The following is a 72,089-nucleotide window of genomic DNA, read 5'->3' as shown; positions in this document are numbered from 1 at the left end:
GACCAGGTTTTTCTTGGTCAGTGGAGTAGTGAGATTTAGAGGGTGTAAGATAGCGATTTTTGGATCATGCGCCAGACCACACCTTATGTTGTTAATTGCCACACCCCTGGGCGCAAGGTTTAATAAAAGTGGATGGCGCATGGCGAAAAAATGCATCACTTTATTGAGTGTAAGAATCTGTTTGCATACAAGATGTTAATGTACAGTACGGAACACAGGGATTCCACTAAACCTTGCTTTACTAAGATAAGAATAAGCCTTGCGTCGCGCTTTCCGTCGGGTGTAAGATAGGGCTGCCTAGATGTGTGAAATTCTGTTTGGGCAAATAGCATAAAAGCTTTTGCTAAGGCCATCTGAGAGAGTGTGGGAGCACACTGTAGTGAAGGTGTGGCATTTCCATTTGATGCGATATGTGCAGTGCAAAATTTATTTGAAAGATTAAAGGTTGTATCCCAGCAATGGCGGGGTAACGTCACTTCTGTTGATGCTCAAACAAAACAGAGAGATAGCTCGCTGCTCCCTCCCTCTCCCTCCCGTGCAATTGAAACTCTCTTGAACGCGCATCTCGTCGGTCATTTGTTGGAACACTTTATTTTGCCTTTGAGTGGTTGGCAACACTTGTTGGTAGCAATTGTTTTTGTGAACAGATCTCGGATCCTAGGCTGCCAACAGAGACGTTTTTTTGACGGCCTGCTTATGGGGCGGGCAGCTAACAGATCGTTAGGAAAGATTAGACGAATGTGATCATTAATGTTTGGGCCTTTTTTGGGCCTGCAATCGCTGATACAACCTTTAAGTGTATATTACAAAATATTTACAAAAAGGTATCGAAACTGCTTCTGTTTGCTGACGTCCCCAATCCATCACTTTACTAACCCATCTGCCAGTGGCTTCACACAAGACACTGCCACCCATACATCTACAATATGCCATTACTAGAGTCTAGTACTCTATCTAGAGTCTAGCCATCTCCCACAGAACACATAGTTCATGTTCAGACATATACAAACAGAGCTATACATTTTCTTCCCATTCCTCTCTGGTGTGTGTGTGCGTGTGTGTGTGTGGGTGTGTGTGTGTGTGTGGGGGGGGGTACAGATAAAGTGTGTGTATTTGCTGCTCAATCTATGTTGTGCTGAGTGGGTGAGTCATCCAATCTGTCTGGCCTGATCAGTGAGCTTTGGGGAGACACAGAGAAATGCAAAGAGAGACAGAGGAGAAGACAGACACAGAGTGTAGGAAACAAAGACAAAGGGGATGGAGAGGGAGAGAGGGAGGGATGGAAGAGGAGAGGACCACTTCACATTTAGACCGTCAGAAACACAGAGAAGGAGAAAGTGAGAGAGATGAAGAGAGAGTCATTGCAAAATAGCAGGGAGAGAGAGGCAATGATGATTAGAGACGAGAGAGAGAGAGAGAGCGAAAGAGAGAGAGTGAAAGAGAGAGAGAGAGAGTGAAAGACAGTTGTCTAGAGATAAAGAGCCTTTACTGTAGGCTAACCTGCCAAGAGACTCAATCAGCAGATAGTTGTCTGTGCCAAGAGCTGTGTCTTCAGAGTTCTGGCCAGGTCCTCGGACTCCCTGCACCATTGCACTGCTGTAGCCCCTCAGCCATAACCTCTTCTGACCACACTAATCTGGATGACACCGTACACCTCTCAGATATGGGGGCAAAATAACATTGGTCAGCAATCACATTGTCAATAAATTTCATTGTTGTTGGGTTGAGTTTGCCAATGTACAATGTGTCCCAAATACTGCAGTAGAACCCTGCCAGTATTTCAACTGAATGTGTCTACTAATCTATTCTCTAAAATCCAGTAATTCCCAGTGTGTGGAATGTGTCTGGAATCAGAAACTAGGAAAAATATAGGTATTCAGTAATTTCTCCTCTGTTTCTGTTAGCTAATATGTCACCAGTTTCACAAGGTGAGCAGAAGCTAAGTCACAGTACTTTTACCTTTACCTAGAGTCACCAGTTTTCTCACAACAACCAGTGCAATGATTAGAGGAAGATTTGACAGTCACAATCTATTGCATATAAATCAGATGTAGCTAAGCCAAGGGGGGTGGAGTTTTCTGTAACCATGGTTACCACTAGTCCCACTTGCTGCTAAGGGCAAGCAATTCCAAAGTCCTTCAAGGTATCTCATATTCTCGATGTAGAGAATAAAGATGCACTCAGACAAGTACATTTTCATCACAAACAACAGCATAGTAAATCGTATTACATCGGGATGGGATTTTTTCAACAAGGTGCAACATCATATTCCTGTATCCGTTCTAATGTGCAAACCCAGTAGGCCTAGTCTTAACTGCAACCTGGTTAGTATTTTGAGGAATGCAGAAGAAAGAGGCTTGAACTTGGGGTACAGGAGTCCCCATAGGAAATCTAAACGTAGGTCACCTGTACTCCCCTGTCCTACTAAATTTAGAAAGCAATACTGCAATACCTCTGTGACCTTAAGCTTGCGCATTTGATCCTAAGCAAACTCAATGAAGAACCAGTTCTGACTCTGGAATGTTCCACCACACTTCCCTTAAACACATTGGCTCAAGCAGGGTCAGTAAAAGGTCACTTGAACTGATTGGATGTTTTTCCTTAACAGTTTACTGCTCATGACAGGTCGCTGCCGTCTCTGATTAACCAAATGATGCAAACACAAGAAGGCCCAGTAGGTCACAGCAACAGTCACCCATACAATTCCCATTTATCTTCTATAGCTGAGACCCTGTTAACAAGGATTAGGTCATATATCAGGTATATTCGAATCCACAAACATAAACAATATAATCTATTCTTTTAACTGGGACTACAACAGATGAGAAAAATAGATGAACCAGTGCTTTAGAAAGGAGCACTCAAGCTCCTAGTGAAGAACACACAGTAGTAATAGTTTACGTGCATCACTTAAAATTCAGTCAGTATTAACTCCAGGATGTTTCCCCATGTTCCTGTTGGGTTGCTGAATAACCTGTCTATATTCAAGAGCATTAAATCTAAGAGCTGGTTTGCTGCTATAGGCCCCTGCTATAATAACAGGTCTGCACGAAAATGTTTCGTGTTGACTGAGATAACAAAATGTTTCACAGGTTGTAAGTAAAGTTTAGATAGGAGATATTGTGACCTCGCCACTGGGATCTCAGCGGATAGGCGAAGGCCAATCAAAGCCTTGTTTATGGGTCACCAGTCTTATGAGAGAGGCTTGCAACTGCTTAGCACAAAACAACATGCTTTACTAAATCTGCCTTTAAACACTTTAACAGGAGTATTTGGATATTGCATAAGGCACATCAAACAACACCATACAAATCCAGGATCCTGCTCTTCTAGGGAAATGTGTTTTTCTGGTCCAAGATGTGTTTTTTTTTTTCACTGGCAGAGCAGAGAGCTACTTTCAGAGCCCCTATTCATGCTGAGGCATAAGAACTCTCTGTGCTTAAATAGGCCACAGTGGAAATCTAACATGTCAACCTTACTTACTGTAAGATATTCAATGACTAAATATATCTCTGGAGTTCGTTCCCTTTCTTCGTCAGCTTGCTTTTGGGAAGGACTCTCCTGCATTTTTAGACACTTTTCAAGTGGAGTGTCTTCCTGAACTTTTAAGTGATATGTGATGATGTTTAATACTCACACTGTGCTCTTTGCTGACGCATCATTTTAAAGATGCCACCACTGAGGGTAGCACTGTAGCTGCCTGACTGCTCTAGCTGTTGGCTGCAGCAATTTGCGCCAGGTAGCAGGTAGATTAGGTCGATTTTTGTTGTTTTATTTCGCATCGACAGTACTTGGTGACCTCGAGAAACGGAGATCTATGTGAAAAAATACCAGAATTCTAGTTTAACAAAAACTTGTGGGAAGACAGGTATTCACCTAGTTATCCGCAGAAAGCTGGTCCAATCTTTAATTCTCCAAGTTTAAGTCTTTAGGTTTAAGGTCTTGAGTAGGGATATTTGGTAAGGGAAATACACACTTACACAACTACTGAACTGAATTCCACTGATACTTTCACCATGTCCCTGTGCAAAACTTACACAAGATGCTCCAAGCAAATTAAAACACAATACCAAGAGTCACACAGGTCCAAATTCTCTGACTGTGCCACTGACCATTGAGGGAAGGGTGTGTGTGGTGTTCAGCTCCCACTCAATCCCATCCTTGACCTCCCCAGTCTGCCAGCAGGTCAGGCCAGGACAGCCCACCAATCCAACAACCATGGCCAGGCATGAAAACATTGCTTTGCTCTCTGCCAGCCACCATCTGATTCCTTCTCTTCCCCAAACAGAAAAGTTCCAGTGATAACCCAGTGGTAAGTCCTTGAAGACCCACTAGAAGGGTGTTTCTCTCACACACACACACACACACACACACACACACACACACACACAACAAATTACAAAAACCAACACGCACTTCTCAATCAGCTCCTATTGCTCTCTCATCTCCTGAATGGCACTGAACAAATGTAAGTTAATCAGCTTTGAAAAATAAGCTCTTCTCACTGTCTAACAGCACCATGACTGATATGCTAAGTCTACAATAGCATAACAGGGCTTAGAGGTGAGTAAGTGAGGGCTCACTCGGCGTGCTCTGTGCACTCAGCCCATTGTGTGCTGAGCTAGTCTGTTGAGCTAGTCTGCTGATACCAGCGCAGTATTGATGTCCCGTGCCCCCCCCTGCACGGAGAGGCCTGAGTCAGCATACCCAGTTTACTGACCCCCGACCCCACCCCACTCCACCCCTCGGCCACCCACCCACCACTCCAGAGAACACTACCCCGTCTGCCATTGTCCCAAACAGCACATGTGACATTACGAGGTATTTTGTAATAATACTGAGCTGTGTTTCATACTTTCTTACATTTATTTAGGAGTAATTTAGTTGGTAGGATTTCTCTGGAAAGCTCCATATAATGGTATACAACAAACAGACACACATATCAGTTGAAGTCAGAGAGAGGGCAAAGAGAGTGAGTGAAAGTGTGTGAGAGAGAAAGAGAGATTTGCCGTGCAAATGACCTCTAAACATCATTTTTCATTTGTCAGCAGATGGGGAGCCAGGGAGGGCGAGCGCAGCGCGCTGCAGTGCTTTCTCACTGGGGAGACTGACACACTGTAATCATATGGCTCTGGCCTATACTGCTGAGCCCCGGGGGCACTCTTTTCATACCTCTTCCTCTCTGCCTGCACTTGTTCATATCTATCTCCCTTCTTTTTCCCTTCATCTTTCTAACAGTCTGCTCTACAATGCAACTTCTCTCTCTCCCGCTCGCAGTAGCTCTCTTTCCTGCAACAGCACTTCTCATTCTTGGCTCGTTCTCTCTTATTCTTTCCTCAGTCGCACATGCTCTATCTACTTCAGCTGCTCTGAGAAAAAAAAATCTCCCTCCCTCTCCCCCTCTCTCTCTTTCTGTCTCCCTCTCTCTGCATGTCCACTCTAATTTACTCCCCTTTTCATGTTCCCGTTATTACCTCACAGATAATACTTGGATGACATCTTGCAATGCTGTAATCGGCTCTTTTGTTCGGTTATGTAATTAGCAGCCCTTGTTGCATCTGTCAGTTCCACTCGGGTCATAAAGAACTCAGCTCTTAGCCGGCACACGCTCCCAAAGCTGGCTGTAAACTCCTAAGAGGGGATATGAATGAGGGCCTTATGAGACTGGACAGGCAATACTTCCCAACGCAGTTGATTCAAGTCTTGAAACCGAGCCAGATACTCTGGAACACTAAGCCCTTTAACCGGCCTGATTACCACTGGGAGAATGAGCAAGCTCTAGAAAAAACACATGTAGTAAACACACACACATGGACGCACGCACGCACGCACGCACGCACGCACGCACGCACGCACACACACACATGCACTCAATGCAAATATACAACAGATACACACAAACGTTCAACCAGGGATGAAGCCAGGTCAAGCACTTGAACATCTCTCATGAAGACTTCTGGGCAAATGATCAGTGAGTGACCAACACACATAAATGACAACATGACAACACATGCATGAGAACACCAAAACAGATCACCTAGCCACTACTGTCAGTGTCTAGCATCTAAGAGGCATATTTTCATGTGGACTATGTGTTGCTGATGCTTCTCTGGAAATACAAACAATAAAACCACATGGTCGTGTGTGTGTGTGTGTGAGAGAGAGAGAGAGAGAGAGAGAGAGGGGGAGACAGGCTGGAGCAGTGGTGGACAGTGAAAAGAGGGTAATTTCTTACCTTGTTGTTTCTGCAGAAGCCTTACCCAGGGATATTGCAACAGAGCGGTCAAACTCACTCGTGGAAATGTGACACTGATGCTCACTATGGCAGGGCAGCCATCCCACAGTTATCCCTTCTGCATGACTGAACACATACTCTCTCTCTCTCTCTCAAACACACACACACACACAAACACACACACACACACACACACACACACACACACACACACAGACCCACGTGCATGCACACTCACATGTACTGACATGCGCTTGCACACATGAGCACGGGCCGCTGTCACAGTATCCAAATCATGTCTGCCCTCTGGTCAGTCTTGAGGCTTGCAAACTCCACTCCCACACTAGCCCTTTATCTTTCTCTCTGCTTGTGGCCAACCCTGTCCATCCAATCTGATCTCCCTGCCCTCCTCTCTGTCCCTCTCTCCTCATTATCTTTCTATCTCTGTCTCTCTCTCATCCTCATCTTTCTCTCTCTCCATCTTTCTCTCTCTCTCTCATCCTCATCTTTCTCTCTGTCTCTCTCTCTCATCCTCATCTTTCTCTCTCCCATCTTTCTCTCTCTCTCTCATCCTCATCTTTCTCTCTGTCTCTCTCTCATCCTCATCTTTCTCTCTCTCCATCTTTCTCTCTCTCTCTCATCCTCATCTTTCTCTCTGTCTCTCTCTCTCATCCTCATCTTTCTCTCTCTCTCTCTCCTCATCATCGTTCTCTCTTTGTCTCTCTCTCCTTATTATCTTTCTCTCTCTGTCTCTGTCTCTCTCATCCTCATCTCATTTCGCAGTATTTCTCTGCCGCTGCTCACCATGCATTGGATCACAAGCGGATCAATCTGAGGGTCGCATGCCACTGGGTTTCAATCAGCGAGATTGCATCTGAGCGACAAGAGCCTTCATTGACCTTAGGGACTTGTCTTCACAAAAATAGATTCAACACACAATTTCACCACATGACAGCAAAGAGCGGTCCTGCTGCAGTCTAGCGAAAAGGCTTCTCCCATCTTCCGTCTGTGCTGTCACGCAGCCATGACGTTTCACTCAAGGGCCATAAACTGGGATGAGATTAGTAATGGGCTTAGCCAATCAGATAGCTGCTTGCCTGCAAGGCTGCTTAATCTTGGCTGTAATATCTGTCGTGGAGCAGAGGACCATGCAAGGAGGAGTCACTCCCTCTCTCACAGGAGATGGGAGGAGCCGGCCTTTCTGAAGACAGTGGAGAAGAAAAGTCCACATGACCATATCTGATACCTACATGATTATGTCAGATAATGTCAGTAACTCTATACACGATGTGATTGGCCTTATCGAAGTTTAATTTTTCCAGCTCGCAAGCTAGCGGAGAGTTCCTAGACTACCCTGGCAGCAAATTACAAATTACATTTGCTGCCGCTAGGGTGCGTCTAGATTTCTAGGCTACTAGTAGACAAGATACCATTACTTTAGTGAAAACAACTAAAAAGACAAAGCGGGTGTCAACTGAGCGAGCATCAACAACACAATTCAGTTGACATACATGAAACTGTGGTTGGTTTACAAAAATGGACCACTGTAGTACTTACTAATAGACCAACACAGCACAATGTGCATGACCATAAGCAATCAGCCACACAAAATGACTGATACAGCAGTATCCAGCTGGAATAGCAATATTGCTGAGCGTGCAACCCTGCATTTATATACGGAAAGGAGCATGTGAACCTCTTCTCCTTTTGTTGTCATAAAATCAATTAAAGTAGCCTAGCAGAGGTGGATTCCTGGACTAGGTCCCCCCTGGCCCTAATAGGCAGAGTGGGAAAGCAAATACACATTGGGGACCAGTCTAGTCCTTCGGGTCTCATGGTCGTCTATCGCTCTGTGGGAGACCCTGTGTGGCAGGGCAGATCACACACTCACACTGAGGGGTTCAGAATTTCAGTTTCAATCCGGCCTCTTCTCAGGAGAAGCAGTAGAAGAGACCCAAAGAGGAGTGAGCTTCTGAGGTAAAAAGGGGCTCATATGGGAAGGAAATAGAAGGGGGAGAGGTCAGACTGCACTGGAAGACCAGGGAACACTGTTATCTTTTTAATACAGTCATGTACCACCAGCTGTACAGGTCTAGCACAGCGCTTTGGCAGTTAAACAAGGCGAGGAGCGGAGATTCATTCTGAGCACACAGGGAATTTCTGAGAGAGAGAACAAGATAGGACTGTCTGAAACACAATGCCTGTAATACAGTAGCTGCTATATAATGTAACTTTTTGCACAGTTCATTTTCTCCAAGGGGGGTTTTATCCAAAAGTACAGTAACAGGGTTGATGACAACATGGGGACAAATGTAATATAAAATATAAAAACATTCCAAATAAAATTGTTTAATGATCCATGAACAAACACTTGAGGCTTTTTATATGTGTATTTATTTTTATGATAGTTTGACTTTTTTTAAATCCTAAATAGCCTATAATACTAGACAAGTCATACCAAGGGACAAGCCATTTTTACAGCTTTTGTAATAATACAAAAAGTGCTTAAAATCCTTTAAAAAAAGGATGAATTCTTAAAAAGTAAATAATTTATTTTTCCCATTATTATATTTCCTAAAATATAAAATAATTACGAATAAAATGTTAATTCAGCTTTGCACGACACTTTTGTTTGAGGGACATAAAATGGCACGTTTTCGTAGAATGATGAAACGACGCCAGACCGAGTTTCCCGAACTCAGATTTTATGGACGGGGTAAATTCAGACTGGCTTCCATGTTAACAATTTACTATAATAAAGCACCGATGCACAACATGCACCTACACTCCACATACATTCAAATCAAAGTTCAATGCATATGACCTCATGCATAATCATATCAACTCCTGCATTTCACTGTAGCTGACTGAGGGTGAATAGTTGAGTGTATCCAAGTAAGGTTTTGGTTTAGGGTAGGCTTACAGGGTGCAACTCAATGCTCAGTGTATCATTAAGTGTTTGTATGTGTGTGTGTGTGTGTGTGTGAGAATGAATAGAACATCTTTTTATGGAATTGTCTGTGTGCATGCACAGCATGTCAGTATGTAAGTCTCTCTCTCCCCCTTTCTTTTTCTCTGTCTCCCTCTCTCTGTATCTCTCTTTCTCTCTCTCTGTATGTGTGTATAAGTATATATACTCTTTTGATCCCGTGAGAGAAATTTGGTCTCTGCATTTATCCCAATCCGTGAATTAGTGAAACACACTGCACACAGTGAACACACAGTGAGGTGAAGCACACACTAATCCCAGCGCAGTGAGCTGCCTGCAACAACAGCGGCGCTCAGGGAGCAGTGAGGGGTTAGGTGCCTTGCTCAAGGGCACTTCAGCCGTGGCCTACTGGTCGGGGTTCGAACCGGCAACCCTCCGGTTACAAGTCCAAAGTGCTAACCAGTAGGCCACGGCTGCCGTGTGTGTGTGTGTGTGTGTGTGTGTGTGTGTGTGTGTGTGTGTGTGTGTGTGTGTGTGTGTGTGTGTGTGTGTGTGTGTGTGTGTGTGTGTGTGTGTGTGTGTGTGTGTGTGTGTGTGTGTGTGTGTGTGTGTGTGTGTGTGTGTGTGTGTGTGTGTGTGTGTGTGTTACTCACACGCACATTAGATCAATACAGCACAAAGAACAGAGAGGAGTTGATGGTGTGAAACGAGGATGAGGAAGGAACGAGAGAACACAAAAAATAAAATATGTAACGACTGGACAAAGTATAATGGAACAGACTGAATAAAGCTTAATGGAATTAACGTTTTTCATGTGACGTATTCTAGATTCTATAGCTTTGTTTACATCCAGCTGGTAGGCAAGGGACAAGTTGAACCCATTGAACATCGTTGTCTGCAGCTGCCTCTCAGTAGGCTACATCTCTGTATTTCAGCAATGTCAACATTTCAGGCATCAATAAAGGTGATGATGAAACGTTATCCCATTGTTCAATATTTGATAGCCTGTCACAGGAACGTTGTTTCGCTAAAATCGCCCTGATTTGGTGCATTGATCTGTATCGGAGAACCTGCATGTAGCCTAATGGTAGCCTAACTTTTTTTCTCTGTTCAAAACTCGGTTTACACGAAGATGATAGCCTTTCTTAGACGATAGCCTTTCTTAGAAGCTGTGAAATTTGACCAGAAAGGAACATGTCTTCCTTCTGAAAGCTGACACAAAATCAAACAATATTTGATCATTTAACTTCAACTGAACAGCGACAGGTTTTGGTAGGCAGTAGACTTTAAAACGGTAGCCTAGAAGCTACTGGTATAGCCAGCGTCAGTCAGCATCATAACATTAATGGCGTTAGTCATGAATCCTTTAACATATTATTATTATATTATTATTATTATTATCATATAACAGCGATGGCTTATTCCAAGACGATCTGCATGGATATATAACCACCCAGAAAAACTCAGAATGTGAGTGATAAAGTTCATTAATTGTGTGAAACTTTTTATTAGTTATCCATTGCAGCATCGCCTATATTAGGCTGTTATGCTAGCTCAGCCTTTAAATATGTTGTTATTTTGGTCATGTGGACTTGATTAAACGGGTAAAGATAATTCATAAACTGCTTATTTCTTACATGACTGAAGCAGTAGCCTAGGTTCAACAGTGGTGTTTGAGGTTGCTGTGTTAAGTTGTTGTGTGTGATCGCTAAACTATTAGGATCAAATCAGTTTATTTTGACATCACGGGGAGTTAGCCTAAGTGACCTGTAACGTTAGCCTATAGCACAACAGCCTATTCTGTTTTCATTTATTAGCATTTGTTGTGATTATATAATCAAATGACACACATGATAACTTGAAATAGAAGGACAGAAGATAGGTGATTGATGTCCACAAGCACGTATTTCACGAGACAAATTAGAACAAACTGTTCCGGTAAAAATAATCTTGCCATGTTTAAAATGCTGCACTTTTTCCCTTCATAGCCTGTCTCTGGCAATTCATTTTTGGATGACTGTAGATAGTTGTATTTTAGCCCTACGTCTTAGTGTAGACAGTAGGCTACACCATTAGGCTATCTTGAGAATAAAAGACTTCACAGCTGCTAACGATCATCCTCCACAACCATGAGGATAGGTAGGCTAAACGGTCGTTAAATTAAGCCTTTTGCTTCTTATTGTAAAACCAACTGTTAGGGCCTACACAAGTGGTCGGCATCCCGGTCAATATTTGATATTAAAATTTCAATTTTGAAGCTATTTGTAACTATGTGTAGCCTATGCAACCCGACTGTTGTAGGCTTGCCTACCACTCTCTGCAGTGCCTTGCCTACCATTCTTGCCTACCACTCTAGTTGTAAACAAACGGTCACATGACATTATGACGTAGGTGCAAAACCTTAATAGACTGAAACCATGATGAGACAAAGACAATGAGTGTTCAGGGAGAAAGGAAAATATTCTGTAAGACGGCAACACATTTTCAGATGGGTAAAATAAAAATGGATCAACATCTAACATGATGACACAAGCTGAAAGAGAAATAGATTGACATGAGATACAATGCTACATTTAATTCAGCAAAATATTAAATAAGAAATAGCATACCTTAAGACGAAACTTAAAAAAATATAATTTGTAAAAAGTACATCAACATACATTACAGTTTCACTGTAATGTATTGTTGTGCATACAGTATATGCAGGTCTGTAAAAAATCTTTCATACTATTTCTGACAGTATTTCAATTAGTTTATAAAATAAAAGATAATTGGCTTATGTATAATAAAATATAATACTCATACACAATACATTTATGTATTTGATTTAAAATTCCATTGATACAGTAGCCTACTGTATAAGGTAAGACTAATTGCTTAAGCTCCTTAAAGATCTTTAAGAGAAACTTGACATTCACCAATGTTGATACAGACATGCCTGGCAAAATGCCAAAAGCATTTTAGTTATATATTTTTTACTTATGTTCTGGTATAAGTCTAATATCCCTTACATTTTAACTGGGAATAATGCATTGTACAGCTCTGGGTTAGGTGTACTCCCTTGAAGAAATCTCTTTGATTTCCTTTCCTACTCTGCCCCCTGCTGGACATTGTGGACAATGCCAATGCCATCTGACTTAGCCAGTGGGAATCTTCTCACCAGTTGAGGAATGAAACTAGTGGGTGGCACCTCAGTGGATGGTACCTCTTTTTTTTTTAATTATTATTTAAATTGTTTAGGGTATACATACAAGTCGAAGCACAAAGAAAAGAAACACAAGACAAAAAACAGAAGCTCAGATGCAAACACACACAAAAGTGGCCGGAGACCCCTGCATTTTCCTCCCATTTTTCATTAGGTCTATCCAAAAATGGTGTTTATGGTCCTACAAGGATTTCAACTGATTTCACAACCTAACCTACAATAAGCCTTTACCAATTGAAGGAGTTAACTTTTTGTGTGGTTCAAGGTGTGCTATGGGCCTGCAGGTGTTCGGCTCAACGGCCATAGATGTAATTGTGCAATATGAGGTAGTTTGTGCTTCTCAGATTGTCGTTCATGTGCAGATCATAATGCAGCACTGTTGTTCATTAGCTTAGCATTTTAGCTGACACAGGCCTACATTGTCTGAACAGTTACAATCAGGGATGTAGTGGAGGCTAAATGCAGGTAAACACAGTTTATCCACCTCTGAAATTTCATAAATAGAGTTTATCCACCTCTCAAAAGAGTTCATTCACCAATTGCAACTTTAACATTCAAAAATCCAACCATATTATCTATTTTACCACTACTCCCCTGGTTACAATTAATGGAGCACTAATAACCAAATAACCCTTGATACTTGAATACATATTTTATTACATACAAAATGTATAAATATTTAGCATCTTTTAAATAAACAAGTCAACATTTAAGATAGAGGATAGGCCTAGCTACATATAGGTAAGTTACTGTGTACGTTTATAGGTTATACATAATGTCCTATTAATAATGCAAATGAAAGACAAACAAACAGATCCAAGTCTGAAATCAGCAAGAGTAGCCTATACAAACATATGCAAAATCTAGGTTACAACAGCCAACAAAGTTTAAGGGTTGATCTTTACCCTGTGGCTGTGCAGTGCGCATGCATAGCTTAGCTAGTGTTGGTAAAATAAATAAATAATAAATAAAAAAACGTTCAGGTTTGTCCTCTGAAAAGAATATTGAAACTATGTTTGTAGGCCTAATTGGTGTTAAATTAATAAATTGAACTGCACTGAATATCTACCTAAAATGGAGTTCGCAAGATCAGGATGGTCTCAAGAGGCTACAATCAGGGTTCTAAATTTAACTTTTTTGATCACCAGCCAATGTGGCTGGTAACTTTCTAAAGATACTAGCCAATCAGAATTTCTACTAGCCAATTTTTTCCCGGTGAAATTCCGGAGAATTATGAGTTTATGAGATGAGTGTCACTGAATGCATTTGATCATTTTATTAACATTGTTGGCATGAATACATACCACAAAATATACACAGAAAGTGCAAACACTTCATTTCATGTTTGGGATCTCTATCTATCTATCAATCTATCTGTCTATCTATTTCTCTGTCAATATCCTCATCCCCTGCGTCATTCCTCTTCTCGCCCACAAAAGTCTGTCCCAACCACCACCGCATTTAGTTTAATCTTAACTTTATAAAAAATGGAGATATCAATTATCATCAATAATGACAGGCCAGCTGGAAGCTGCCACTGTTTTCTCTCCCTCTCCTGCATGCTCAGACGCGTTCTCAAATAAATGGAGTAGGCTAGCATAGGGCCTACGATGTTTATAGAGAGGACCGGAAAATTATCATCTTTATGATGCATTCTGTTGGTGCACGTTGACATTGTATACTTTCTCTAGAGTGAAAAAAAGTTTGCAGTACAGCTACTATTTATTGGCTAAATGTTGCTCCCTCCTCTGTCTCTCAGTGACCTACGCACAGTGCGTGATGCGTGTGGTGGTGGTGGTGATCACTGATCAGGCAACTTTTTAAAACTGATAATTTTCGTCTAAGCTCCTCACGTTTCTCTCCATCTTCAGCTTAGGCCTACTCCATAGACAATAAAAGAAACTATCTAGCTGCTTCAGGCTTTGCTGACTCCGCTACATGACATCATCAGCCCCTCCACAAAGGAAATAGGTAAACACAATGCGTATTGCGTTAATAATTCGTAACGTGTTATGTAGGCTATTTGTGTTATGTACTTTTTACTTTACTTTACTGGTTAACTCCCTCCTCTTTCAGTCTATGCTCTGCTCTGGCTCCGTTCATTCTTCTAATTCCTTGAGTTTTCTGGTAGACGCTCCCTTTGCGCTGGTTTCACTCATACAGTAGATTTCACTGCAAACTGCAAACTGCGCGCAGCCAATGGGAGTAGGCATAGACATAATATACATAGACGCCGCATTGGCTGCTGGAAACGAGAAATGCGGCCGCCATCTTGGACCGGTCATCCTCCTCGTTGCGTTGCAGCAGAAGACACAAGATGCCAGTACTGTGCAGCATGTTCCTGCTCAAATCGACGAACCATCGCAAACAGGGCTCGGGGGATTTACTTTTCTCAAGTAAGATTTAACATTACCGTACTAATGGTTGAATTTTGTGAATAGAATATTACCAGAGAGTTGAGAAGGAGCAAGGATCTTTGATATTACTGTATGAGAATCGTAGCCAGCTAGCTAGGCTGTTTACTCGGTGTTCACCTGGCTATGAACTGAGACTTAATAAGTCATATTCCATTACACTGACTTAGATTACAACTGACACAAAAAGGCTATTGTAGAAATAAATCATACTAGATTTGGCTGGCGAATTTTACACAAGTGGCACAGACTGTAGCCTATATTATTGGGCAATCGCTAGCTGCTACTTGTAGCCTAAGCGTGTTGGTAGCTTCACTATTTTCTGAATAAAGTAACTTTTCAATAGCTTAACTTCTTTATTTATCAAGTGGCTTAGCCACACAAGCTACACTTTTCTTGTCATGTGTAATTGGCACAATTTAAAGTAGCTTCCTATGTAGAGAACTAGCCTACTGCTGTGTTTGTGTTAATAATACATTTGACTGGGTGGTAGTATTGTGTAGTGTTTTATTCATAGCAGAGTAACTGATAGTTTAGCTCACTACAATGTCTAAGTAGCTTGCCCAACACTGTATTTATTCACATGTCATTTACCCTAACAAGAATAAGATGCCTCTCAAATTCCTTTATTCATTTTATTCATTTATTTATTTTATATCTCCCCAGAACAACTGCCTTGCTCAAGGAGACTGTGAATGAACTGAATAGTCTCCTCACATCCCTGGAACTGAGGAAGGTGCAGCTCTTCATTGCAGTATTGGAGGGCATCTGCTACACTGTGACTGAATATTTGATTTATGAGCTCCACCTTCATCACCTGCATTCACCACTCTGTGTCCCATTTTCCCATCGTCTGGTTGACTCAGTCCTCTTTTAGGGAGTTTACCCAGTTTCACTATGTACTGCTATCTTATTTGCCCACCTGCTGTCTGAAGCACTTTTTTCTTAGCCAAAGTGTACCCAAGCAATTTTAGCAAGGTGGGAACATACAAAATTACATGCACCAGTTATCGAAATCATAGAACCAACTGCATGACAGTAACCTCTGTCTCACTGAGCCTGTGAAGACACTCCCCGATTCTTTACTGATTGCAATGAACGGGGCTGATCTTAGCAGTTTCTAAAGTGTTTCTTAATTCTTATTTATTTAATCTCTTCATTGGGGCTGAAAGCTTTCTGTGAACTGTAAATAACAGATGCTGTTGATGAACCCATTGACACTGTACAAGTGACAAGTCACCTTTTTGTCTTGAATTGATGAAGTTACACTTACTATGCCAAACCAATGTCTATTTTTTAAGGATCAGAAACAAACCTACAAACTTGCACTTTACAATATTTATGGAACTTGTCTAACAAATGCTGTTGATATTGAACCCAGTTACTCCATTTCACTATGAATATTAAAATACACACAACCATGTTTCCTGTATACAGCTTTTCTACTGGAAGGTTTACAACTTATTCTGTCAATTTACCCAAGTTTGTCACTAAACCACATAGGCCTACTTGGAATACCCCTCAGATGTCTGAATGGCACTGATCTCACTTAAATGTTTATAGAACCTTTCTGTGAATAATGCTGTTGATGGAACTTTTCTGTCAACTGTGAACTATATTTAACTCATTAAACTTGTATCAAACTAGTTTTGTCTATGCTGTCAAACATGGATTATGTTCCCAGTTTTGATATCGGACGTCAGGTCACTTTATATCATATATCAGAATATTCTATTACTGTTAAACCCACTATGAATATTAAAATACGCTAAATCATGTGTCCTGTATCATAGCTACATGTATGACCTTTGCAGCAAAAAAAAACGAGTGAGAATCTGTTCGGTATTCAGTGAGATATGATTAATTAAGTGCGCTGACAGCTCATCTCACAGGCCAAACAGATTACACTGAGTGGAGTGGATGACCGGTTCAAGATGGCGGCTCCAAATCTCGTCAGCGCTAGTAAGGAGTAGCGGTCGATGCGGCGTCTATGTATATTATGTCTATGGGAGTAGGAAACTGTCACGTAGCATTACGGCACAGTTGTCATGGGAAATGTAGGAAGTACTGCCAATATAGCGCGGGAATGATGCCAAAAACCTCCCTTCCTACCATCCGGTGGATCCATCAAACGTCATGTCAAACGCCTACCAGCACGTTCATTGCTTTATCATGCAACAACAAATGTGTAGCTACCTCTCCGGAGGTTTTGTTTTTGGTGCATTTTGTCTAAAATCTAAGACAGTAGAAAATTATGTTGAAAGACTTAATTCAATTAAAAACATAATTTTCTACTGTCTTAGATTTTAGTTTCACATTGCAAGTAATGCTTAACATGACCAATAGGGCTACAAATTGTGGTTAACTAGTCAAGTTGTCGACAGCATATTGCGAGTAGGCCTAGTTGTGAACTTTAATCGTAGCCTATAGCCAAATTGAAATAAATGCGAATTTATGATAAGCCTGTCAGTTCGACTGGCGACCCACAGTTGGATAGTAGGTCCCCCGAACAGTCTGCATTGCTACACTGAGGGGCTTCTCTGTCTGCTGATGTTTTTGCTCAAAGGTCCAGGCGGTCCACATATAGCCTTCATGCCATTTCAGCTGAAAACACTTTTCATTTGTTAGCCTATTATAAACGTATCTTTATTAGTGTCAACATTACAGTATTTAGGCTATGTTAATCTCAAGCCACTCTAAGAAATGGCCGTAGGTCTACTTTTAGAGTAAAGCACAGCAAAATCTATTCAAATTGCAGTCCGAGGGCTAGTCCGAGGGATATTGTCCATAAAACGTTGTTAAACTTAGCCTATAGGCTAGGATACATAATCACATATTTGGAGATTTGAAGTGGGCTCATATGCTTCCATAACGTATTGATGTAAGAAAGAGAAAATGTAGTAAGGCCAGCCTATGGCATTTCTCATATCTCGCAGATAATTGGTTGTCCTGTTTTGCCGATGGTTATAACGCATAATAGTTTGAGCAACAATAGCAATAGCTTGTCACTAATAACGACACAAATAGACTAATGAATGTTCATTTAATGAAGTTTCAACATTGTGCAGTGTTCCTACATGTATTCATGTTCCAACACAAGCCTACATGTATCCATCATGTTCCAACAGAATAAGTACATGTTGCAACAATTCTGGGCACATGTTGGATACGTGTAAGTTCATATAGGCTGCTTATAAAAAGGAAATTATTCTGATACATGTAAGTAAGGCGGGTGGTATGACGTTCGGTTGGTCGATCGGTTGGTTGATCAGATGGACGGTCGGAAGGTTTTAGGCACGATTCCCGCGCCATACTCCCAGGGGGATATATGACCGAGAACAGAGACTTATGTAGGCCATCATGCACGTAATGCCTCATGCATCACCGGCCAAACTGGCTTGTAAGTTTTTATTAACACCCGCCAAAATGAATGTTTCCAGGGGTACAGGAAGTGAAACAGATTTCTCGTGGTTTATGTTGTGAAAGCAGATGGAAGTGGAAGTGGGAATTTCTTTTCCCCCAAAAAAGAGGCAATAGCAATGACAAAACATAGGCTAATATAAACACAACATCCACACCTTGCCCTGTCCCTGTGATGATGATAATGTCGACGAAGATCATCAGATCTGTACGACGGAGTATTAGGGCCACACATGAAGACAACAAATATTTTTGCCATGGCGAGATTAAACTCGACATGTTGACTTTAATGTCGACATGTCGACTTTAAAGTCAACATGTCGAGTCGACATGTTATTCTCGAAACTCGACATTTCGAGAATAAAGTTGAAATGTCATGTCGACTTTAAAGTCGCCATGTCTACATTAAACTCGACATTTCGAGAATAAAGTTATCTTCTTTAATCTCGACGTGTCGACTTTAAAGTCCACATGCGGACATTAAACTCGAAATAAAGTTTAAACATAGCCTACAGTTTAAGCTATGTAGCCTACACTAACACACAATATGTGACATGAATAATAGGCCGACTTCAAATAGGTGTTATTTCAGATAGATTGCTAGATTGCAGGTATTCATTGCGTCTTCTCATTGCAGTCATCGTGAAGCGCTGTATCTCGCGGTTATACCATGCACTATTATATAGCTAGAATAATACATGTTTCCAATGATATAATGTATAGTAGGCTACAAAATGTTTTTTCACTCTGTTTTACGTGGGTAAGGCCACCGCACATCCAAATAACTGCCCTTCATGACCCACAGGCCGTCACTCTCCAGTTAACATGCAAAACTCATTTTTCTAAAACTGCTTTTCCATGTCTCACCTGCAATACATATAGGAGGCTATAAACACAGATATGTATATAGGCCTATACTCTTTTGATCCCGTGAGGGAATATGTGTGCATTTACTTATAGGCCTACATGGGGTTGCCTGGTCTGGAGGACAGCTTCATTCATCCCTCCATAGACATTCAGGCTGTTTTGCATCCATTACAAACAAACATGCAATGTGAAAGTCTGGGATTGGGGAGAGCACTTAGTATACCTAGTCTAGTGCATAAGCATGAAGTTGAACCTTTAGATGAAAAACACTCTTTAATAATAAGCCTACAATAAATAAATAAACTATGACGTTTACTTTTGACCATTGCATTTAGCCTGTAACTCCGTGATAACAGTAAAGTAGGCTATTTGGCTGAGCAACGGAGGTTAATATGTTCTATGTTTTGTCCACATGATGTATGTCTAATCATTGTTGCACTCGAAGAAAACTGCAATGTTTCATTCATTCTCCTTTTCAATCGTCCCGAGCTGTTTAATGTCGACATGTCGAGATTAAAGTCGACATGATATTTCAACTTTATTCTCGAAATGTCGAGTTTAATGTCGACATGTCGACTTTAAAGTCAACATGTCGAGTTTAATCTCGCCATGGCAAAAATATTTTTTTTCTTCAGGTCTGGCCCTAATACTCCGTCGTAGATCTGTGACAGCTGCTGAAAATCGTCCAGTGAAATACCCCGCCTCCCTCCTAGTTTCACTTTCCATGAAACAGGCTGCGTTGTCCCGCGTCGACAATATTGGAGCTAACATTCATTAACAGACAGGATTTAACTTTAACTCAAATGTAAAATGTTAAAGGTAAGATAACTTGGCAATTAACTTCAATGTTAGTTAATTGTGTTGCTTGTTTAGGTTTTGCAGACAAATAACTGCAGATTTTGAGGAATTCATTGCTCTTCATATTCGTGAATGCAGTATACAGTAGATATTGACAAAATGCATTGCATTATTTTTCGTAAAGGGACCACCCACCAATCGAATGCTTTGGGGTGTTCAGTTTATACCTATGACAATAACCTTCGCTTCCTTAGGCTATTGCTTAAGCCTACACTGAAAAAAAGAATCGCTGGAATAGAATTAGCCCTACTTGATTTTATCATGTAGGCTAGGCTACATCGGTTGCACATGAATGAAATGTCTAGGTTTACAAAATTGATTCATGCTGTGATACCCCGATTTGATCAAGTGATTTCAGTGAAATTGATTAAGTTAAGTTTATATTAAATATTTGTGTAATTTAAACGTCGTTATACAGGTAGCACGGAAAGTAGGCTTGGCATTACTTAGTTTTGCAACATCAATGTTAAAGGACGATCATTTTGAATATGTTGTGCCATAGTAGCTCGTCAGGCTACCATAGTAGGCCTATTAAGAAGCATTCATTGAAGTTGAAAACCACTGATACTTTGTGCATGCTCAATACCTAACGCATAGTAGGAACAAAGCATGGTTCATCTCAAAGCATACAACTCGGCTCCAAATTCTACTTGTCTCTAAGCATCAGGGGCGGACCTCAAATCGGTCGGGCGCACCTAATTAAATACAAAATCTTTGCATTACCCTTAAATATGCATATATTTTCAACCGTCATGGAGCACTGAAAGGGATAGGCCTAGGCCTCATTGGCTATCTGACTGATCAGAGGTAGCCATGGAGTAGGCCTACATGATTTCCATATTCAAGTAGCCTAGGATATACAAGCAATTATTAAAGAAGAGTTTCTGCTTGAATTCAAAGTATCATTTCAAATTATTCAATAGGCTACATTTAAACTACAATGCTCAACTGACAGCAGCACCAAACAGTTACTGAAGCCCATGTGTAAAGAGCTAAATTAGGATTAGATTACCTAGATTTAGACGTTAATCACTGTAGGACAACTGAAACAACACAAAATAAACAGGGCTGTTGCTGGGAATATTTTATTCCTGTAGGCTATACTACATTGCTGGTACATTTTGTAACATTATAGCTACATTAACTAATTATCTTTAATGTCTTCCAGTAGCCTATCGTATAGGTTAGGCCTACTATATTAGTTGGCTGTGCATGAATATGACTTGATGTTTTGTAGCCTACATTTCCGTACACAGCACGGCCTTACGTTATCATAACCACATCATTACATTATCGCAATTAATAAGTCATCATAATCATCATCGTCAGCATGGCATGCAGGGCTCTACAGTGCGCCCATTTCACTCGCACATGCGAGTAAAAATGATGGCGTGCGAGTGCAAAAAAATATTTAGGCGCACTGGTGCGAATGACTTCTAAACATGTCAATGTTTGTCTACAAAATACACCGCAACATCGAGAAACATGTGCAAACCATAGAATCACGTCGCGAATGCAGCATAAAAACTACACCTCCCATCAACGTTAGCAGTTTCGCGTTGTGACTCGCTAGTAGTCGCTTCTATCAAATCCAAGAGCGCGCAGAAAAAGCGGAAAGTTAGACTAGCCAGCCAAGATGCAAAGATTGAAGAAATTAGTTCTTCTATCCACCGAATTCATCGGATATAGGAGGAACAGGATGATATTCTGAGAATGCAGTGAGAGAAGGAAAGGTAGCCTAACATGCCTTTTAGCCCAGTTGACGTATTGGCTGCAAAGTGCAAAATATATTTTATATATTTTATTCAAAGGTACGCTACTGATAACTCCAGGCTTCCACGCATGCTTGTTTGTTTACACCGAATACAAGCTGAAGTGCAAAACGAAAGTAGGCCTAACGTTTGCCTACTGCCCCCATCAATGCAGATATTTAAAAAAATAAAATAAAAAGGATAAAAAATATATATATCCTTGATAGCCTATGTTGGGTTTTGTGGAAGAGAAAATGGACTGTTTTAGTAGTAGTATTAGGCAGTATGCAGTCAGATAGGTCACCATGGGCATATTTGGATTAGCTACAGATGGATTCACAAATAAATAAATTAGCCTACATTTGGCAGGATACTTGATATATAGACTAAATGCAAATATGGCAATGTATTATATTATTTTACATTAACAAAATGTAGGAAAATAGAACAGACTGAAAATAAAGTAGGCACTGATCTTTAAAATCCTGTTTCCTGTAGCCTAAATGTTGTCAGTCATTCTTAATATTTGCAATTGGTGCATTGGCATGTTTAACTGTTAGCTGCAGTGTAATGCTAGATTATGTGTAAGTTAAGTACAGAAGTGACTGTGCGCCCAAATTTTGGTCTGTGCTCCTAAATTTTTTAACTTGGGCGCACAAGTGCTCCTGGAAAAAAGCCTGGGACCTATCTTTCAAAAAATTTTGAACGCCAGTCTATGGCGAAAAAGAAATTATTTTCTGGTCCCGGTTGACTTGTGCCTTGAATTACCCATATGATGTTTGTCAATTTTTTTGACAAATTTTCATGTAAAGACATTTGCAGTTTGTTTCGTAACTACTGAATTACAACATTGTGAAAGATCTAATTCCCACGACTACAAACCCATCAGTCGCGCTAGTGACGTTAGCTCATTCACAACCACACTAGATTGTACAAGCACACTGTGACAAGATTGTCACACTGGTGTGACGGGAATGTTGAGAAATGAACGTTCTAAAGAATATCTGGGTTCATTGAATTCAACATAGAATTTTAGAACCTTCAATTGTTGCGGAACTTAGAACGTTCAAAAACCTACACCTTTAAGGGTTAATTGGGCTTTCCTTGCCGATGAAAATACCAAGAGTCAGAGGATTAAACACATCAGGTAAGTTGTATTCGTCCATAAACTGTACATTAGATACTGTTAAGTGATGTTGCAGGCAGCATATAACAGCTAATCTTATCGTTAATTACGTTGGTGACGTACATCGTTCAAGACGAGAGATGTAGTCCACTGAGCGGATTCGCACAAAACCAACTTTTGAAGTCTATCGAACAACAGTACTTTCTTGACGTGAAAAATTATCTTTTAAATTCACATACATCATATGTGAAATTCGTGGCACAATTCAAACTGGACCAAAAAATAATTGTTATCTCTCCATTAACTCCCGTTCATATTTTTTTGAAAGATAGGTCCCTTGTAGCGGAAGTAAAACGGAAGTCACTGGGACACTCTATTGTCACTACCGGTGTTATACGGTAACTGGCTTTCATGTTAACTGGCTGGACTGTTTACCTTGCCTCTGGAGTTAACGTACCCGCCCCCTTCTTTTGCAGGTGTTTTCAGCTGATGATTTAGCCTCCGATACTAGGGGCCTATTGCACAAAACTAGGATAATGGAATAAGCCGGGATATCTTGGATATCCTGGCTCAATTTATTCATGATCCAGTTGCACAAAAGTGGGATAGGGGGCAGCAGGATATGTTATGGTATAAATCACCATGGCGATTTATTCTGTGGAGCTAGCCTGCTCCAGACCAGGCTAAGTTCCAGGATCTATTTAATCTCATCCCTTATCTCAGTCAGCAGTCACCACAAACGGAAACCAATAGTTATTCCACTGCCCACTACACATTGTTATCACATATACCTAGACCCACTGTCATTATTTAAACGTTTGTGATCATTAATTAACTTTTACATACTCGCCATTCCCGACCTGTCATGCGACAATGTGACGTCACGGGAGTGCCTAACCATTTCATGCGTGGTGGTCGCGGAACTAGTTGCAATATTCTCCTTAACAGAGGTGTTGCTGTTTGTTGCTGTTGTGAGAAGGCTATCTACCTACTTCACACCGTAGAAGAAGCAATGAAGCCGCTCTAGTTGCCATGGTGAATCTGTGATCGGTGGCGGGGTCTATTTGAGGGAGCCGTGAGCACGCACTTATCCAGGATAGGTTTCACCTGGCTTGATGAATCCGTGTCTCCTCATCCTGGCTTGCTCGTTGTGCAACCAATTAAGCCTGTACGCTCTTGTTTTGGATTCATTGAGCGCAGCTCATTAACTTATCCCGGATGTCTTAATTCTGCTTTTGTGCAACAGGCCCCTGGTCGCAGATTCGTCTGTTTAACTCAAGTTCAAATAGAAATGTTTGTGATGCTCCACTTTGTTGTTTAATAAAGCTTTACAACACGATGTGTCTGCGTTGGAAGTGTCAGGTTGTCTGTAGTAGGCTAGGCTACATGCGCTGGACCATGAATATGCCACCAAATAAATAAAACTAAATAAACTCCACGTGGGTCTCGAACCGCTACTAAATTAAACTGACAGCGTGTATGATAACCTGACACTAACCTGCTTGCGCCACTAACCAGCTGACACTTTGTAGGGAAATTGGCCATATCCACTAGGTCTAGGTTACTAGTAAAAAAGGTCACCTAGTATGTTATTGTGTTTAGCAGGTTAACATAGCGGATTATGGTAACTGGCTACTGTGTTATCTTGCAACGTTGCCCAAGCCGTTTACTTAGGCCTTCAAAGTAGCCTAACATGGTTAAGTTTACAAACGTTTCACTGATTGCTGCCAGGCTGTGGCCTCCTCTACTTGAAGTGTCTCTAACACAGGATTATCAATGCCAGCAAATAAATAAAATAAAAATGTTCAACTATGAGATTCGAACTCGAATGACAAAACAATAATCTGCATATTAACCTAATGCACATCACAACTGACCACCGTCAGTAATTTGTATTGCTGTTGCCTGACAATTTTGTATCCACTAGTCCAGTCTATGCTTTCTAGAATTCAGTTCAATGAAACACACGCATTAAAACGCACACTGCAGCGTGCAGGAGAAGTCTACCGTGTCCACATTTTACACAAAATTTGCGCACTGCGAGTCACAAATAACAAGACAAACGTAGGCCTAGGCTATTTACGTTCGTGTTTCTGACATGTTAACATAAGTTTTAGGTGTATTGGAATTATATTTTAATATTTTTTTTTTTAAATGACAAGTTGCATGTGGCGCAATAGGATGGTGCGGTGATATAGGCCTAAAGCTCCATTTACGCTACGGGTTCAATCCTCGCCATTCACATTTTTTTTTTTATTTATACATTTTTAGACCAGCAATGCTTCAGGCTGAAGATAGACTAGGTGGCCGCGGGCATCCTGCAGCAGTCAGTGAAACGTACACTCTTAAAATTAATGTGTTGAAAACAACGCAACTTGCGTTGTTTTAACACATCTCTGTGTCCAGATAGGGACCACACAAGTTTGTGTTGTTTCATTTTTAAATTTGTTGGACAAAATGTGTTGAAAATAGCACAACTTGCATTGAATCCACACCACTTGCGTTGTCTTTTTAACGCATCTCTGTGTCCAGATAGGGACAACGCATTTGTTTTAACCCTTAAAGGTGTAGGTTTTTGAACATTCTAAGTTCCGCAACAATTGAAGGTTCTAAAATTCTATGTTGAATTCAATGAACCCAGATATTCTTTAGAATGTTCATTTCTCAACATTCCCGTCACACCGGTCTGACGGTACTCCTTTAAGGGTTAAGAGTGTAGAACCCATTAAGCCTAGGCTATACTTTAAAGGTCTAAATGGCTTGGGCAACGTTGCAAGATAACACAGTAGTCAGTTACCATGATCCACTGAGTTAACCTGCTACAAACACAATAACATACTAGGTGACCTCTTTTACTTGTAGGCCTATAGCCTAAATAAGTATGGCTATTTTCGCTGGGAAGCATCAGCTGGTTAGTGGCGCAAGCAGGTTGATGTCGGGATATCAGATAGCAATTTAATTTAGTAGCGGTTCGAGACCCACGTGGAGTTTATTTAGTTTTATTTATTTGGTGGCATATTCATAGCCTGGAAACCAGACTCTCTGACTTCGCAGAGAGTCTGGCCTAGATCCATAGGCGTTCGTTTATTTCCGGGTGGAAGGGCACAGTTTGAGGTTTAAAATCATTGGAGTTCCTTTGAACCAATCACTAACAACCGGCGTTTCGTCATACAGAGAAGTTTCTCTGCAGCACACCCATAACAAGCACGGGTGCATCTTATCAGCAAACAATCACCGCGTTTCATCTGCGTAACTCTGCCCAAAATGCATCATATAGTGTTTTGTGAATGTACCCAAGTCAAACTTTCATATAAATGCATAAGTATGTCCAAAGCCACTTTTAAGCTTGTATCGTTTGTCGTTTTTAATTGAAATGACCTTTTGAATGGGATTCCTATAGGGCTACTACTTTTTTGATACAATCGTGTCAAAATCGCTATTTTTCAAATACAATGAAGGCTCGACACAACATGAAACTTATGATGAACTTATGATCGAAGTATCATCAGTGTCTCTACACATGAACTCGAGCATTGAGAACATTGTTGGTGTACACAGAGTTTACTAAAGAGGGTTTTGAACAACTCACTTGTTTTCCTGCTGCGCTGCCATCTTGCAAGGAGTGAGTTGTCCAAAATCTTTCTTTTTTAGTAAACTATGTGTACCACGAACAATGTTCTTAATGCTCAGTTCATATGTAGAGACACTGATGATGCTTCGATCAAAGACCCCTCAAGTTATGTCGAGCCTTCTTAGTGTTTGAAAAATAGCGATTTTGACCCGACCATGTAGCCTATTAAACTAGTTTGACTCGGGTACGTTCGTAGCCTATTTCAAGTGACAAAATCTATGACTAAAGTTTAGCTGACGATATAACATCCTACTCCACTGTGACTTCGTTCATGACACTCCTGTTAATAGGCTAAACTATTATTTACATTTGCTCAAAGATTTCATAAGTATAAGTCCTTTTTGCTCCCTACATTGATGTATTCCAAGCGATCTGCTTCAGGGGCGGGGACGTAGTAATTGAAACACCATGCCTGGAGTGCGTAATGCGGCTCTCAGGGGCCCCTCTGTTCACTGGTTGGTCGGCTGCCCAACTGCCGAAGTAAACAAGCGTGAATCAACCTATTCCAGATGGAGTACTGTAGGGAAAAGAAATCGACCGGAAGTACGTAGCCTAGCCTACTACAGACAACCTGACACTTCCAACGCCGACACATCGTGTTGTAAAACTTTATTAAACAACAAAGTGGAGCATCACAAACATTTCTATTTGAACTTGAGTTAAACAGACGAATCTGCGACCAGGTATCGGAGGCTAAATCATAAGCTGAACACATCTGCAAAAGAAGGGAGCGGTTACGTTAACTCCAGAGGCAAAGTAAACAGTCCAGCCAGTTAACATGAAAGCCAGTTACCGTATAACACCGGCACCCGCCGCAATTTTGTGCAACGTCGATTAACTTCTGATGGCTCACAAAATCCTGGCTCTGGGCCAAAATGCGAGGGGTGGGGCCTGACGTGAGCTGTTATTGGATCAGTCGAGTGTCAATATGGAAATGTAACCAGTGGACCACTGATTGTCCTTCCTTTGGGCCGATCGTTGGCCAAAATGATTAAATTATATAGCCTATTCTATCGGCCCAAAAGGTGCGTCGGCCCACCGGGAAAATGCCCGGTATGCCATATGGCCAGTCCGCCCATGCTAAGCATAACCCTCTTTAAGAAATGCATGTGAAAACTTTTGGCAAAACTGTTAGCTGCATGAATATCTCAGTGGTCTTGTAAAGGCTCATGGGAACACAATGAAATGGTGACACCACGGCCTCCCATGTGTTAATTTGCCTTAGGCTAATGGTTCACTACTTGTCAGTTCAGTTCAACGTTAACAAACACATTTGAGAAAAAAACATGAGTAAGAAAAAAACATGAGTATACACCTAGGCCTACCTTACTTGATTCAATTAGAAAAACGGAATGACTTTTTGAACACAATAAGGATGCTTCATTGAACTATTTCATGTAATTGTAATGTAACATGGTTTGATGAATTGGACAGTCCTAACTTTTCATTTTTTACAGTGTACACGAGCTTCGACGAAACAAAAATAAACTAAAAAGTCTCAGTCTATTTCAAAACATACTGGAAAACCAGAAATCCAAGTAAGTTGTCAAATGGTAGGCCATATTATTTCTTACTGTAGGCTACTCCCTGTTTGCCAAACTGTTCGCAAAACTGTTTCTAGGCTAATTTTCTTCTCGCTTTTTTTGCACAGACCTGTTACAATGAATCTGTCTTTCATCCATGTTCTACTGGTGGGGTGCATGTCATCTTTTGCCCCCTGTCTTGGCCTTGTACCTAAAAGGACGACCTGCTTGGTGCAAAATGGCACAGCAGACTGCAGCCATCTGGGATTGAGGGAAATCCCATCCGATCTCCCGAGAAACATTACCAGCCTGGATGTGTCTCACAACCAGCTGAGGACACTAAACCCGGCAACTCTGCTGCTCTTCCCTGCTCTTCGACACCTAGACATGAGCTACAACAGTATTGCTAAAATGGATGCAAGCTGGTGCACGAGCCTCCCCTCTCTCAAGAACCTCAGCATCCAACACAACGTTGTTCACATACTGCAGAATAAAGACTTGCACTCATGCTCAAATTTGACTCAGCTTAACCTCGCTGACAACAGGTTGAAACTTAAAGACGAACCTTTCGCTGCCCTCCAGGTGAGGTCAATCAGTGTTTGTGACCCAGTAGACAGTGTATCCTCTGGGGCATAACTTGGCCTTGATTAGCCAATAGCCACCCACTGGGCCATTATTGTTCCAGAATCAACTTCTATTCAGTGATTCATACAAGATACTGTAGTTCACTGTGCTGCTAAATGATGTAAGGTTTAAGATAAAGCACCTTGTACCAGCAGCTATTTTTTTTTTATTATTATTTAACCTTTTTGACCATCAAACACACTACTGGTCAAAAGTTTGGGGTCACTTAGAATATTCCATTCCACTATTCCACACATACCGGCTGAGATCAGTTGCATTCTTTTTTTAATTGGGGGTAGCAGTTTTCAGATTACATTATGTGCTTAATTGCAAAAGGGTTCTCGACTGTTGTACAAAGAAATGGCCTTTAAAATGAAAGAAATGATCTTTAAAGCAATATCTACATTGCCCGTTATCAGCAACCATTCATCCAATGTTCCAAAGGCACATTCTGTTTTCTAATCTCCAGTAAATACTGTAAGTATACTCTATTGATCCCGTGAGGGAAATTTGGTCTCTGCATTTATCCCAATCCATGAATTAGTGAAACACACACAGCGCACAGTGAGGAGAATCACACACTAACCCGGAGCAGTGAGCTGCCTGTTACAGCGGCGCTCGGGGAGCAGTGAGGGGTTAGCTGCCTTGCTCAAGGGCACATCAGCCGTGGATGTGGGCATGGGAGAGCAGTGCTCAACCACTTCCCCCGCCCACATTTTTCCTACTGGTCGAGGATTGAACCGGCAACCCTTCGGTTACAAGCCCGTAGCGCTTACCAGTAGGCCACGGCTGCCCCTACTAATCTGATATCATTTTAAAATGCTAACTGAGAAAACATTGTTGAACCCTTTTGCAATTATGTAAGCACATACCGGTAATGTAATCTGAAACAATGCAACTGATCTCAGCTGGTATTCTGTCTATAATGGAGTGGAATGGAAATTTCTAAGTGACCCCAAACTTTTGATCGGTAGTGTATGTATTGTTGAAAAAATATGATGTACTGCACCTGTTGTGTTGTGAACACAGTCTTTCTTTCTTTGATTTGTGCAGAGTTTGACATGGTTGGATGTGTCTAATAATGGCTTGGCATCAGTGAAGTTGGGAAATCAACCCCAAATGGTGAATCTAGTGACCCTTGCACTTTCGGGGAACAAAATTGCGACATTGGGGAAGGACGACTTTTATTTTCTCAAAAACTCTTCCCTTCAAGTCCTCAAGCTTATGAAAATGGCAGATCTACAAACGGTGAGAGAGAAAGTTGTGCCTTTAAAATAAAAACCTAAGTATGATTTATTTAGCCCTTTGGTGCAGTTTAGCGGACAAGATCAGCATATCACAGTGACGTTTAGTTGCAGATTGAGTGACTCAGAGCATATCATACAACTTGCAGTTTTTACATTCACACTGGTAGCCAAGATTTTATGATGATATAGTCATTAACTGCAGTTATGTGGATGTTAAAAGTTTGTGTGACCTATGGCCTGTTTCAGAAAGAAGGTAATTCTGATCCAATATTAAGTAATTATGTTGGCAAAATGTTTTATTCAGTCGGCTATTATGAAAAACCTCCTTAAGATTCTCCTTGGCTATTTCTACAATCTTAACATCCTGGTGTATAAACGGATCATGAACCATTCAGAAGAGAAAAACATTCAGAACCATTCAGAATTGGAAACAGAAAAGTTTGTTGAACATCAGAGCTTAAATATTCTGTCAACACGTTGAGTTACTTGTTTTAGAGCAGTTCTCCCAAATAACATGTGGTAATCTCTTGTCTGAATGATAATGAAATGTATTTTTTTTCTATTTTAGATTGAACCGGGTTGCTTCAAACCTCTCTCCAGCCTGAGAGCCCTTTTGCTGGACAACAGTAAACTCACTCCCTTGGTCATCTCCAAGCTGTGTGTAGAGCTCTCTGTGACAGCACTGAGGGACCTCTCCCTCAGGAGCACTCAGCAAGCCTCGCTCAGTAACACCACTCTCACCGGGCTCAGCGCTACGAACCTCACCAGGTTGGACCTGGGCATGAACAGCATAGCTCATATTGAGAATGGGTCATTTCTAGGCCTCAGCAATCTGGGCTCTCTTTCATTGGAGCAGAACAACCTGAACAATTTGAACAATGGGACGTTTCAAGGGTTGGAGAACCTGCGCTGGTTGAATTTATGGTATGCAGTGAAGGGAAATGTGGGAAATGGTTCGTTTGAGCCATTGAGAAAGCTGGAGTTCCTGTACATGGGGAAAAACTCCATGAAAGACGTTAAGGAATTACCTTTTTCTGGTCTGCACAGTTTAACATTTTTGGATCTGAGCCAGAGCACATCACTGATGAAAACTGTCACTAACAGGACATTTGCCGCTCTTGCAGGTTCACCTCTGAAGACCTTAAACCTATCCTATATGGCAATCCAAAATCTGAACCCAGGTGCCTTCTCTTGCTTAGGAAATCTTACCACTCTCTTGCTTGCAAAGAACTTCATTAGTCAGAGACTGTCAGGATTGGAATTTCAAGGTCTTCAACAGGTGGAGAAAATAGATCTTTCTATCAACAGGCAACAGATTAGCCTGACCCCTGAATCTTTTATAAATGTGCCCACACTGAAAGTTCTTTATTTGGGCCAAGCTATCAGTGGAACATTGGACCTGAAACCATCACCTTTCCAGCCCCTGGTCAACCTTACATCGCTCGACCTCAGCAACAACAATATTGCCAACATCAATGAAGGATTACTGGAGGGACTAATCCATCTGAAGATCCTGAAACTACAGCATAACAACCTGGCTCGGCTTTGGAAGAACGCAAACCCTGGTGGTCCTGTGCTTTTCCTAAAGACCTTACATAACCTTACCATCCTCCAAATGGACTCAAATGGCCTGGATGAGCTTCCAGTGGATGCCTTTCGGGGTTTAACCAACCTTAGAGAGCTCAGTCTTAGTGGGAATATCCTTGACAAACTATACAAGCCTGTATTTGATGATCTGATATCTTTACGTGTCCTTCAGATGCAGAAGAACACGGTGACATCGGTGCCTAAACAGGTCTTTCAGCCTGCATTTGCTAACCTAAGCTATCTGAACATGGAACGCAACCCCTTTGATTGCACTTGTGAGAGCATCCTGTGGTTTGTTGAGTACCTGAACTCCACCAACGCCAGCGTCCTGGGCCTCCAGGGAGACTATATCTGCAACACACCATCTGCTTACTACAACCGTTCCATCATGAATTTTGAAATTCAATCCTGCAAGGATATGACACCTTTCCAGGCACTCTATGTTCTGAACAGCACTGCTGTTCTGGCTTTGCTGTTCTCTGCCTTCCTGGTACGTTTTCAGGGCTGGCGCATCCAGTTTTACTGGAGTATCCTGGTCAACCGCACCTTGGGCTTTAAGGACGAGGCTGTGGAGGAAGGAAGATATGAATATGATGGCTACATTATCCATGCGGCACAAGACAGTGGTTGGGTCGACTATCAGCTGCTCCCTTTGGAGAAAGAAAATTTTAAATTCTTTCTGGAGGATCGAGATGCTGAACCAGGTTGCTCACAGCTAGAAGCCATTGTGAACAACATGAGAAAGTCCAGGAAAATAATATTTGTTGTCACAGAGGAACTTCTGAAGGATTCCTGGGTTCGACAGTAAGTTCAATTGTGACATCAAGGGGTAGCTATTTAATGTTTTTAAAGTAACAAATGTAGCTGGATAAGCCTGGCATGAATTAATGTTATTTTTAAATATTCAAACAATTCCAGATAGAGTATCCTTCTGATTGGTCAAATTTGTTCTGTTTAGCTGTACTGTACATCACAAAGACTCTGCATCAACCTGTGCACTCTCTGGTGACTTAACACATGTTTACCAGATGCAGCACAGTATTTGACCTTATTGGTAGTCCAACACTGAACTTGATGCACCTTCTTAGTTTTTTTATTTCTTAATATAACCTACTTGTGCTGCAGCAAAAGATCTGAAAATAACCTTTCAGAAATCACGAGATTTTATGAGGAAGGACAACCTATTGAAGTTGAAAACCACCAGGTTGTATTGGGCAACTTCCCCAATAATAGGTTTTAGTTCTTCAGGGCTTTCTTTGACATTTGTTTTGTGAGATGTAGCCTACAGGTTGTAGTGAAGAATCTTTTTATACATATACAGTATATAGTATGTTATTATACTGTATGGATTTCAGAGCACCCCTGCCCTCCATGGAAGTGATGTTAAAGTGGAACATTGAATAATATTCAATAATTCAACAGCATTGAATAACATACTGAATATCTGATGCAAAGAAAGTATGGTATATTATAGAAATAGTAGTTTATCTTTCAGTTTCTCGGTCATTGTTGAAGTGAACAATACCACGACAGCAAAACCCCAAATAAAACTGACATATATAGAATTTGCAATCCAGACATTTGGGGAATTAGGTGAAGCTCTGAAGTATGTTTGGATTAAAATAGAACATGGAAATTGAAGTAGGATGATCATTTTACAGCATGCTGATCATCTAGACTAGTTAGCTGGTTTACAGATTGTCCAGTGTCAGCTAAACGTCTATGTAGTGGCTTGAACTAGAATCACCTTGTGCTCTTCAATATGTGAAATGTTAAATGGTATTAATAAGATGTATGTACCGTTATTGCAACATTAAGTGACTTTCTTACTGAATGCTTACCATGACAATCTTGTGACCTACAGTAGCCTTACTTACAAATTATGGTTGGTTCTTTACTTGGGTCTGTTTTCACAAAGCTCCTAACTGGCAAATTTTGGAGAAACTTTACTTTAAGACTCAACAGTTTTGACTAAGAGTCATTCACATAGCATTTTAGCGCTAAAAGTAGCCTAACGGGCCTTTCAGCGTAGTGAATTCTGATTTTTTTTGTGTCATCTAATGGCCTCTCCTCTCCTCCCGGTGCAGTTTCAAGGCGCACCACGCGGTGCACCAGCGGATAGAGGACAGCCGCGACTCCGTGGTGCTGGTGCTGCTGCAGGAGGTGCGTGACCACCAGCTGCAGGCCCTGCTGCTGCGCCGCTCCATGCTGAAGCCCCGCTGCGTGCTGGACTGGCCCCAGCAGAGGGAGCGTATCCCTGCCTTCCGCCAGAAGCTACGGCTGGCGCTAGCCTCCAGCAATCGGGCGTCCAGCTCCAAGTGGCTCCACTGACGCGTCACAGCACAGCACAGCAAGCGGGGTGCTCGGAGTGGGCCTGCGTGTAATGGATAACTAGATCTCAGTTGGTGAGGAGGCTGTGTGTGTGAGATCCAGAGGTATCATTAATGTTGGATTTATGTTCTGGGGGCTTGCGTTGTTATTCATTTTACAATTTATTTGAGAGGGATAGCACTGCAGATATATGTGACTTAATTGCCATGTGTATTCTCTTGGCAGAAGGGACAGCAATGCATGTTTTATTTTTGTTTGGCCTTTATTCATGTACTGTAGGGCAGTGGGGAGTGACTGGAAGCGAATAGGAGAGAAAGATAGGGTGGGATGGGGAACGGATAGGGTGGGATCAGGTCAGATTTAAACTCAGCTCCCTGTGGGCACCTGGTTCCGAATGTGGCACAGACACTGCTGCCACTTGCGCCAGAGCTCTGCCAGCAATGCATGAACTGCACATCAAAGTAGTTTAAATGGAGAGCAATGCATGAACTGCACATCAAAATAGTTTAAATGGAGAGCAATGGCATTGAGTTATGGTACATTTTATTAATCTCCTAAACTTGATTGCAAATAGATAATGCTGTGCACTCTCAGTAGTAGGGGCTAGATGGTACATGGACGGGGAGTGTAATGAAGTGGCCATTTTGACATTAAATAGGCAGGCACAGGTGTAACTAATGACATTGTGGTTCCAGTTAAAGTATACTACACTGAAATTAAAGCTGTCAAGCCTGAATATATGGTGGAGATCTTTAGATTACATCACTTTTTTTTGACGGATTCTGTGTAGAACCTTTTTCTAACTTCATAGCTGCTTTCTGTGCAGCGTTTTGTATGTGGGACAATTGCCATATTCTGCTTTAAAAATCAGTCTAGGGAAGTAACACTCTGAGGCTGATAATAATGAACTAAAACAGGTACATTTGACATCTATTTAATCCAGTCATTACTTGAATGTGTCTGTCTTTATGCTGTACTATTGTCATCTCTTACTTGCATATTTTGGTATTCTGTCAAGGTATGAGCTATGTGTGAACTTGGTAACTGTAATACACATAACAAAGAAAATTGCTTGTGTTTCTTTTTATGCCAGCATTCAAGCAATTTCTGCACTTTATTAATATTCTTGCACTTGCTATGTATTTTATTTGTCTTTTTGTGGAAGCAAACTTCCCAATTCTCAGCCCTGAATCAAGAGGTTGGCAGTAATTACCTGAGATGTAAATAATTATTGTGATTTTACATTTTACTTCAAAAATATTCTCCATTTCTGCTACTGCTTTGGGTGTATGTGGTGCACAGTGCCATCGTGTGGATAAATGTAATAACAGTTTTTAGTTGTTTCATCCTTACTTTGTAAAAACTTGAAGATAGACATGTTTGTATGTTGATATAAGTAAATCTATAAAATGTTAGCTTAAATATTTGAACATATTTTGTCTTCATTCTTTCCAAAGCTAAGACACAAAAGATCTGACTTTAGGTTGCACAATTCCTGGAAGGTTGCTTACCTGGTTTTGCAATAATTTACCCTATAATCCTAGTGAAAATACTGTTCTATAAAATTATAATACCTAAGACTAGCACACTAATGAAATGTAAACTTATTATACCCACTGTATATGCAGCTTACCTACCTAACTTACTTTAAAAGAGCCAAATGAGCACTTATTAGCCTACAGGTCAATGTGAGGTAGGCCTATGTGTGACATCATACAGTAGGTAACTTATTAACACTTCCAATAGATAGCCTCTGTTAGGAGATATACTGTACACTATTCAGACCGGCCATCAATGTGAAAAAAGGGAAGAAATAATAATTTAAAAGATTATATGGTAGGCTATCATCCACATTTATATGCCTTTCATAAAGTGGGCTATATTTTTTATCTTAATGATGTACAAAGCTTGGCATTGTCCTTTCATCCCAGAACGTGGACTTACCGTAAGTTTATTTACTTTGTGTTGGTATAAAGAGCCAGCTTATGTAACCAACCAGGATGCTGCATTTTAAATTTCCCTCACGGGATCAAAAGAGTATATATACTTTAAGGAGTGGCATAGGTGGGTAGAGCAGTCCACACAGGACCAGAGCTGTCAAAGCCTGAATTATGTTCAACAACAAAGATCGGATAAGTGTGGTTATTTATCCACACACTTCGGCGGGTTTTGTCATGAGGAGGAGCACATGTTGACATAGTCTACAGTACATACACTAAAATGCTACATCAGATGTGTATACTGAGAATGGGCTACGCTAGCCAATGTGATCATTGGGTGTGACTGTATTTGTGTCCAATGGTTGACTGGTCATATTCAAAACTACATTTTCTGCAGTGGTTGACTGATCATATTTAAAACAACATTTTCTGATTTGACAGATTTGACCACTGCAGTATATAGTAATATCAGGATATGGATTACATGTTTTGGCACTTCTTCCAAAGGTGTATATCATGGTAGCCTTTGAGTTACACATTTACATTTGGTCATATAGCTGATGCTTTTGTCCAAAGCGACTTCCAACAATCAAGGTACGCCCTACAGTGCAACTAGGATATTGTTAGTGCAGCAAACAATAGCAGTTCAAGTGAAGTCAAGGGAGGTGGAAGAGGGGTATTCAGAATAGGGAAGAAGGTAGTGGTACAGTAAGTGTGCAGCTGTTAAAAGTACTTTTCTATAAGTAGAAGGGCTGGGTCTTTAGGATGTTTCTGAAGATGGAAGGGGATGCCCCAGCACTGGTAGGAACTGGTTGCGTGTTCCACCAACGATTATCAACAGATGAGAAAAGTTTCGATTGGTGCCCTGTAATAGGTGTCCTGTAATGAGATGTAGGTCCAAAGCATACTGCTACCTAATGGAGAAGATGTGGAGTCTGTCGACTAATAAGAAGGCTTATAAAAATCCTGTTATTTCAATGGAAACAGTGACACTTGACGAGCAAATGTAATCCAATATTATGACTGCTGCGCAGCGAAGCACGGTCATATAGGTTTAGTCTGATTTTTTTCTCTTCCGGATTTTTTAATTTTATTTCAGTGATTTTGTGTCATAGATTACCGACACACGTAGCTCCACAAGGATGACACGGAACCTTTGTTTTTCTTTTTTTTTCTATCATATAGTGCTTGTCTTTTCGGGCTGGTGGACTAAAACTGCTCTAGCCTGCATGGGAGGTTCTGTCCATGTCCTGAACTAAATCTCTACTTAAGGCAGAAGGCCTTGGAGAGAGCTGCAGACGTGAGAGTAAAAAGATGGGCTTTAAGAGTTGGTCTTCAAAGAATCTGTAAAGAATGGCCAAAAACCAAGGACCACTTGGAGAAAGCTCCAGAAAGACTTGGAGGAAGCAGGTACAATTGTTACAAAGAAAATCATAGGTAATGCACTCCACCGCCATGGCCTCTATGCACGCTCATCTTGCACGACTCCATTACTGAAGAAAAACACGTCAAAGCTCATTTAAAGTTGCAAACAAAGGCTTTTCCACAAAGTATTTAAGACATTTCAGTAAGCAAATTCAATACTTTTTTCCTGTGTCATTCCACTTTATTGCACGTAACTTTATTTATGGACTTCTTTTATAAGTGTGAATTACCTGAGTTAATACCAATGTCTGTTGAAAATGTCATGCAAATAGCCTCACTGGAAGTACAGTATACTTACTGAAAAGCATGTTGATGCGTTCAATACTTAGCACCCCCCCCTTTATCTTGGAAGACCTGTCCCTTTAATACTTACATGTTAGCATCTGTCAGCAGTCACTAAGCTAACCAATGACCTTAGATGAGAAGAGCTTAAAGCATTTGGTCCAGTTTCTTCACATCTTCCTCCAGTTTGCCCACATTTGAGCCTGGGCCACAGAGAAGGGAAGCCCCTTCTACTTTTCAGGACAAACTGGGGAGAGGAATTCATCCTTACATCATTTATGGGAGCTACTGATCAACTTCTCCTCACGTGGACCAGAGTCGGCATGATGAGAGGAGACCTGAGGGCCTGTGGTCAGCTCCACTTTCCCAGCACTGCATGAAATGTTCACCACAGGCTCAGAGTTGGACCTCTTAGACACAGAAGCTCTGCCTGTGAATAGAAGATGATGATATGAAGACATTGCTAAGAAAGCGGTTTTCAAACATTAAAATATGGATCAATAATCTACCAATAATCTATGAGGTGTGACATTCTTCAGTGGTTTGCTTACCTTTCACAGACAGCATTTGAGTCTATCCCCTAATTTGAATGCGAGGTGCATCCCGGAGCAGGGCACGGAGGCGTGAGAACTGGTTTTAGAGCTCTCTCATCTAGTGATGCACAGCAGCGCTGTAGAGGTCCAGTCCGAAGCCAATCTTGCAGTCAGCTACCAATAATGCCAGTGGACACTAGGGAATTGGTACATGTGTCCATTGTGTATGTTGTTATATTAAGTATACTTACTGGCTTTGCCTATTTGTGGCTCAGCAGTTACCAACGCAAATGGAAACAGCTCGCGCCCATACCAGGACTAAGTCCGACTTATCCGATAGTGGGAAATGCACTCTCCTTCAAATCAAACGGACGAGGTAGGCCTACATACGACAAACAGTCTATTTATCACATTTTAACATGGCTTTGCTTACTTAGCCTATTATATCGAGGCACTGTTTAATTAAGGCGTTGCAAGGTATGCTCATTGTAGGATGGACATGGGTGTTCCACATATGACCTCTTTAGGGGTTGAGTGAGTCAGTAGTTGATTTATTTATGGAAAACTCGGAATTTGTTTTGTAGGATAGGCCTATCAAAACTAAGTCACCTCGGAGACAGTTAATTAAACAGATCTATGTTTTGAATATTTTACTGCATCCTCTGTTAGTGTTTTGCCCATAGCATTTATAATAGCCTAGGTTAAGTAACAGTGACCAACCACATTAAGAAAGTAACAGGTTACATTGAATAACTGTAAACTTGGAGACAGGATACTGAAACTAACTTAAAAAATTGATATAATATTCAGACAGCCTACTGGACCAGAGCCGTAGGCGTATACGGCTCTGTACTGGACAAGCCTGCGGCTCCCCCTATGTGTCGCATACGGTAGTCAGCCAACATAAATGCTTTATCAACCGTCTCTGGTTTCATCGTGGATTTTACAGAGAAACAAATAGTTCGCAACAGCACACGCTGAACTTGAATCAAACATTCTTTAGAAGACAGCTGATCAACCGTCTGCTTTCACTTTTGAACTAAGTTCCAAGCACAAACTCCGTTGCCATTGACAGTGGTCATTCTTGTTTTCAGAGGTCCTTTCCCAAGAAATAATGACCGCTAGAACTTTCGGAAATCCCATTCAAGTCAATGGAGCATTCTACTTGCATTGTGAAGAGCCAATAGCAAAGATTCTAGAACAGAGCTCTGTTCTAGAATCTTTGCTCAATAGAGTCCCGAAGTGTGACGTAGCGTTTCCATGACGGCAGAATCACTGGATCTAAACAAACTTTCGAAGTGGCATAACTATTTGTTTTTCTGTAAAAAAAAAAATTATCCAGATAGCAAAATTTGACCGGCCCACCTCTGGCCCACTACCTTGCCTCAGGGTTTTGTGAGTGTTGGCCCAGTTCTGGCTGGGCCTCTGGCCCAACAATGGCCCAATTACTGATAACTGACACAAAGAATTTCCTCTGGCCCAGATGTGGCCCACACACTGCAAAATGACTCTCATTGTTTCTGTTGGCCCAGGTCTGGCCCACACACTGTAAAATGACTCTTATTGGAACTGTTGGCCCAGGTGTGGCCCACACACTGTGAAATGACTCTTATTGTTTCTGTTGGCCCAGGTGTGGCCCACACACTGTGAAATGACTGTCATGCATTCTGTTGGCCCAGGTCTGTACTGGCCCACACACTATAAAACTGATCTGACTGAGTGTTGGCTGAGTGTCGGCTGGGCCTCTGGGCCTGTACTGGCCCACGCACTATAAAACTGATCTGACTGAGTGTTGGCTGAATGTCGGCTGGGTCCCCGGGCCACATGTGGCCCATTAACTACCAAAAGTACTTGAAAATAAACACAAATCCAGAACTAGTAATTAAAAGCACAAGCTACTTTTATTAACAAGTTTGACAAACACAACCTTGCAAATAAAACAAACATTTAAAAATTATACAAGCTTTTACATATATACACTTTAGAAATTAAACAAGTTAAAATATACAATCTACTTTTATCTACAACAATCGACTTCTTTCATATACAAAAACACAAACAATTAAACATTTTAAAACTGTATAATGATTCAAAGAAATAAATGATTCTAAATTAACATTAAACATTTACAGAAATATTCTATCTCTCTCCCTCACTCACTCACTCTAAAAGAGTAATTCCATTGTCAGTAGTTGTGGGTTGTGAGTTAAGTGTTAAGTGCTTTAAATTCTGTATTTTTGTACCATGTACCATGACCTACCCAGCTACATACATGCACACATACTCACTCTCAAAGTATTTTTCAATAGCAGCAACCTTTGCCACCTGCCTTCTCTTTCTGTTGCCGCTTCATTGTTGCCTCCACCAGTTTCAGCAGCACTACCAGCCGGGGGTGTCTCCAAACTGCATTTAGGTATAAAAGAATATTATAAGATCATTATGAGGTCTAAAGCAAGATTTCAACATGTCATCTGTCAGAAGTTCTGTTTGTCCACTCAAATATACTTACAGATAGCCACCTCAGCTCTCTTTGGGGGTTGATCAAAGAGTTCTTTCCATCCATCCTTCAATTTGAGATGCATGGACAGCATGTCATTTCAAAAGAAAAGAAAAAAATCATTAAACTATGTATCCTTTACTGTCTGACAAAATATTACTAAAGCCCAGTCTTGCCATTCTGCAGCTGTCTTGGTAACACCTCCCTGGTAGTTATTTTGGGCAACATTGACATTGTGTGATTGTTAAATGCTGATATATTACCAATGACAATCACCAAGAGCAAGACATATTTGTCAACACATACAGACCTGAAGCACTTGTGGACTTCCTTCACAAGAGCCTTGTGGGTGCGCTCCAGTTGGTTGGCCATGTTTTCAACAGCGCATGTTTCCTGCCCACTCCTGTTCTTTGCTGACATAATGGATGAGGCAAACCAAAAGCATCTAAAAATGACACATCACAAAACACAGGCCTAGATGAAAGCTGATTCCTATGATTTGGCTCATCTAAACAAAAACGTATTACTTATTCTATTAAATCAATGTACAACTTACCAAGAGCTCTTCAGGTCTCCTGTTTTTCCAACACAAGAAATGGTTCACACATGTATACACGGGTAGCCTTCTTCATCCAAAGGAGTGCAGGCAGGTCTCTGGTCAGTGTGGCCTGGATTCTGAGGTGTACATTTAAAAAAAGTCACAGTAACGTTAGGTTAATGGAAGTATATGTGCTCAAAATGATTACATGATCATAAAACAACCCCTCAGTACAAAATACAGAACGACCTTAAAATACAGATTTTGATGAGCTTTACATGACCAGGACAGGACCCACCCTGCTACCATCTCTCTCTCTCTCTCTCACACACACACTCTCTTAAGGCATACAGTCTCAGTCCTGCCTGCCTAGTGCCTGAAGTTGGATAGATAACGATGAAATGCTCAATTACCAATCGCTATATTCTAAGTCATGCAATACTGGTTAACTGTTAAGCTATTTCTAAAATGATTAGATCACACTTTTCTTTGAAAACCACATAATTATGCAAGTATAGCTAACGTTACAGCACTGAACGTTTTTGACCACCAACACTGACGTTAAAGGTAGCAGCTAATTAGGCCAACAAAGTAGGCTAAGAAATCATAACGTTATGTTACCGCTAAGCTTCGTCATCGTCAAGGGGTTAGATTGAAACACCCATTCTTGTTATGCTACTTGTTAAACTTTGTCTGCAATAATAAGCCTACGTACATTCATAATGATTTACATGCAATAACAGGTAAAGTTGCATGTTACTTACCACAGGCAGTGTCCAAAACGAGACAGTTTCGCGCCGTCCTGCTGGTTTCAAACTGAACAGTTGCTCTGCTCGTGGCTCTTCCACATGTAATGGGCCGACAGTCACTTCACAGAATTGGGCCATGTATGCGTTTAGCGTCCGGCTGTCGCTAAATGTTTCATTTTGCCGCCAACAGCCGCGATACTGATCAGTGTTCGTTCCTGAAGTATCGGGCCACACACTGTTTGAAATCCGTCTGCGAGATTGATTCAAAACTGGCAGTAGCCCATCAAACCCCAATCGGGCCAAATAAGACACTCAGTAATCAGCCCAACTACTGCGTGTCAGTGTCGGCCCATTCAAGGGACAGTGCCTCAGCCGACCTGAAACTCCGCCGACAGTGGCAGCACTCAGCCAGGATCGGGCCGACTGTGTTTACTGTGCTTCAGCCGACTTCGGACCTCAGCCGACACTGCCAGCACTCAGCCAGAATCGGGCCGACTATGCTTGCTATCTGAATGTTGTTTCTGGATTCTGGGGTTCAGCCTTCTAAAACTGCTAGCTAGAAGGTGGCTCCTTCTAACCCACAACTCAAAGCAGGCTTAAGAGTGTGAAACTGCACGTCAAAAGCATCAAATAGCCTAACATTCTCGCCATTTTGTGAGGTCAGGCTTTTTTGACAGATGACGTGGTTTTGTTGGCTCGTTGAAAGCAAAATACAACGTTGTGGAAATTGCAGTAAATCGCAAGAGACAATTTCTCACGTTGAGCACACAAATGCGTGTGTCATTTATTTTGATAGGAAAAACACTGAAAACTAAAATGGCGCTGTCCAGCAACAAAACAGGCATGGGGCTACACATCATCACACATTCATAACATTTAAAGGGACCACGATCCCTGAACAGTTATACTTACATGAAGTAGACAGAACAAAGTGCTGTGTTTAATATGAACGGTGTGTAGAACCATACTTAATAACAAAGGTGAATTATGCCGGTCACATTCACTACACACGTCCCCCCAGAATTCACCATATCAGAAGTAAAATCAACAGTCAGCGGGGGGAGGTGGGGCGTAACCGTCCACAACGGCTGTGCTGTACCGAGTCGATGAGACCCAACTGCGGCAGGTGTCCCGTCATGACACGGGTGTGGGGCATGGCGTGTGGGAGGCTTGGGAGAGAGGGGAGTAGGGGGTGGGGGCAGAGCTGGAGGCCGTCCGCGTCGTGGAGGCTGGGCCAGGTCAACGGGCCTGGCTTCATCCAAGTGAGCCGGTTTGAGGCGGTCAATGGAGAGTCGCACAGTTCAGACGTGAACTGCGCGCCTCGGTCAGAGGATATATCCGAAGGGGTGCCGAAACGAGCAGCCCAGGTTCCGATAAATGCCCATGTCATCTCAACAGTCGCCACAGACGTCAGTGGCTCAGCCTCAGGCCAGCGGGTGGTCCTGTCAACCATGGTTAACAGGTATGTGAAACCATGAGAAGATGGCAGAGGGCCGACCAGATCTACATTCACATGGTCAAAACGTCTCTCTGGAACCGGGAACAACTCTAGCGGGGCTTTAGTGTGACGGTGTACTTTGGCCCATTGGCACTCAACACAGGTGTTAGTCCAGTCCCTAACGTCCTTCTTGAGGCCGTGCCAGACAAACTTTGCTGCAACCAGTCTCTGTGACGCTTTCGAACCTGGGTGGGAGAGACCATGGATGGCATCAAAAACTTGTCGTCTCCACCCTGTGGGAACGATTGGCGGAGGACTGCCTGTGGAGGCGTCACACAGGGCGTGGTGCCAGCATCTCCAAAAACCGTCCCTCGATCTGCAGCCCTGTAGTTGAGGTCCTCAGGAGTTACCGCCCGGGTCTGTGGTCTGATCTGCTGACATCGCGGTGGTAATCAAAGCAAAGATGGACTGCCCCGCCACAGCCCGTGACAGGCAGTCCGCCACGTTAGTTGTTCTTACCAGCAACATGTTCCAAGTCTGTAGTGAACTCTGAAATGTAGGACAGATGGCGTTGCTGGCCGGCGGACCACGGCTCAGCCACCTTGGCCATGGCAAAAGTCAGTGGCTTGTGGTCCACAAAAGCAGTGAAGTGTCGACCTTCCAGCAGGGGACGAAAATGTCTGATGGCCGAGGTAGAGACCAAGCAGCTCCGGTCCCGAAGTGCTGTACTTACGCTAAGGGACGGGGCCTGACGGCTAAAGAAACCAGCGGCTGCCAGGCCCGCCTACCCACTGCTTGTAGACAGCACCGACAAGCGTGGTCCGAGGTGATGGCGATGGAGGCTGTTGAAGAAGGATCGCCAGCATGGTGGCGTCGCCAGGGCTGCCTTAGTGGCAGCAAAAGCCTTGTCCCTGCTCTCTGACCAGTCCACAAGGTGCTTGGGCTTACCTTTCAAGGCCTAGTGCAAGGGGCGCATAAGCTGAGCAGCTCGAGGCATAAAGCGGTGGTTAAAATTCAACATGCCGAGGAACTCCTGCAGGGGATTGACAGTGAGCAGGCGTGGGAACTTTGTTACTGCCTCCACCTTTGATGGGAGAGGGACTGCACCGTCCTTAGTGACTCTGTGTCCCAGGAAGTCAACGGTGGAGAGACCAAACTGGCACTTGGCGGGGTTGACAATTAGCCCGTGTTGGCTAAGTTGCTCAAAAAAAGTGTTAGGAGGTCGCCAGGTGTTGAGACTTGGGCGTGCTTTCGCTTCACGAGGATGTCATCCAGGTACACAAAAAAAAAAGGTAGGTCCCATAAAACAGCCAGGTGAGCTGAAAAATCCTGTATGTTGGGACTGGGTATCGGTCAGGTGTTGTTGCCTCATTAAGCCGCCCGGTGGTCGCCACGGCTTGGCGCCAACCGCCGCCGGTTTTGGGGACAATGTGGAGGGGTGATGCCCACGGGCTGTCGGATCGGCGGACTATACCCAGGCGTTCCATGTTTGCAAATTCAGCCTTTGCAACGCAAGCTTGGTCGGGTCGGCGTAAAAGCCTTGGCGTAGGCGGGTGGACCAGTAGTGGCGAGATGATGCTCCACACCATGCTTCACAGCGGATGCAGAGAAAGTGGGCTGAGTGGCGCTGGGAACTTCGGCAAGTAGATGGTGGAAGTCATCTGAGGCTGATAGCATGCTAGACAGTCATATGGAGTCAGTCCAGCTGGCGCGACGTATAAGAACAAAATGTGATGGCGTCAATCAAAGCGGGGTTCTTAATATCTACCAACAGTCCATGTGCACACAGAAAATCGGCTCCGGTAGGGGAGCGGCAACCTTTGCTGTAACAAAGTCCCAGCCAAACCGCTGTCCTCCGAAACACAATTCAGCGTTACCTCGTTCCATGCGTCGCGGATGGGGCTACCACTGGCAGCTTCCATAGGGGCCGTGGCGGTCAGTCCACATGTCCAAACGGGATGCAGGCAGGATGCTCCTCTGTGCTCCCGTGTCGCACAGAAGCGTCGTCGGAGATGCTGTCACGGATGAAAAGCAGCCTGCCTCTGGGCCGGCGCTCATAGCCACTACTGGCGCCCGGCCCTGGCATTCCGACCGCCCGAAACTGCACGGCGAATGACATTTGTTAGCCTTGGGTCCAAACTTGGCATGATAAAAACACAAGCCTGAAGACTGTTGGGGCCAGAAGACTGCTGCCGGCCGAAGTGGTTGCAGTGATGAGTGTGGAGTCGTCCAGCGTCACAGGAGGCGATGTGTGTGGGAAAAAGCGCCACACAATGTCCCTGACTTGCCAGGAAGAATTTGTCAGCCTCTTCAGCCAGCCTCCGACAGTCAGTGATTGTGGTGTTGGCTAGTGCAGCCCTGACTTGGGAAGGCAGCTGGCCTTAAAAAAGTTGGATAAAAAAACCGGTCTGTGCTCACCCAAGAGATCCAGCATCTGGTCCATGAGCTCCAGATGGTTTGCTGTCACCCAGTCCTTGAAGGGAGAAAAAAGCCTGCTGGCTCTCTCAGCATCTGACAGTTCAAAAGTTTTTCAACAGGTGGGCTTTGAGTGCTATATACTTCTCAGTTGCCAGAGGGTTTTAAGAAGACTCACTACTCTGGATGCTGTTGAATTTCCGAGCCGACACAGCGTAGTAGTACTTTGTTGTATCCGTGGTGATCTCCGCCGCCTTGAACTGCGCTTCAGTCTGGGCAAACCATGCGGCCTTGACGATTCCCAGAATTGAGGGAGTTTGAGGGTAATAGCGTTAAGCGGTCATGGTGCGTGTCGTGTCTCTGGATCGTCCAGCAGACTAACGTTTAGGGGGTCACCAGTGTGGAAATTACAGTAAATCGCAAGAGACAATTTCTCACGTTGAGCACACAAATGCGTGTGTCGTTTATTTTGATAGGAAAAACACTGAAAACTAAAATGGCTGTCCAGCAACAAAACAGGCATGGGGCTACCCATCATCACACATTCATAACATTCAAAGGGACCATGATCCCTGAACAGTTATACTTAGATGAAGTAACTACAGACAGAACAAAGTGCTGTGTTTAATATGAACGGTGTGTAGAACCATACTTAATAACAAAGGTGAATTATGCGGTCACATTCACTACACACGTCCCCAGAATTCTCACCATATCAGAAGTAAAAATCAACAGTCAACGGGAGGGAGGGCTTATTAACCGTCCCACAACGGGCTGTGCTGTACCGAGGTCGATGAGACCAACTGCGGCAGGTGTCCCGCCATGACACGGGTGTGGGGCATGGCGTGTGGGAGGCAGGAGAGAGGGGAGTAGGGGTGGGGGCAGAGCTGGAGGTCGTCCCAAGTGCCAGGGAGGCTGGGCCAGGGTCAACGGGCCTGGCTTCATCAAGTGAGCCGTTTGAGGCGGTCAATGGAGAGTCGCGACAGTTCAGGCGTGAACTGATGCGCCTCAGAGGATATATCCGGCGGGGTGCCAAAACGAGCAGCCCAGGTTCCGGCAAATGCCCATGTCATCTCAACAGTCGCCACAGACGCCAGTGGCTCAGCCTCAGGCCAGCGGGTGGTCCTGTCAACCATGGTTAACAGGTATGTGAAACCATGAGAAGATGGCAGAGGGGCGACCAGATCTACATTCACATGGTCAAAACGTCTCTCTGGAACCGAGGGACAACTCTGGCGGGAGGGCTTTAGTGTGGCGGTGTACTTTGGCCCATTGGCACTCAACACAGGTGTTAGGTCCAGTCCCTAACGCCCTTCTTGAGGCCGTGCCAGACAAACTTTGCTGCAACCAGTCTCTGTGACGCTTTGAACCTGGGTGGGAGAGACCATGGATGGCATCAAAACTTGTCGTCTCCACCCTGTGGGAACGATTGGCGAGGACTGCCTGTGGAGACGCCACACAGGAGCGTGGTGCCAGCATCTCCAAAACCACGCCCTCGATCTGCAGCCCTGTAGTTGAGGTCCTCAGGAAGTTACCCCGGTCTGTGGTCTGATCTGCTGACATGCGGTGGTAATCAAAGCAAAGATGGACTGCCCCCGCCACAGCCCGTGACAGGCAGTCCGCCACGTAGTTGTTCTTACCAGCATGTTCCAAGTCTGTAGTGAACTCTGAAATGTAGGACAGATGGCGTTGCTGGTAGGCGGACCACGGCTCAGCCACCTTGGCCATGGCAAAAGTCAGTGGTTTGTGGTCCACAAAAGCAGTGAAGTCGTCGACCTTCCAGCAGGGAACGAAAATGTCTGATGGCGAGTGTAGAGACCAAGCAGCTCCCCGGCGAAGGTGCTGTACTTACGCCGCTGGAGGGGCGCAGCTGACGGCTAAAGAAAGCCAGCGGCTGCCAGGCCCCGCCACCCACTGCTTGTAGACAGCACCGACAGCGTAGTCCGAGGTGATGGCGATGGGGAGGTTGAAGAAGGATCTCGCCAGCATGGTGGCATCGCCAGGGCTGCCTTAGTGGCAGCAAAAGCCTTGTCCCTGCTCTCTGACCAGTCCACAAGGTGCTTGGGCTTACCTTTCAAGGCCTCGTGCAAGGGCCGCATAAGCTGAGCAGCTCGAGGCATAAAGCGGTGGTTAAAATTCAACATGCCGAGGAACTCCTGCAGGGATTTGACAGTGAGCGGGCGTGGGAACTTTGTTACTGCCTCCACCTTTGATGGGAGAGGGACTGCACCGTCCTTAGTGACTCTGTGTCCCAGGAAGTCAACGGTGGAGAGACCAAACTGGCACTTGGCGGGGTTGACAATTAGCCCGTGTTGGCTAAGTTGCTCAAAAAGTGTTCGGAGGTGCGCCAGGTGTTGAGACTTGGACGTGCTCGCTACGAGGATGTCATCCAGGTACACAAAAAGAAAAGGTAGGTCCCCGCAAAACAGCCAGGTGAGCTGAAAAATCCTGTATGTTCGGGACTGGGTATCGGTCAGGTGTTGTTGCCTCATTAAGCCGCCGGTAGTCGCCACACGGCAGCGCCAGCCGCCGCCCGGTTTGGGGACAATGTGGAGGGGTGATGCCCACGGGCTGTCGGATCGACGGACTATACCCAGGCGTTCCATGTTTGCAAATTCAGCCTTTGCAACGGCAAGCTTGGTCGGGTCGAGGCGCCAAGCGCGAGCGTAGACGGGTGGACCAGTAGTGGCGAGATGATGCTCCACACCATGCTTCACAGCGGATGCAGAGAAAGTGGGCTGAGTGAGCGCTGGGAACTCGGCAAGTAGATGGTGGAAGTCATCTGAGGCTGATAGCATGCTAGACAGTCGTATGGAGTCAGTCCCGCTGAGCGCGCACGTATAAGAACAAAATGTGATGGCGTCAATCAAACGGGGGTTCTTAATATCTACCAACAGTCCATGTGCACACAGAAAATCGGCTCCGAGTAGGGGAACGGCAACCTTTGCTGTAACAAAGTCCCAGCCAAACCGCTGTCCTCCGAAACACAATTCAACGTACCTCGTTCCATACGTGCGGATGGGGCTACCACTGGCAGCTTCCATAGGGGGGCCGTGGCGGTCAGTCCACATGTCCAAACGGGATGCAGGCAGGATGCTCCTCTGTGCTCCCGTGTCGCACAGGAAACGTCGTCCGGAGATGCTGTCACGGATGAAAAGCAGCCTGCCTACGCGGCCGACGCTCATGGCCACTACTGAGCGCCGGCCCTGGCATTTCCCGACCCGCCGAAACTGCACGGCGAATGACATTTGTTAGCCTTGGGTCCAAACTTGGCATGATAAAAACACAAGCCTGAAGACTGTTGGGGGCCAGAAGACTGCTGCCGACGAGAAGTGGTTGCAGTGATGAGTGTGGAGTCGTCCAGCGTCACAGGAGCGATGTGTGTGGGAAAAAGCGCCACACAATGTCCCTGACTTGCCAGGAAGAATTTGTCAGCCTCTTCAGCCAGCCTCCGACAGTCAGTGATTGTGGTGTTGGCTAGTGCAGCCCTGACTTGGGGAAGGCAGCTGACGAGAAAAAAGTTGGATAAAAAGAAAATCGGGTCTGTGCTCACCCAAGAGATCCAGCATAACGGTCCATGAGCTCAGATGGTTTGCTGTCACCCAGTCCTTGAAGGGAGAAAAGCCTGCTGGCTCTCTCAGCATCTGACAGTTCAAAAGTTTTCAACAGGTGGGCTTTGAGTGCTATATATACTTCTCAGTTGCCAGAGGGTTTTAAGAAGACTCACTACTCTGGATGCTGTTGAATTTCCGAGCCGACACATAACGTAGTAGTACTTTGTTGTATCCGTGGTGATCTCACGCAACGCTGAACTGCGCTTCAGTCTGGGCAAACCATGCCGGCCGCCGACGATTCCCAGAATTGGGAGTTTGAGGGTAATAGCGTTCAGCGGTCATGGTCGTGTCGTGTCTCTGGATACGTCCAGCAGACTAACGTAGGGGTCACCAGTGTGGAAATTGCAGTAAATCGCAAGAGACAATTTCTCACGTTGAGCACACAAATGCGTGTGTCGTTTATTTTGATAGGAAAAACACTGAAAACTAAAATGGCGCTGTCCAGCAACAAAACAGGCATGGGGCTACACGTCATCACACATTCATAACATTCAAAGGGACCATGATCCCTGAACAGTTATACTTAGATGAAGTAACTACAGACAGAACAAAGTGCTGTGTTTAATATGAACGGTGTGTAGAACCACACTTAATAACAAAGGTGAATTATGCCGGTCACATTCACTACAACGTTATAGTAACACGATAATTACGTCCTGCTCAACACGTTTTTTAACAAGGAAACGTGTTACACAACACGTCCCAATAGATTAATTATAGTGACAGTGACACGTTCAGACGTGAGACTGGGTTGGTGTCGGTGAGGACTGCGATTGAGAGTGTCTCAGAATGTCCTTTTGGGAGAAGCGTCTCCGTGGCAACCATGCTGCTTTTGTCGGGCATGCCGCTGGAACGACCAGCTCTTGATTGGGGTCGACGAATGTGTGAAGGTCTCGTCAAGCGTTCCACTTTTTTTTTTTCTTCCTTTTCTTTCACTCTTCTTTCACGTAATTGGCGTTTCAATTCACCGGAGAATGTTTCTCCAGGGCGAAGTCCACTGTGTTTTCTCTTCCATCAAGACACTAGAGGAATTGGACTGTCTATAGAGACTGATACACATTCCCACCGGAACTGTAAAACACTCTTCTCACAGCATTGAAACATCTGTGTTTCTCTGCAATAAACTCTGGAACGGGAAGAAAAGGATAACAAGCTTGTGTCAGTACTTTGCAACATCAGCTGGGACCCAAGCGTAACTGTTGTGCTAAACACGACTCCATCTTAGATATGACTCCCATCTAACACTCATCTCTAAGCACCGATCAATGTCCAAAGAGTGACACAGAAGGAGTCCGATCTCTGCAGACCACCGAACGTTGGGAAGGCCCATTCAAGCAGCATTATGAAGAGCCGTGTAATAAATTAAAATAATTTACTGTAGAACGTTGGGAAATCCCATTCAAGTCTACGACGGAGTATTAGGGCCACACATGAAGACAACAAATATTTTTGCCATGGCGAGATTAAACTTGACATGTCGACTTTAAACTCGACATTTCGAGAATATAGTTGAAATGTCATGTCGACATTAAACTCGACATTTCGAGAACAAAGTTGATATCTTCTTTAATCTCAACGTGTCGACTTTAAAGTCGACATGCGGACATTAAACTCGAAATAAAGTTTAAACATAGCATAAAGTTTCATGTAGCCTACACTAACACACAAAATGTGACATGAATAATAGGCCTACTTCAAATAGGTGTTATTTCAGATAGACTGCTAGATTGTAGGTATTCAGATAGATTGCGTCTACTCATTGCCGTCATCGTGAATCGCTGTATTTCGCAGTTATACCATGCACTATTATATAGCTAGAATAATACATGTTTCCAATGATATAATGTTTCTATAGTAGGCTACAAAATGTTATTTCACTCTGTTTTTATGGGTAAGGCCACCGCATTAATCCAAATAACTGCCCTTCATGACCCACAGGCCGTCACTCTCCATAGGTTAACATGGCAAAACTATTTTTTCTAAAACTGCTTTTCCATGTCTCACCTGCAATACATATAGGAGGCTATAAACACAGATATGTACAAGTCTATAGGCCTATACTCTTTTGATCCTGTGAGGGAATATGTGTGCATTTACTTAGAATACATGGGGTTGGCTGGTCGGGATGACAGCTTCATTCGTCCCTCCATAGACATTTAGCAGTTTGCATCAATTACAAACAAACATGCAATGTGAAAGTCTGGGATTGGGGAGCACTTAGTATACCTAGTCTAGTGCATAAGCATGAAGTTGAACCTTTAGATGAAAAAACACTATATAATAATAGGCCTACAATAAATAAATAAACCGCTAATGATGTTTACTTTTGACCATCGCATTTATCGCCTGTAACTCAGTGATAACAGGAAAGTATTTGGCTGAGCAACGGAGGTTAATATGTTCTATGTTTTGTCCACATGATGTAGGCCTATGTTTAATCATTGTTGCACTCGAAGAAAACTGCAATGTTTCATTCGTCCTCCCTTTCAATCGTCCCGAGCGGTCGTTCTCTCTCCAAACTAACTTTATTCTCAAAATGTTGAGTTTAATGTCGACACGTCGAGATTAAAGTCAACATGATAATTCAACTTTATTCTCGAAATGTCGAGTTTAATGTCGACATGGCAACTTTAAAGTCAACATGTCGAGTTTAATCTCGGCATGGCAAAAAATATATTTTTTTCATGTGTGGCCCTAATACTCCGTCGTACCTATGTCTAATCATTGTTGCACTCAAAGAAAACTGCAATGTTTAATTCGTTCTCCCTTTCAATCGTCCCGAGCGGTCGTTCTCTCTCCAAACTAACTTTATTCTCAAAATGTTGAGTTTAATGTCGACACGTCGAGATTAAAGTCGACATGATATTTCAACTTTATTCTCGAAATGTCAAGTTTAATGTCGACATGGCAAAAAATATTTTTTTCTTCATGTGTGGCCCTAATACTCCGTCGTACAATTCAATAGAGCGTAGCATTGTGAAGAACCGTATAATAAAAAAGTATAGCCTACATGGATACAGCAGTTCTGCATGTATTCCGATCATGCATTCTCTCAGACAACACACTCTGTGCTCTCTCCTTGAACAACAGCTCTCCTAGTCCTATTGTGGTAAATGGCCAAAGGGCAAAGCCGTGGCAACGTGATTGCACGGCCAAGACTGTGCTATGGCTCTCCTTCCTCAAGAAGAGGAGGCTGGGTTAGAGAGTTGTTTGTGCAATACTGACTGAACCCAAGTTTAAACAAAATACATATGCATGACAGTTTGCATGAATGGTCCACCATTAGAATATATTAGAGCGAAAGAGCATATGCAGAGATGTCCTCCAGAAATGTTCTGGGTGACATGAAATCAATGTGTTTGGTTTTAAAGCATACTTGCTACATCTGTTACACCTTGAATGTTTCTCATCTCTTCATTTGATTGCTCCCCTGTTTGGAGTAGTAGCCCATAGACCATTATTCATTTTTAATTGATTATTACTTTTTTAAATATCTGATCTCATCCATCTTTTGTATCACACTCTGATACTCTGCCAATGGTAAGACAGCAGCACAGGAGCGATATTGTGTGTGTGGTGAAGTGAATGAAGCTGACAGATTTCAGTTGCTAATCAGAGTCTATCTGAACTTGATTCCAAAGGTCATTTGTACAAAACTGACCTGAAAGTATTGGCTAATAATTATTCGGTTGCAGGAGGGGGAAAAGCACTATGTGGGCAACAGGTCAGAGAAAGCTACAGTAACACGCTATGAGTGGTACAACCAAGTAGCGCACTCAGTTGTCCTCCATCACTGGACGAGCTTGCTTCCAGTTCTTGCCTACCTCTTTGTTCAAGAGATGGCTGAGGTTGTGGGCTTGTACACGGCTGCCTCATTGGTGGTGGCTGCCATCATGACCTTGATTTCGTACTTCACCTATAAGCTCCTGAGCAGTTACATGCGCAACTGGAAAGAGATGAAAATGATCCCAGGAATAGACGGAACATACCCGCTGATCGGCAATGCACTGCAATTCAAATCCAATGCCAGAGGTGAGGTGGTGGGGACAGGGAGAAAGAGAGATGATAGGATGAGGGATGCCAGAGAGAAAGAGGAAGAAATGAATTACACAATCTAAATGAATTACACAATCTAAAATCACAATGTAACATTTGAAGAGGTACATTTCAAAGAGTTCACTAAGTGTTAGATAACCCATTTTTCATCTGAAGACCATAACAGGTTCTAGATTTAAAGGGGAACTTGGCAACTATTTCAACGTAATAATCCCGTTTAGAAATCATTTGGATGGTTAAATGACCTGTTCCAGTGAAAATGGTGACTTTCCCTGCTGCCCCTAGCGTCCCCAGGCGGAAAACCAACCTTGCAACATTGAGACTACCGTCCCGGAAAGAGAACTGAGAAACGTTTTAAATCGCGTTTCTTACCTTGTAACATCCACATTGTCTGCCGAACTTATGCTAACCGTTTTGCTAGCTTGTAAACAAATCCATGTGCTTTATCACATGCAGCATTATGCACAATTTCTCCAGCAGAGGGGGAAATCCTGCCAAGTTTCCCTTTAACACTTAAAGGAATTATCCGGAGTAAAATGCACTTTAGATTAATTTACGGATGATTGGGAGTACATACGTTCAGTTGACATCAAAATCATGTCATTCGGATGTGTTTTGAAGTGAGGCGAAATGCGGCGAAATGACTTGCCCTGGTCACTTCCAGGCTAACGAGTTTTGACTAAAAACGGTAAAATCGAACTTTCTCAAAACACATCCGAATGACATGATTTTGATGTCAACTGAACGTATGTACCAACCATCCGTAAATTGATCTAAAGTGCATTTTACTCCGGATAATTTCTTTAATGGGAACATACATTAACATTTTGGAACATATATGTTTAGAATAGTGTTATCAACTTTTAAAGAGTTAATTGAACACTGTTGATTTTACTATGTAGTGTGCAGAGTGAGAGCAAGTGCATATACATTGATGGGTAAAGAATCTGATTGAAATGAAGACATCAAAAAAGTAGCAGAGGGATGGTTGGTTGGTTGGTTGGTAAAATTAGAAGAGTACCAGATGGGGAAATGAGGTGGAGGAGCTTGAAGAAGAGGGAGAAGAGTGCATGTAGTTGCAGCTGTATGGTGAAGTACTTCACAGTGAAGGATTGCTGCATTGACCGAAGAAGACCCATTAAAAATCATAATTTTGTGCCAGATGGGTGCCCAGTCTGCCCACCGATGCAAGCTTGGTTATACCGTTACCTGTACCAGTGTTAGTCATCAAAAGTAAATGCAACGTCTATGTAAATGTCTAGATCTTATTCCCCCCCCCCCTCTCTCTCCAGGCTGTGGCATCACTCCCACCAGATCTGAGTTCCTATTTGATGTTGCTGATTTTCCTCTCATTGGTTATGATCTCGTTTCAGACTTCTTCTGCCAGTTGGTTGGCTACACAGTCCAGTTCCGGGATACACCGCTGCTCAAAGTCTGGATTGGCCCTGTGCCATTTCTCCTCTTGTTTCATGCTGAGACTATTGAGGTATGTGGCTTCTATTGATCATCTAATTGAACTATACTTGACCCAATGATGTAAATGTACTGTAAATCAGGTTTCTCGACCAAGTATACTTCCGTATACAAGGAATTTGGTCTCTGCATTTATCCCATCCGTGAATTAGTGAACACACAGAGCACACAGTGAACACACAGTGAGGTGAAGCACACACTAACCTAGAGTAGTGAGTTGCCTTGCTACAGCGGCGCTCGGGGAGCAGTAAGGGGTTAGGTGCCTTGGTCAAGGGCACTTCAGCCGTTCCTACTGGTCGGGGATCGAACCGGCAAATCCTCCGGTTACAAGTCCGAAGCGCTAACCAGTAGGCCACGATGGCCCCTCCCATGTTTATGGTTTAACAACGCATCCTGAGTCACAGTTACACCTCAAATGAAGACATTGTTGTATAACACTGCAATGTTGATAGGACAATAAACTCCCCTGACCCCTGGTGTCCAGGATCACCTTAGTCAGGGATGGATTACTGCACGGGCCTACCGGGCCCAGGCCCAGGGGCCCAAGGGGTCAGTGGGCCCTGAAGCCCAAGCCTTTGGATGGAATCATTGCCTCAATATCAACACATCAGGATGTAGGCTATGAATCTGATTGAATTAAATTATTGGCCATTCCCAAAATGCACCAGAATACAGGAAATCACATCAAACAAATTACTTTTTTTCTGAGGGAGGACCCCCAAACCCCTCCCCCCCTCCCACATATGCGACAATTAGTGGGGGGTCCTTAAAGGAGAATTCCGGTGTGATATTGACCTAAAGTGTATTGAAACATGATACCGAGTGTGAACGTATGTCTCATAGCCCATCTCGGCTTGTCCCCTGCACTCCAAAATCTGGCGCTAGTTAGCCGATGCTACCAACAGCTTTTTCAATAGTGGTGCTTGGCATCGGGCTAACCATGCAAATAAATCACTGTTTTACACCCATTTACGAGGCTCAATGTATCTCCACACTTCATTGGTAGACTTCCGAGGGCCCTGACATTTAAAACGAGACATTGAGAACTTTGAAAAGCACTGGTAGTTTACTTACAAGACGATTTATACAGACAGTATCTTCCACGAAGTTTAGCGTTTGCAGCCATCTTGAATTTAGTCACGATAAGTCGAATTAGAAACGAAGTAAGAATGAACAGGTATGATAAGGGATCAGATTCCAAAAATAATTCAGTGGAAACGCATGGATTCCAGTTTCTTCCAGTAGCAGCAACTGGAATCCATGCATAAACTACCAGTGCTTTTTCAAAGTTCTCAATGTCTCGTTTTACATGTCAGAGCCCTCGGAAGTCTACTAATGAAGTGTGGAGATACATTGAGCCTCGTAAATGGGTGTAAATCAGTGATTTATTTGCATGGCTAGCCCGATGCCGAAGCAACACTATTGAAAAAGCTGTTGATAGCATCGGCTAACTAGCGCCAGATTTTGGAGTGCAGGGGACAAGCCGAGATTGGCTATGAGACATACGTTCACACTCGGTATCATGTTTCAATACACTTTAGGTCAATATCACACCGGAATTCTCCTTTAATACAACTGGGCCCAGGAGCCCAAAAGTTCATAATCCGTCCATGACCTTAGTGATACACTGACAGAGATTAATTAGAGTAGTTAAAATAGAGGATTATACTATCATTTTGTTTTCATTGTCTTGAGATGAATTAGAGTAGTTGAAACATAGGATTACAGTATACTACCAATTTGATTTTCATTGTCTTGAGTGGCATCATCTGAAATGAACTGATGTCTTTCAGACTGTGCTGAACAACCCTGTTCACATGGACAAGGCCTATGCCTACAAGTTCCTTCACCCGTGGCTTGGAACAGGCCTTCTGACCAGGTACTCATGCCGCATTCTATTCGTCTATTTGGGGGCCAAGCAGCAAAGCCCCATTGTGTTTCTACATTTTCTTCCCTATTATTGGGGGCTAAGTAGCAAAGCTGTGAAGTTGGACGTGAGTTCATGAACATAACTTTTGACCCGTTTGCCCGATTTTCAAAAATTGATGGATTTTCTTCCATATTGAATTTTATCAAAAGCGAAACAAAATTTACACAGGTCACAAACTCGTGGGAGGACACTCAAGAATTTTGGTGACCTTTGACCTCTATGGGGTGCTGCAATTATCAACAATGCATTTTGGCCTGTAGCTGTTGATGTTATAATGAATTAAATTGAATGAATTAAAACTTAGTAGTGGAGTCTGGAAATACTGTGGGAGGTCCCACAGTGGTGCAGACCTTTTTCAGACCATACCTTATCAGTCCATTAGTTTTGACAAAAGACACAATTGAGAAAAGCATTCACCCGTAACAGCCAATCAGAATTGGTGGCTAAGCCGCCCAACAGGAAATTACCTTATCTCAACCAATCTTGGGTTGTTTGACATTAAACTTGCTGTGACTACTTAATGCTATATATATATATATATATATATATATATATATATATATATATATATATAGATATATATATAGATATATAGATATATACTGTATGTAACACTACTGGTCTACCTACTGGACTACCTTTGCTTGGTCCCCTCACCCCTAATTGCTGCTCGCAACTATATTTGTATTTCTAATATATTATAGAATACAGCACTAACCTAACCCTGTTTGGTGCATTTTGTAGATAGTTGCCACTGCTATCCTTTTTTCTGGTACTTGTGGTATGTCCTCTTGATTCTCTCCCTATCTTTCTTTGGGGTCATTCCACGTCAATTCAACCAGGGCCCACGCACTTAGGTCTCAAAAAATTCTGAAAAAATGACCAGGTGTACCTATGTTACCCAGGATACACACTGTAAAATTACTCTTATGTAAGATCAATACTTTCCATGATACAGCCAGTTTTACAGGGGGAGGGGGTGTCGATTTTGTCCAGCCTCTTTTTTTTGTCAAAGTTCACAAGCCCACAGCGCAAGAACTAAACCATGTAGGAGGCTCAAATTTTGCATGGTGGTACATAAATAGGAATAGTATGTAGCAAAATCATCACGTTTGGTCTGGATAATCCTGCATGGTCATAGCTATCCCTCAAAGGTGATACAAGTTTTATTGGAGTTTTTGGCTGGGCTCTGTTTAAGCCTTCAGAAGACATATTTGTACTCAACATAGGCTCTTGGTTTATTTTCCTTACTGAGATAAGTAGAAACACTCTCACAAAAAGCAATGAACAGAAAATAAATCCCTTCAGGGTCTGAACAGCAGACCTCACAAGTCTGAAAAATCATTTTGGTTATCATTATCAGAGCACCCAAACACCTTGTGGGAATATACAAAGATTTTTTAAATATGTTTTTCCTTATTCTCAATGATCCCTTCTTTTTGAAAACACCAATTTGACTTGTCTTATTCAAATCTTTCTTTTTTATTTTCCACCCTGAACATGGGCAAAATGCCCCATTGACATCAATATGTTTTATATAGAGTCACCACACTGCCACCTGTGGTTGTATAGAGTAACCTGTGGTAGCTGACGTGGAATGACCCTTTGTCACTCTCACACACCCATGCTCTTACATCTGCCACATTGTCTTTGTTTCACAATGCAGATATACAGTAAGACTTAATTCAAAACACTACATAGTGCGCTATGCTATATGTGGCATCAATCTTACAGACTTCAGCTCCTTTCTGTTAAAGGTGCACTATGAGTTTCTTGTGTCACTTGTGTAAATACCAAACAAAACAGAGCAAGCTCGCCTCTCCCCCCATGTACTAACGGCGCATCGTTGTCATAAAGATACATATATCTGCTAGCATATCATCGATTCCAATGGGAAAGACATCCAGTAGTCACATGTTACATCTAGTTATATCACAGGACATTCAATCCTTTTACTAACACAATGGTTATGAAGAATGTAACCGACTGATGTCGAAACTATGTACATTACCAACCTAATTCGTTTCCAATACCCAATGTTGAGGACAAATTTAGCTCAATATTCTCCAATGTAAAACGGTTAGCTTGCTAGCTAGCTAACTGTGGAACTTCAGTATACATAGCCAATTATCTCACCTAGTTGTAGGAAATATGTTCGTATTACAAGTGGTTGAGGTTTGAGTTATGTGTAGTTGATGTCGGTGATTGGCTGGTGGACGTGGTTTGTTATTTTTTGCTGCACAGCCTGTGCCCCTACTGTAGTGTTTGTTTGATGTTTATGGCCCCTGTGTTGTCTCCCAAGACCGGGCTTTTTCACAGTGTATTCAGGGGTAGGCAGCTAGCGGATCAATGAGAGATGCTTACGATTTGAGACAAAAATGAAATCGTGCTGAAACCATGCAGGAACTCATAGTGCACCTTTAATGTGTAGTACTGGGGACAAATGGCGGCGGCGCCGAAAGATGCTGACCCCCACCTTCCACTTCTCCATCCTGACTGAGTTTCTGGAGGTGATGAACGAACAGGCCGAGGTTCTGGTGGAGAAACTGGACAAGCAGGCAGGCAAAGGACCCTTCAACTGCTTCAACCACATTACACTCTGTGCCCTGGACATTATCTGTGGTGAGATTCTGTTCATACATACAGAGCTTTGAGGTATGGTATGTATTCTCTGTGTTCTATGTCATGGGAGACTGACCTTTGGCAGTCTCTGAAAGTGTACGTGTTCCTGTGAGGGGGTAACATTATATATAAATATACCTATAAATCTATTTCAGAAACGGCTATGGGGAAGAAAATCTACGCCCAAAGTAACTATGATTCGGAATATGTGCGTTGTGTGTACAGGTGGGTATTATAGTCACCAGAGAAATGGAGGGTTGTTTTGGAAACCAACCTAATGAACCGTAGCAATGAGCACCCTGATCACATTGCAACACATTTAATTCAGTAAGCAGACAGATCATTATCTCACATCTACTGGAAATAATTTTGAACACAACTTGTGCAGTTCTCTAAACACATGCCATTGTTCACACTTTATTATAAACCATAACGATGGACCCACCGTGCCTAATGCTTTAGTTGATGTATTGTTCATGAATGAGGTCATTACTGAGAGACTATGAACTCATGTAAATTCCTGATGATTTATAAGATATAAAAGAATGAAGTAATGCATAAATCATGAATTAATTCATGCATGAATTCATGATAATTCATGTACCCTTACCGTAAAGTTTTACCAATATTTTTTTTACAATAACTAGACATCTCCAATAGCTAATCTGCTAGTGGACAAGGTGAGCCACTTCTCAAACAAGCCTCCCTAACAGTTGGGAACGTTGGGGCCAGAGGAGGGCCATGTGTGCTGAGCAGTTCACTGCCTGCTCTCCCTCTCAAAAAAATGCCAATTATGTGTCAGATCAGTTTGGAAGCTCGTGAGTCAGCACTATCGATCGGAGCCAGTGCAAACAGGAACATTGGACCCACAGGGGTTTTCTATGGCGACCCAGTGGCTCTGTTATGTTGCCTGAAACTCTTTAGTGAAGTAAAGGGCACAGACTCACCTCATTAAAGGCTGTCTGTCACAGCACAGCTTCAGGAGAGTTTCTGCAGAGCTGAAAAATTAACAGGTAGTAGAAAAGTTGAGTCATTCATAAAGTTTCACTGAATAACATGATGATAAATAAATCTGATACATTTGAATGCAAATTATCCACATTAACATTGTACAAATGATTTATTATTTTGGCCTTACATATGCAGTTACCAAACAGATGCATTGTTACTGACATGTTGGTTTATATTGTTGATAACATTCAGCAGTTCCTAACAAGCACGTTTACATTATGGTCCACCTGATGTTATAGACTGCTGTGGGACTAATATGAATTATGATCTAATCTACCTGTATGCTTATAGAATGAGTGACATCATCACCCGGAGACAGAGGATGCCCTGGTTTTGGCCAGATTTTATGTACAACGTTTTTGGGGAGGGCAAGGAACACGACAAGAGCCTGAGAGTCCTTCATTCTTTCACAGAGAGTGTGAGTGGGAATGCGTGTGTGAGAAATTTGAATCTTATCTAATCTTCATGTCCTGCCATATAACCTAGACCAGGGGTAGGCAAACTGCGAAAGATGCTGAGAGTGCCAACGGTCTAGGTCAGGGGTGGGCAATCCGGCCCGCCAAGCACTTTCATCCGGCCCGCCGAGCATTTCATTTAGTTATCAGGCTGCTCCCTATTTTTTTCCTGCGATAGAGAGGTTAGCTTTACTGCAAACTGCTTTTCACTCTCCTTAGATAACGTTTACAATGTCAAAACATCATGTTAAATAAAGTTAAATGGATTGCATAATGTTCACGTTAGATCTGCTGCAAAGGAGATAACTAAGAGTTAATTGGGAACGCGTCTGCACTCACGAGAGGGAGAGAGAGCCGCAGGTTCCAGCTGGCTTGTGATTGTTGATAATTGATATCTCCTTCTTATAAGAAAGTTTTAAAAGGAAATCATGAAGGCAACAGTAGTTCCCACTACTGACCATTTAAAAACTGTGAGAGGGCCCAGCCGTGGGGGTTTGTTGTGCGGCCCGCCGGCCAATTTTCAAAACCCAATGTGGCCCTTGAGCCAAAAAGTTTGCCCACCCCTGACCTAGACCGTGATTTCATATAGAGTAAAAATATGTATGTGTACGTTTGACCTACTTCTGGTTTGCTGAAACAACCTTTGTGTGCCAAGTGACCAGTTGTCTACCTGATTATATATTCCATCTTCACTCGAAAGTTGTTGTTTGCACTCAAGCACACTTTCTTCACATTGACTGCAACCTGCTAATGCCCTACAGGTGATTAATGAGAGGGCGGAGTATATCACATATATTGAGTCAGACAGCGAATCGGACCAAGGCAGGAGGAAGAGGCGGGCCTTCCTGGACATGCTGCTGAAGACCACAGATGAGGAAGGCAACAAGCTCACCCACAGGGACATCCAGGAGGAAGTGGACACCTTTATGTTTGAGGTGCGTGGGCTAGGGCAGAGGGTAGTAGGAAGTCCATACATATACTGTACTAAACATCTGGTCTACACATGCAGATCTAAGTATTTACTACACCTGTGTATTTTCCTCATCTCATTCATGCTCTATGAGGCCATTATTATTTGTCTTTTTTTTTATAAGTACCACCGAACTGGAAAGACTAGATATTTCTATGTTATTCTGTACTCCATGTCTGTGTTCTCACAAGCACAAAAGATGGCCTAAATGATACTTCGGAGTGGCGGAGTCAATATATCCATAAATGGCAGAGAATGTCTAAAGTTTTCAAGTCTAAAGTTTTGGGATCATTACATACTCAAAAAGGAAAAGAACAAGCATCTGAACCTAAATATCCACTCCATGCTGTTTCACCAAGCGTCAATAAAGTAGGCTAGGCTATTTATCAATCTATCTAGCCTATCTATCATCTATCTACGTAGCCTATAGCCTACATTGATGTTGGCTGATTTTAAAACCATACTGTATTTGTAGCGATGTCATGATAGCTTGTTTAGCTTTGATGTTTTTAAGTAAGTAAACTTATTCACGTTCAATTGCAAGACAGTATGCCTAAAAAAGAACCCCTCACACATATGCATGCACCCTAATCAGAGAGGGTTAAAGCGGATCAAGGATCTTTGCCCTCATCTTTCCTCACGCACCGCAAGCGTGCACACACACACACACACAGGTTGCTAGGTTACCATAGCAAATAGGCTCACCCCAGAAATGATTTTTTAGTAGCCTAATGGTAAAATTATTTGTTAGTAGCCTAATGGTAGGCTATTTTTTAGTAGCCTAATGGTAAAATTATTTGTTAGTAGCCTAATGGTAAATGCTGCAGGTGTAGAAATCTACATAAAACAGATATTTATGTTGATGTCAGGTCTAGATTACAGCATGACACTTGTTGTAGGCTACACATTAATACATTAAATTGCTTTCCCTGTTCTCCCTCCCAGCACTTCACAACATAGTATGGGCAGCTTTGTTCGCCCAGCTAAGTCATGCACAAGAGGCTGCAATTTTACAGAGAGCATTTTGAACATTATTGAATTGATGGCACTGACACTTAAAAACACTAAATGGGTAAATTGCAATAAATGGGCTTAGTTTTGTAGCCTAATGTTAGAGTTAGAATAAATACCTCTGTGCCAATTGCTTGATCATTTTACAGCCATGTCATTTTCGTTATGCATTATGTGTTTTGGTTGTTTAAAAATGCAAAAAAAAATTATCCGATTAATCGATCGATAAAGTGCTAGATTAATCGATTACAAAAAGAATCGATGGCTGCAGCCCTAGTTTCCATGGTCATAGCTAGGCAAGACGGCACAACATACTGTACCATCACAGCAAATAATTACTTTCCCTTCATGAACCAAATCACTTCAATCATGCTGATCTGTTAGAGTGGCTTCCTAACAGGCTATAGGTGCTCTCTGCTGGATTAAGCCCTGTCCGAGGAGCCTGGATAAGGGTGACCAAATGGAGGTGTTGTTTCTGTCTTTCTTTTTTCCCTAACATATGCTGTATCATGTTAATCATGACCAGTGTGTAATCATGGCCAAACTCTGAGCAGAGGCACTGTTATGGTGTTGATGAAAACTAATGGTTATTCATCTCTTACAAGCTCTCTCCCACTCCCCCGCTGGTAGGGTCACGACACGACAGCCGCCGCTATGAACTGGGCTGTTCACCTGCTGGGCTCCCACCCAGACGTGCAGCGCAAAGTCCAGCAAGAACTGCAGGAGGTGTTTGGTAGGAATACACACACACGCGCACATGAGCACACACACACACACACACACACACACACACACACACACACAAAACCATCCCTACAGGTGAATAAATATTGCTTGATATTTTGCATATGTTACTGTCATGAGTCCAAATTGAGGTATACATCACAGACAGTATTACAGCTGTGATAAGGATTGTCTACTGAGTACAGGCAGTGGAAGGTTTGAAGGTTGAAATGTATTACCTTATGTCTGCTTTCTTTGTCTTGTGGTGTGTTGTGTATCTGTACATTCTTAAAGTTGTGATATTGTAACAGAAGACATAAACTATATCAGCAGAGCAGAGGCAATGTTTCTCAGGTGCATTTAGAGGTCTTCTGTCTGTGCCATTTTCAAAGCATATAGGGTTTAAGAACTGTAAGTCCTTCTTACCTGAAACTTGGTTTGGCTGGGTACTGGAAATTGCTCCTGTGGCCCTAGTTGGCTGGAATGTAGTTCTGTTGGCACTCTCGTCCCCCAGTCCCCATTAGTGACCTGGCTCATAACACCTTGAAAACTAAACTGATGGATGCCTTTAATATTTTTGATAAATTACTTGCGCCTTCTGAATTAGGCATACAGTAAGTAGACAGATGGTCGATGTATGCATACTGTATATTTGAGTCAGTGAGTGTGTGTGTGTGTGTGTGTGTGTGTGTGTGTGTGTGTGTGTGCGCGTGCATGTTACATGGATAACACATAGGAAGATGATGTGTGCACACAGATGTATGAGTAAGTATGTATGTGTACATGTGTGTAGTAGTAGTAGTAGTAGTAGTAGTAGTAGTAGTAGTAGTAGTAGTAGTAGTGCTAAGGATCTCAGCAGCAGGGACATGGCACACATGACACAGCAACTTGTTGTCACAGGTGAGTCGGACCGTCCAATCAATGCGGATGACCTGAAGAAGCTGCGGTACCTGGAGTGTGTGATAAAGGAGGCGCTGCGGCTCTTCCCCTCCGTGCCCTTCTTCGCCCGCAGCATCTGTGAGGATACACATATCAGTGAGTGATGCTGGACACACACACACACACACACACACACACACACACACCAATACCATCAAATGCATATGCACATTATTCCTTCCTGTCATTCAGATGGCTTCAAAGTGCCCAAAGGCACTAATGCCATCATCATCACTTATGCCATCCACCGTGACCCACGCTTCTTCCCGGACCCGGAGGAGTTCCGTCCGGACCGTTTCCTGCCTGAGAACTGTGTGGGCAGGCACCCGTACGCCTACATCCCCTTCTCCGCTGGACTCCGCAACTGCATTGGTAAGCCCTGTGAAAGATACCCACCCACTCTAGGGGTTTATCTGTGCATGATTTATTTATCTATTTGGTTACACTTCTTTACATATACAAGATCTGGAAAGCATACACTGCATGCTCATTTTTAGTGTCTTAGGTTTGTAGCTTAATATGCATTTAAGTGCATGTTTGGATGAAACATACTTTTGGATTTCAAATGCTCAGTTGACCCAAATGATAGTGACTATTGTTATTGTTTTCTGAGACTCAGATTGCTTCCAAATCTAAGGGTGTGAAGTTTGACCAAATTAACAATGAATTTACTATAGTGTTGTAACCTGTTGTAACCTGAGCTCAAATGCTTAGCGTGTGAGTGTCAGTGCGCACAGTTGTGTATCAGTGCACCTATATGCTCATTGTCAGATCCTTCAGTACTTATGTGTGTCCATTGGTGACGTGTGACAGGTCAGCGGTTTGCCCTGATGGAGGAGAAGGTGATCCTAGCGTCCATCTTGCGTTACTTTGACGTGGTGGCATGTCAGTCGAGGGAGGAGCTGCGTCCAATGGGAGAGCTTATCCTGCGGCCCGAGAACGGCATCTGGATCCGGCTGGAGAGGAGGAAACGCCTGTCAACTGCTTAACAGCACCACCCAACACTCCACAGCCTAAACAGTCTAAAGCAACACACCACAGCCCAAGAACAAACAACAAATAACAACACGTACATACAGGGTTATTAAACAGGAGCGTCCTTTGAGATTAACCCAAACTATAGTGCTACTGTATAACAACAAAGTTAGTAAGGGAATGGTAGGAGCCTTCATTATAAGAGTATAACTCAACATTGCAAATACAGTGCATGAGAGCAAGCATAGTTCATACTGTAAATAGCTCACTGTAATAAGATCACACAGTGCTACAGTTCATAACACTGTGATATATGCACATCTGCATCAGTACAGACAGCTTTGAAGTTATTTTGGTAATTACCTGGCATATGACAAATCAGAGCATCATACCAGTTCCACTGTGTAACAATCTCCCAAATGACTCAACTCTGAATATTCAGTTTGTTTGACTTTATAAGGATCTGAATATGCAATACACTTACATGAATGTACTTTGGTATCAGGAGAGCTAGTGAATTCAGAACCATCTGCACATCACAATAACAAAACATGAGCCTGATCCCAGGGAAATGCAGTGTGCCTTTTCCCTTAACTTGAAAGACCTCCTTCCCAAAGAGTTTGCCTAAATGCCCTGCACTCTGGGGCCAGTTGTTCAATGTGGAGCCTTTGAAGCAGCAGTGCTTTGATAGGCTGCCTATCAGCTTGGTGCCCTCTCCCTCCGGTAGCGCTCTCTTATCCTCTTTCTTTCTGCCCCGGGCATAACTTAAGAGAGTGCAAAGACTTCACCCCTGTTGTGTTTGATTTGCAGCTTACACACACACACACACACACACACACACACACACACACACACACACACACACACACACACACACACACACATCCAGACTAAATCGCAGAAACCCAGACATCTAGAGACAAATACACAGAATACACTAATAACCACAAACACACATACTCCAATACACTCACCCTGATGCACAGTCATAGACACAAACACTGCTATGCAGACGTGTTCATATCCCCTCACACACACACAGACGTGCAACTGCATCTTTATAATGTGATCTCTCTATCACCCCACTCTACACAGCTGACACAGGTGACATGCCAGGCTTACTCTGTGAGAATCTTCAAAACAACTGCAACTGCTGAAGGTCTTCACTCTTACTGTAATATTAATATGTACAATTAGACATAAATAATGAGAACGGAGTGACTATTTGCACCCCTGGTACAATTAGCCTTGACCACACAGCTGAGCTATTCACATCCTGTATGATGCAAGTTCTATAAGTCATCTAGATAATGTAGCATGCTTGAATTTCTATAATGGCGAAGGCATGAATGCAGGAAGCACAGGGAAAGGCTGAACAGTCTTGATGAGGGAAAAAAAAGGGAATTGAAAGTGTATGATGTTTAGCGGAGCAGTCAGGAGTGGGAACTGTAAGTGGGCATGCACGGTGCAGGTCAGATGTCTGAAAGTGAAACTGCCACTCATAGCAGACAGCCATCAGCAAGCCGTCTTCTATATGAGGTGATTTGGAGAAAACAGATGAACCTGTACCAGACTACTGCCTAAGAATGTTAAGATGTTGGTCATTGTAGTGTTCGTGAGTGTGTCAGTGTATGTGTGTGACTGAACGGAAGTACAGGTAGATCTCAATATCCGTAGTTGGCCTTATAACCAAATAACCGTTGTCGCAGCTATATGGCAGTCCTCAGTAATCATTATTACTACCACTGCTTTAACTGCAAGGGTTGTGTGATACTGTTCATTTTGATTGACAAGATAAAGTTTTAATCATAAGAATAATATGGATAATATTATCTTGCCACAGTGAAACAAATACTTTCCAGTATATACAGTATATGGCTTTCTGTATATGTAGGCCTACTAAAAATAGTTTCTGGCATCAATTGGTTATTTTACTAAAATATTGAAAATAATTAAAATAATAAACAAATGGTCTTGGTGAACTTGCATTCATTTGCTGGTGTGATGTCTTGTGTGATGTTGAGTCCTTGTGCCCACTCACTCCTAGAGAAGAGCTTGGGGTGGCGTATTAGCAGCATGCATAACATTTTAAAGGCTATATTTGGAGTGGGTTTGCCTGTAAGCCAGGTCCTTTTCAGGTCCTTTACTTGGCTTCTCTCTCTCTGTCTCTCTCCTATTCATCCTTTTCTTATTCCTGCTCTCCCTCTGGTTTTCTTTAGAGATTTACACAAGCATTCAGCAGAATGTGTGTGTTTATTTTGCATTTGCAACAGAGGCGAAACGCAACCTCACTGGGCAGATTTAATTAAAACTCCCCATGCTCTCCTTATTTCCTCCCATTTAATCCCTCTGGACCTGAGCCTGTGGAATATTAATCATCAGGGAGTTCCACTGTTGCCGTTGTTGCTGACAAATTGGCAGACCTTCTACACAAGGCACGCTCAGGCCAGCTGTCCCCTCTCCCCTTCCTTCACACACAGGATGACAATGCAGAGAAGGGTAAGACAAACCCTTAAAGATGCCTAAAAATAAAAACCTCTCAAGGCGTGTTTTGATTTGAATTTGAGGCCTAATATCGGGTTCTAATGGAAGGCGGATGGAATTACCTCCAGGGCAGAGTGATCCAAATTGACACCCACTTTGAGCCAGCAGCAGAAATATTTCTGTCTGGGTCTGCCTCCTCCACTCATCCTCCTCTCTCTTCTCTCTCTCATAGTCTCTCACCCCTTCACGCTTCCTCTCTTGCTTTCCCTCCTGCTTGGAATGATTTAATTTGTCCTCTGTACTCTGATGGAGACTTGGCTTTGAAAGTGTTTTGTTTTGAAAAAAACAAAACTGAAACATGGTTAAGAGGCAAATGATGGGAAAGGTGATGACAAAGACAACAGTAACACCGCCACACTTGACATTCCTGCTTCCCTCCAAATCACTGAGCTTGAAACAGACATGAACACGGACGGCACTGTACAATGACCCAGAGTGGCCACTGTGGGGCAGCAGTGTGCTGTGTTGGGCGCCCTCCTCGCCTGAACTTTGCCGCGTGAGTAGCAGCAGACTTTTCAATGGAACACCACAGGGTGTGAATGAGCTCTCGCAGACTCAAGCGGCACGTGCAAGGAAGCCATTTTCTCTCCACAACCACCCCCCACCCAACCCAACCCAGCGCAACCCCACCTCAGCAGCAGCCGTCTGCCAATTCTCCCCTGCTCTCCAAGAGCCAGTCCTTAACATCAGGCTAATATGTGAGGCTAAGCAATGAGAGGTGACAAGCGAAGGCGTAGGGGAATCGATGAGTCGTCGCAGGCTACCGCACATCTGTTTGGCTGCCACGGTCAAGTTTTTGCTCCGAGGGTAGCGTGATGATGTGAACTGATGTCAGAAGACAAGGAATAGATACAATTGTTTAGGCGTGGGGTGTTTTTTTATTTTATTTATTTTTTTGGTGTGTATGTGTTTGCCATGGGTATGTTTTTTTGGGCTCTGGATGCCCTTGTTACAGAACACTGACGGGTTTGGAGTAGCAAGGCTAGTGGACTCCCGTAGGTAGGACCCCGTGACAGCTGGAGAGAGAGGCAGGGGGGCGGTGACGGGAGGGGAGAGGGTGTGGAGGGACAGAGGGAAACAGGAAAAGGAGATTGAGAAATAACATGAAAGAAACAAGAGGGATCAGGGAAACAACTGTAGAAAAGAATGATTGAGATGAGGGAAAGTGTGTGTGTGTGAGAGGGGGGACTACAAAAATCACATTGTGGATGCAGAACAGCAGCATATGGCCTTTTTGACATGGACCACACACTCCACACACAGCACATCAGTATGCTAATATTGTCACCCCTGTGGTTATACTGTGGGCTAATGAGCGGACAGACCAGCCCCACCCTGACATGGTGGGCTGCCAACTACTCCCTAATGAGGAAACTAGAACCACCATGGCTACCTCTCTCTCTCCTTTGGCTTCTCAAATCGAACTCTTCTTACTGTGCTACAACTACTACAAGATCTTGAAAATGCTACTTCCTTTCCTCTCTCTAACAAACTCTCTTTTTTAGTTTGTAACCCCCCACCCACCCCCCACCCCGTCCTGACCTTGTGCCTTCTGTCTGGGAAAAGGGAAGAGGTACAGGCCCTAGCAGCTGCTAACATGCTTAAAATGGGGAGCTCACCACGGCTTAGTGCTCACACCACTCTGACACCTCACTGGCTTAAGGCGGCAGGGCCCGGCGTGACAGTCTGTCTTTTGAAGTCGACGGAAAGTTAATCTTACAACTGAATTGTGGGATGTGTGGGCCGTGCCCTCAATTTCTTCTGCTATGGTGCAGCGAGGAGCTGGCCACTAGCAATTCCCATACCCCCCCCCCCCCCTCTCTCTCTCTCTCTCTCTCTCTCTCTCTTTTTCCTCCTTCCTCTCTTTTCCTTTCCTCTGCATCTTTCTGTGGGGCACCATTCCCCTGAGGCTGATCATAACCCCCAAACACATTTAGGACTTTCACTTCCATCAAGGACTTGTCCAAAATGGCACAATATGCTATCAATTTCTGTGGTATCAGACAGAGAGGGAGGTGACACTTAGCAGTGGCAAGCTGAAGGAGGCGAAAGAGAGAGAGAGAGAGAGAGAGAGAGAGAGAGAGAGAACTGTAATTGAAGATTCTCATACTGGCAGATGTGTGATTGTTGGAAGTGTGTGTGTCAAAAGAGGAGGCTGTTGATGCTGGTACTTTGTCAGGAAGGTCTTTACGAGAGCAAGTAGTGGCTTAATCACCACAGCGCACAGCCCTCTGCCACCACACGCTTCCACAACTCTAACTCTGATGTGTCCGAACATCTAACAAATGTCCATATCAGAGTGACATACTTCAGGCCATTTCAGCATTTTCTAGTTGGCTGATCAAACCACTTCCCTTACCTCTCCCCCTCTCTGTACAAATCTCTCCCTTTACTCAGTCCTCTTTATCTTTCTCTCTCTCTCTCTTTCTCTCTGTCTCCTTGTCTTTGTCACGCCATTGTGGCAGTGAGAGCGTATTGCTTCTGAGTCTGATGAGGCTTTTTTTGGAGGCCCTAGGCTTAAAGCATGGCAGGGATCACTGGAGGGAACACCTGGGGTTAAGAACCTCACCTCATCAAAGAGATCCGCCCGCATCAAAAGAGTCCCTTCCAAATAGCCGGAGCTGCAAGGGGGAGATTAATCATCCCTGCCGCTCCTTCCCGTCTCTTGTTCCGCTCACCCCATCCTCCCAAAAGTATGGCGGATTAGGGCAGACATTCGGCTGGAGACAGGGAGCTGTGAACCTCAGGTGAGGGGTGAGAGAAGCAGAAGATGTGGAGGGAGGGGGAGAGGGAGAGGGGGGAAGGATTTAAACGGATGTCCTCAGAGACTTTCGAGGATTCTTGTGAACCTTTCCCAAGTCGAGTCAAGTCGCTGCCTGTTTTAGGGAAGAGAAGAGAAGTTCAAGAGTGACACCCATATTCAGGCTTGGGAGATTGATGAGGCCGCTCAGACTCTCGTTCCCCTCTGCTCCTGTGCTTGTTATGGAAGCATGAGAGTGACAGACCTGGGAGAGCACCCGGGGCATGGGCCCTGCTCCCACTCTTTATTTTGGGACCCAGGCACCAGCGCTTGAACTCCCCCTTGTATAGAGCATGGCAGCGCACACAATTGGAGGTTACCTGGAGAAGAAAAAAACTCCCACTGTAATCATACAATGCCAGTCGCCATTCTTTTCATAACAAATATCTTAACGGATTACCCATATGTGGGGGTTGGATATGTCTCCCTAAGCCTCCTGCAGTATATGCTGCGTGCCTGATGGTTTTGTCAGTGTAATATATTTTTCATTAAATGTTTGTGATGGCAGCGCTGGATGCTGTCAAATCAAGGAACAAAGTAGTGGAGACAGGTCAAGAGATTTCCTCTGCTCATGATGACTGCCGTGACAGCTTGCATCAAAGATGAAGGGGTCTAGCTCAGGAGGAAGGTGTATGTGTGTGTACTTGGGTGTGTGTGTTTAGGGGCTGTATTTTGGGCACCAGCGCATGGCGTAAAGTTCGTTTTCCACCTGCGCAAAGTTTAATTCGGTATTTTGCACGTTTATTTTTTAAACATTGCGCCCAGGGGTGTGGCAATTAACAACCTAGGGAGGGGTCTGGCGCGTTGTCTAAAAATCGCTATCGTACACCACCTAAACCTGGTCAGAAGTCAATGGCGAGTTGTTCATATGCTATTTTAAGAGCGCATGTCAACAGTCATATTGGCAGGTGCACGCACCATCCGTCTATCATTCATGAACGCACACCACCGCACGTCCATGGAAAGCATTACAAATTGCACGATTACAATGGGAAACATAATTAGAATAAAGATATTACGAAATACTGTACATCTCATGATGAGTAGTTATTCACCATCATTTGCAAATTGGTAATGACGGTTAAAAGTGATTAGGGGAGAGGCGAGATACAAGTATGGAGCACAGCTGAAGACGCACTGTCAGAGATATAAGCAACTCCTCTGCAGGATAAATGTTGTTTTATTCAGTCATTTGAGCAATATTAGGGTAAGTGTTGCTTTTTCCAGCCTATGTTTTCGATGGTAACTCATTGTCAGTCAATAGTGAAAGTAACTGCATATAACTGTCTTGTCGTTGATTGACATCTTGGTGAAGTTAGTTTCACTTTGCCAATGAGTTCAAATAATAGACGGTTGCAAATGCATGAAGGCTATGCTAGGTTTTAGTAAAGCATGGTTTAA

The 72,089-nt window shown here is 43.0% G+C and overlaps 2 protein-coding genes and 1 long non-coding RNA gene across 4 annotated transcripts; 2 read left to right on the top strand and 1 right to left on the bottom strand.

Moving 5' to 3' along the window:
• The first annotated feature begins 27,449 nt into the window (after positions 1 to 27,449).
• Positions 27,450 to 35,178, top strand: tlr3 (toll-like receptor 3). The gene is made up of 5 exons (XM_048258227.1): positions 27,450 to 27,974; positions 28,088 to 28,541; positions 29,637 to 29,831; positions 30,399 to 32,221; positions 33,505 to 35,178. The coding sequence occupies exons 2-5, from the start codon at positions 28,098 to 28,100 to the stop codon at positions 33,746 to 33,748; spliced, it is 2,706 nt and encodes a 901-aa protein (XP_048114184.1). The 5' UTR covers positions 27,450 to 27,974; positions 28,088 to 28,097; the 3' UTR covers positions 33,749 to 35,178.
• Positions 35,179 to 38,025: 2,847 nt separating this feature from the next.
• Positions 38,026 to 66,226, top strand: LOC125305916 (cytochrome P450 4V2). Of its 2 annotated transcripts, none has more exons than XM_048260990.1 (11): positions 38,026 to 38,304; positions 54,609 to 54,721; positions 56,502 to 56,587; positions 59,070 to 59,260; positions 59,416 to 59,485; positions 60,563 to 60,689; positions 61,488 to 61,661; positions 63,338 to 63,440; positions 64,331 to 64,465; positions 64,562 to 64,741; positions 65,183 to 66,226. In XM_048260990.1, exons 1-11 carry the CDS (start codon positions 38,112 to 38,114, stop codon positions 65,356 to 65,358), a joined length of 1,548 nt encoding a protein of 515 aa, XP_048116947.1. In that variant the 5' UTR covers positions 38,026 to 38,111; the 3' UTR covers positions 65,359 to 66,226. The 2 variants fall into 2 exon arrangements, with proteins under 2 accessions (XP_048116947.1, XP_048116938.1); XM_048260981.1 differs by lacking the exon at positions 38,026 to 38,304 and adding an exon at positions 52,918 to 53,211.
• On the bottom strand, positions 40,779 to 41,852 carry LOC125305930. Its single transcript, XR_007195474.1, has 3 exons — positions 41,728 to 41,852; positions 40,982 to 41,100; positions 40,779 to 40,870 (listed from the first exon to the last, which is right to left on the bottom strand). It is a non-coding gene; the product is annotated as an uncharacterized LOC125305930 (long non-coding RNA).
• Positions 66,227 to 72,089: the final 5,863 nt, after the last annotated feature.

Source organism: Alosa alosa, chromosome 1 (genome assembly GCF_017589495.1).
Source record: "Alosa alosa isolate M-15738 ecotype Scorff River chromosome 1, AALO_Geno_1.1, whole genome shotgun sequence".
Lineage (NCBI taxonomy): Eukaryota > Metazoa > Chordata > Actinopteri > Clupeiformes > Clupeidae > Alosa > Alosa alosa.
This window is presented reverse-complemented; position numbering and strand designations above follow the sequence as displayed.

Bases quoted from the DNA above. Each gene is read 5' to 3' on its own strand.
- tlr3 (XM_048258227.1), top strand. From the start codon at position 28,098: ATGAATCTGTCTTTCATCCATGTTCTACTGGTGGGGTGCATGTCATCT. The intron at 28,542-29,636 runs GTGAGGTCAATC...TGATTTGTGCAG, and splicing joins AACCTTTCGCTGCCCTCCAG to AGTTTGACATGGTTGGATGT. The intron at 32,222-33,504 runs GTAAGTTCAATT...CTCCCGGTGCAG, and splicing joins AAGGATTCCTGGGTTCGACA to TTTCAAGGCGCACCACGCGG.
- LOC125305916 (XM_048260990.1), top strand. From the start codon at position 38,112: ATGCCAGTGGACACTAGGGAATTGGTACATGTGTCCATTGTGTATGTT. The intron at 59,261-59,415 runs GTGAGATTCTGT...AATCTATTTCAG, and splicing joins TGCCCTGGACATTATCTGTG to AAACGGCTATGGGGAAGAAA. The intron at 64,742-65,182 runs GTAAGCCCTGTG...GACGTGTGACAG, and splicing joins TGGACTCCGCAACTGCATTG to GTCAGCGGTTTGCCCTGATG.